Raw genomic sequence first — 61,487 nt, 5'->3', positions numbered from 1 at the left:
TAACTGCTAAAATAGCACATTTCAGGGAGAATCCTTGCAAAAACCCAATGGGATCCTTTTTAGGGATCCAGGGTGTGCATTAACACCCGGTATCCATATGCTTCCGGTGGTAAGTGTACTAAACCTGTGGTCTTGTGCACTGTCATAACCGCTGAATGTGTGCGGATATCAGCTGTTAATTCACACCTTGTCATGTATTAATGCTTATATAACCTCTGACTGTAGATCATTGCCCCCTCGCTGAGGAGGAGAGAAACTCTCTGAGAAACTCTGATGTTTTCTTACTAAATCAAATACATTCTGATATCTACCTGCAGTGACATTGGAATGTACTCTCATACAGTACATGCCTCATGAATCTGGCAACAGAGTTGAGGAGCTTCATGTCAACATCACAATAGCTGAGAAGGTTTACAGTCACTGAGTGTTTTGGGCAGTGACATCTTCTTCGAACAGAATTTGTAGTATGCTGACACATTCTTCCACTGCAGGTAGTCCTCCTACTGTTATCTCCCTCTTTCTCTTGTCTACACACAGAGGGTATTGCCGTGTCCTCCTATCCTAGAACTGCAGACTACAACACATTACACATGGTGAGTGTTTACCAATACTGGAATTTCATGGTATGGTGCAATGTAAAGCTATTGGGCTATAGGATTATAATGAGGCAATATAATTGTGGAATATTGAGTGAAGTCTATATTCTTCAGAGCGGAAAGCTTGACACACTAAATAACCACCTATCTAAATTCAATTTCATGCTCCTCTAACTGAGAAATTAATAAAATATGAATTCAAACATTCATGCCAAATGGGAGTCAAATTTAGACTACAGCTAAGGAGTTTTAAAGACAAAATAATTTAAAGACAAAAGAAGCTGGTGAGCTGGTATTGGAGTTTGACTTCAGAAACATTTTACTGTAATATAATGTATTAGGCTGTTCACATAACTCCCTCTGTTTTAAACAAGTCACAACAACATGTACAGGCATGATGATTTTTAAAAGTATAAGATAATTGTTAAATCTATATCGAAGGAGTAGGACTTTAGTTCTAACCACCATTTTAGGAATCTGGTCCAAATGTGTGATGTGATACACGTATGATGTATGTATGATTTTTCGAAAATATTTCTTTGCTTCTAATCATAGAAGCAAAGAGTCTGAGAAAAGCGTAATCAGAGAGACTGTGGCCAGCTTACAGGGGTGTTTGAGGTTGTGGCATGAATAGTCTTCCCATTCATCTAGTAACCCTGAGCAAATTTGAAAGACCCCTTCAGTTCACAACACATATTTTTAGGACCGTTCTTCAGTTATACTGCCTCCCCATATGATACTGGAGTACCTTCTGCTCCTTGCTCATTCACATCTCTCAGTCCATTTCACTCTGCCTGCATTGATTACACAAAGACTGGAGACAGGAATAACCTTCCTGTCAGTGTCCTTTCTGGTGTTAGATGTAACTGACACAACAAAAGGCAGAAAAACCCTGAAAAGATAGAACACATCTTCGATACTGTTGAGAAAAAGAAAGCCTATTAAAGTACTCGTACAGTGACATAGTGCCATCAGATTATTTGTATCGACCATTTGGCTGACTGTGAGCCTCGAAACCATCTCACATCACAAGCGGTTTGGTCCGGCCAATCACAACTCGCGGGGAATCAATCAACAGTGAGATATAGGCAGCCGTCACCGCGGTGACCGATTTTGGCATGCAAGGCTCTCCCTTGATAGACAAAGTGAAGGAGATCAATAGTCAATTCGGTCCTCGCTAGCTGAACTGGATCAAGGAAGTTTAATTTTATTCTTCTCTCCTTCTTCACCATGAGGGCTCAGGAAAAGTATGATGAACATTGATGACTAATACTGTAAAGGAGATCATTATTCACTGGGCAATGTGAACAATCACTGCCTCTGCCATTTCAGAAGGGGCTATATATTTCAAGCCTGCTCCTCTTTGCGTATGAAATGAATCTATATTTCTTTAGTACCGGGGTTCAAATTTATTCAGAGCTATAACATATCAGTGCAAGTATAAGATGAAAGCAACCGTGCACACACATACAGTATATGGTGTGAAAACATATTACACATTTTGTATAAACCTATGAACTATTCTGTCAATGTCTTGGGAGTCTTGGATAATATTTCCCCGTTAATATTCATAACTTTTATTCAACCAATTTAGTGGTATATTTGGCGCTTGGCATTCATTTTCTTTAATCATGTCAAAAAGAACATTATTATCCCTGCCTCTTGATTTTCGGCTGAACATTCTGTCACGAGGTGAATGATAATGATGACAATTGAGGCTAAAATGAAAATCTAATTTAGTGGCTGTGTGTGAATGGACACCGTCCTCTTGAGAGCGTAATTGGTGTGGCTGGGGATTGAGGCACACCTCTTAGAGGGGCTTCTTTTCTCTTCCTCCAGTGTTCCGAATTATAATATGACAATTCTGTCTCCCACACATTCTTGTTTTCCCATTGACATGCATAATAGGCTGCTGCCATAATGAGGCTGTCCACCATGCATTATCAGGCGGCAAGAGTTCAGCGTTATCTATGGAACACTGTCTTACTTTCCCCCCCATCCTCAGGCTTCTCACATCCTTATCCTCAGCCCACCCTGAGGCCCTGTGGCCTGACCATGAAAGCCAAGGCAGAGGGATTCAATTACACACAAGACACCCAAAGGCTCGAGCAAAATGGGCTTTCTCAAAGAAAGGAAGATAACTTAATTCTTCTTCCATTGTTGCTGGCATGTCTCTGTCTCTCTTCCGTCTCCCATACTGATTTTCCCTGTCTGAGGTTGTCAATTCCTTTCCCAGGTACGTTGAATAAGAGTTGTCTCAGCCCAGAGAAGGTGCTCCCAAGGTCAAGCTTTGGAAATGAGTGAAAACATTTAGACTGGATAAGATACAGTAGGTTGTATTGATTCAGTTCAATCAGAGCTCAAGGGATAACTATAGACTACACTGATGCATACGGCATGGGGATTACTTCATTGTAGTGTCTGCCTAATGCCAAAAGTGTTAATTAAATATATGTTTGAATTGATTGATTCATTGTGCAACATGCTGATAAAATGGTCAGCAACTCTCATCATCTAAACTCTGTGATGTTCTCAAAACAACTTAGAATGATAACATTTCCCAATGTCTAATCATCATGTTATCCTCATGCAATAAGTAGCTTAAGCACTGTTTTTCTCGAACTTTCCCAAGTTAGGTTGTTTCTTGTCATTAACTTAATTCTCTGACTGTGTGTGGGAGGCTCCACCCAGATACCCATGTCTGCCTATTAGTTGCTCAGAATGTTCCTTTACACATAACCTTTTTTTCATTCTCCACGTCATTCATCGCTGACAGATTTTTTATGCAAAATGATCGCATGATGGATACTGTATGTGCAATCTTGATGACTTACAATGCCTCTTTGAGGAAAAGAAATTGGTCTGCCTCACCTTCAAATCAATAGGATATTCCTATGCAAACAAAAAAATAAATTCCTCTATGGAATTTTCAGAAGTTTACTGTAGGGAGACAAACAATAATGCTTTATTAAGTTTTACCTGGGTAGGAATGCTGCATTTATTGACATTGGGTTAGGGTTAGGGTTAGTGGCTAGTAGAGTTGAGTGTTTTTTTAATATTACACAAATGGACATTCCCTATTCCACTTGTGTAATTACAAAGTCACTCAACGACTTTCCTATGCAATTACGTAGTTGCAATGCAATTACAGCAACATTACTACATTACTAATAAAAAAAAATATTACTACAGTACAGTAATTATGGGCTTTATGTTAAACACAATTCAATGTGTTTATTGTACTGTTGTGCTATTGAAGATTAAATGGCCAGTTGGAAGAATTTGAACAACACTGCTGGTGTTACCTTCAAACTAAACTTCATGTCTTTGGGAATGTGGCATTCTAATTGTGTCATAAATTCCACTGATTTCATTAAGCCCTTGAAAGACAGGGAAATCCGGTCACTTTACTCTGCTCTACAGCCTCACACTCACATTATTGGCAACACAAAGATTCATTTAAATATTTTTTAAATCAGTTCTCGAAAATATGCACATCATGCACCCCTGAGCTAATATAATATAAATGTTAATGACGATTTGTGCGGTGAGCTGGAGGAGATGAACATTTGCAATATACAGTAACAAATCCATGACAAATATTTTGGATATGAAATTGGATACTGCATAAGGAAATGTTTTTCTGCCACAGTTGAATATTCTTTCAAAGTTGGCTGGGATGATAAACACATGGGAGAAAGTCGATGTATGATGAAAATATGAGGGGAAAATAGAGAGTGAAGAAAGCCGTTATCATCCCAATGCCTGCTTGCATTTCCATATGAAACATTTTAATTTACTTTGGCATTCTTCAAAATGAAGTAGTTTTTTCTGCTCGATAATCTGCATATTTGTTATTAAGCGTAATTTGAATGTGATAAACATTTGGAAAATCTGTATGTAAACAGGAGCAGGAATGTGTCTACCCGTTTCTGTGACTGAGCTGATAAGCTCATAAAACAACAATATTGGTTAACAATTTATTTCCCAAATGAAGACAAACAAGTTCATGTTGAGAAATCGAATCAGCCGCCTCATTAACATGCCTAATGCATTTGGGTTGATGTGTGTCAGTGAGATTGGAGTGTACAGCACCACAAATGAGAGACTATAGCCTATATCCAATTAAAATCAGCCTTGTGTTCCCAGAACAATACAAATGGAAATGGACGACTAATGATGTAACTCTAGATATCTATGTACATTCAACTTTTTATGTATCGACTTTATGAGACATAGGATTTAATATACAAGTCAACTAACATGTATACTTTTACAATACACAACTAAAACGTATACTATACGATTTAGTTTATGAAATTATGTTTCGCAAGAATTTAATCTCCTACATCCCCTTTCATCCCCTGTATGTTCACTAAAACTGGACTTCAGTTCGAACGTCTCTAATTCAATCATAGGCCACAAACCATCATTGGGGTGAATGGTTTCATAAATATGGGCTAACTGAAAACAGCTGTGGGCCATCGTGCCAGGTATTGGGGCACCGGTTTAATACAGCGGACTAATTACCTGTGACATTGAAGTTAGCCCTCGTTAACCTTGGTACATTACCTTTTACCATTGATAAATTTGAATCCTTTAATTAGCCATCTGTTGCTGCTTTGCTAACTTTAAGAAGCCACCCATTGAGGGGAACTGACATATGGCACCTCTCAAGGACAGTGTCATCAAAGTGCTCTATCATAAATATCCCTGTTATATCCATGCAATCCACACCAGGCAGGTCAGTTCCATTTCAAGAGATTGAAATATACTCCTATGGAGAAAGTACAGTATGTCTCCAATTCAACAAAGAGTCATTTAAATAGAAGTCACCCAAACTCATTCATATATTTTCATGGATTAGAAACTAGAAACTGAATTGATAAGGAACTACATAGTTTGGGCATTGTGACTGTGTATTCATACTAAGGACTAAGTGTACCATTTTATGACCATCCTGACATGGGATGCAGCTGTGATTGGTTTGTACTTGGAAAACATATTTAAAAGAAGTGCACTTACTTTATAAGCAATCTCTATTTAAATATGGTAAATTGAATTGTGTTTGGAAAGAGTAGCTTTAAGGTACCCATTATAATTAGGAATGACAATAGATTGTGAGAAGGCATTTCAGTTGTCTTCCAGTTGATATTTATTTGTAAAATAAAATAAAATAATTCAAATTTGTGGTTGATTAATTACGACACAATAAACATTTATTTAACTGACTGAAGAGAAAACAAATAAAAACACTTTATTTACAATGAGATGCCATTGTAGTTTTCCTCTATGCAATGAAGCCTATAGCCGTATGACAGTTGCAACCATATACTGTACATGAAATGAAAATACAGAGAGAGAGAGAGAGAGAGAATAAACGTGCCCGTCATAAAAATATCTTTACAAAAATGTACATTTGTATACAACATTTGTCAATTACACATCTCTACAAGTCCCCTTTTCACTCCCAACCCAAGTATGATTCTGTTTTAGACACAGGGGATGAGTTGCAACATTGTCAGGATATAATTTTATTTAGTGTGTTTGAAGATTATCCTCAACTACTCTGACTGTCTTTTAACATGTTTCCTTTTTGTTTCTCTAATATTTTTGACTGAAACTGACATTGACACTTATCTCAATGACACTTGTTGCATTTGAAGGCAAGGCTTATTTGCAGGGTAGCATAAACTGCAAACAAATGTGAGTGGAATTTGAAGCAATATTTGGTAAAGTAAAAAATCTGATGATCTTAAGCAAACAATAATAATTGTCTTGGCTTGATGATGTCAGCTAATGACAATATTCAAACTTGCACTGCAGTAAATCCACACTGCTGAACAACTATTAACTATGAACAACTAATAACTACTATTTATATACACATTTAAATGTTTCTTGATTAAATTAATTGTCTAGTTGCCTAATCAATTGCATTAGATAGCTACTCAGCATGTGCCACAATGTAGCATATTGAAATAGCATTTTTTTTGCAGTGTGGGTGTCCCGCAGTGAAGACCTGATTACATGTCAACAGGTTTCAGAGGGATTTCTTTTAACAGTTTGACACAACAGCATAAACCTTATAACGATACCAGCAGAAAAGATGAACAAATGTTCTCAAATAAGTTGTGCACTACAATAGTGCTTACTGTCATTATCAACAATCAGACATTTATTTTGACTGGATTGTTGGAAACCAACTATTTTGTGGATGAAGTTTTCTGACCCATTTGAATTATCCCAAGCACAACTACAGTAGTAGGTCTATATCTCTTTCAGAGGAGTAATCAAAACCTACATTCATGAATATAACCCAATGCTCTCTTTTTAAGTTTCCAAAAACCTTGAATAAGTTCTTTCTAACTTTCTATTTGTTCACTCAATTACTGAAAAATATCTGAAAAAACAGGCTTTTAGTATTTGTATATACAGGTAAAGCAGATGATAATTGAATAGACAGAAAAAATAATTCTGGATCCAATTACACAAATGACTTCAAGTGACATAATTAGTCCATTGAAAGCAATTGCATTAATTATTCAATTAGGTTTAATGCGCAAATTTGCTAAATTGGGGGAGATAAGAAACAGTACAGCCTTGGTATATTCTTGGTATATCTTTGCTCTTTAAAGGTTTTCAAAGCCTTTCAGCTTCGAGGTGGTGCATTGAGCTAAAATAAGGCGAAAAGTAGAGTTTCTCCAGAGGAAAAGGTCAAATCAGAGCGGGGAGAGAGGGCAGCATTTCCTTAAGAATGGTGCATACTGGGATGCACAGACTGTGGAGAGATGACTGCAGTAAGACACAGGGCACTGCTCCCTGGCAGGGGGCCCATGCAGACTTTGGCTGGTGACCACAGGAAGCCTTTTCTGCTTTAGAAATTAATAATATTAATATTTGGCAGTAGCTTGGAATACATGATGGAACATCCCCCCAGGGCACGCGCATGGATAAAACGGATAAGCTGGAAAAGGTTACGCTAAAGGCTATCGCTTATGCATAAGCAAAAGCCCTTGAAACCGCCAAGACTGATATCCCTAATATTTTACAATTTCAGTTGTACATAATTCATTTTATGTGTGATGTTCAGGTCAAACAAGACATGTATGTAAAACGGTCCTCTCTGTGTTCAGCACAAAAAATAAATAGCACAATCATATTTTAACAAACCTCAAGGGAGTGACATTCATCAACATCAAAAAACAATCCCTCCTAAAATTCTAAGAAACTATTCTCTATAGCGTCAATGGGACTGAATCAGTCTTTTGACCAAATTGTAAACGGAATATCTATTAAGTGAATTTGGGCAGATGGCGAAAAAATTGAACAAGAATACAGTACATTGTTCTGAGAGTCAGTCACATTCAGTTACTTTTGCACAGATGAGCATCTGAATGCTTTTCACCGTCTCTGCAACACAGAGACAAGAAGTAAGGGGAAGGCGGCCATGTTTACACTCCAAAATGGGTATTTATTTTCCACCAGAGATCCTTTGGTGTCTCTCAGAGGTGATGTTGACTCTTTATACCGTCGACTGGGGTGTCCGCTCCCTCATCCTTAGGTGACAAAACACAGAGATGTAAACACAGGAAATGACTCCGCTACCTTTTTTGTTGACATGGTGACTACTTATCATACAGTAAATCTACATGCTTGCCCAGTTTAAATTAATCACAGAATTATTTTCGGAACTTAAAGACCATTTGGTAAGGTGGGGGTAGTGATTCTCTCAGTCTAATGTTCCCAGGCGTTACAACTAGAGCTCTTCACACAGATTTCCAATCAACCAGTGCAACACCACTCATGTGTGTATCGAAGGAAACCATGAGGGATTTTTGGAGGGTTTTTAAATGAATGCGCTCATGAATGGTTCTGCTTCTTATGGATGGGCTGTCGATGGAATTTTTAAGTGGCAAACATATGGAAAGGAAATGGAAATCTGAAGTGGACATATGGCTGCTTTATATGTGGATGAACAGGGGAATTGGGGCTCCAGGCGCATGGAGAGGCAGAGAGAGAGAGAGAGAGAGAGACAGAGAGAGAGAGGGGGGGGGGGGGTTAAAATGACACATAGTGGATGATTATTAACAGTGGACATTTTGGCTGGTCCTGTACATCTCTCAAGTCAACACAGTAAATACAAACAAAATACACAGAGTAATAATACAGATACATAACACTGTAATAAGCATGTTATAACAACACCTAGTAAAAAAAAATGTTTTCACAGTACCAGTCTCTGAGAGAGCATTTGCAAATGCTGTTAATGTTTCAGCATCAGGACACAACTCATAAATACTCATAAGTACTCTTGCTAGGAGAAGCCAGCCTAGCTAGGACTACTGATGATGTTTCTGGATCATTACCCTGAGAACGAGTCAGGAAACACTTCTCCTTGAGCCAGGCTGTCATTCATGGCCACTTCCACACAATTCAATTAGATGAATGTTGTTTATGGGCAGTTCTGGTCCATTGGACCGCCATTACTGCGCCCTCTGTCAAAGTCTGCATTAGCTCCCTTTCGGTGGAGCTGACCTAAGAAATGTCACTGTTCTTATGAGTTTGGCAATGACCGACGGCTGTTTGGTGACAGTAAAGAAGCAACACAATACAAGGGACATTAAGTTAACCACGACCAAAGGGAACCTCTAGAAAAACCTTATAAGGACTGACCAAATACAATACACCTTTGATAGAAACAGTAAGGTTCCAAAAAACTATAGAGCATATTAGTCCATTAGTCCTTACCTATACTCAGTTGTCGATATCAGATACGTGGTTCTCTATCTGAAAAGCAAAAGACACACACGTTATTACACTATACTTTACAAGAAAATCTTGCAGAAAATGCAAAGCATATCATATTCACGTTGAAATAAATACTCTATTAAGGACTAAATTCAGGACTTTTCAAGGTGTTTAATCTTGTACTGTGAAAGACACAATGGTGGGAAGTTCTGCCGACTTGCAGAAGTGTCTGGAGCGGAGCGTACATTATTATAACAATCTCTGATCAATATGACCTTGAATGGGAGAAACAAATAAATCTCCCCCCTCCACCCCACACACACACTCCCTTAAATAAATAATCTCTTCCTTTAGAGAGGAGACATGGTTTACATCTAGGATGGCATGCACACACTCTCCTTTTAAAGGGTAATAAATATAACATAATAGGGAAAGCATGGTTACATTAAACCACAGATGAACCCTAGATTAAAACTGTGAACCTGAAAGTGAACACAGAAGATTTGATACTTCTTGAATGTGATATAATAGCAAATAGCATATATTATTTGAGATACTTGAGTCTTTAAGCTGAAAATTCAATGTGTTTTCTCAACTACTCCTAGTTACAGACCTTTTGCTCCCACCTTCACTTTTCACTTTTTCTTTTTAACAGTCAGTGCGTGTGTGCGCACCTGTGTGGAAAGAGAGACCTGCCACCACCTACACTTGAGCCAAGGCGGAGAGGGAGAAACTGTCAGTGGAGGTGCCCTCACCATTCACTCATGTGGAACCCTACATTCTCAGATCGGGAGCTATGAATAATTCTTGAAAATTAACTTTCATAAGGGCCTCATCCCTCCCCCAATCTCCTCTCCATTTGCCCATTTCCTGTACCAGATGGTGGCTGCCCTCTTCATCGTAGTCATCCTCGCCCCCGTCGGTCATCTCTCCGGCCTCCGCATCCAACGCCCCGTCACCAGCCTCCTCCCCAGAGTTCTCAGCTGTCTCTGACACAGACTCCTCATGGAGAGAGTCACAGTTGTCCTCATACTTCCTCTGAGCATCTGAGGAGTGGAGGAAAAAGAAAAAGTGAGAGAAGGACACAATGAAACTCTGATACTAGAAAATACAAGTAGTGACACAAAGTAGCACAATGCTACTGTAACTTGCTAGACTAAAAAGAGAAAGACAGACTTGCCATTGAGGTTCATACTAGTCATACTTATGTGTTCTGTATTCTGAATTAGCTCTATACTCGGAAGAACCATATAAGCTGAACTTCCTCTTTACCTGCCCTGTGGGACTGTGTCCTCTAGTGTAGGACATCTATAAAAACTTCTCATATAAACTGAATTAGCCCAGTGTTGACGCCTGTCTTGTGTTACAGTATGACAGAGAGCTGGGGTCTCTTATCTCTCCCACTCTGTCAAGAAGACTGATGGCTAGTGTGTGCTCTTAATTTCCTTCCCCCAGCAGTTGGTGTATTATTTTCTCTCTGTCAGGTGGTTTCCCCCCCCCCCCCAGCACATTCTCACCGGATTCGGCTCTCTGCTGCTTCTCGATCTTCTCCAGGCGGCCCAGCAAAGAGTCTATCTTCATCTTGATCTGAGTCAGTTCCCGTTTGATGGTCTGAAGCTGATCTGTCTTCACTGCTGAGACAAATATAAACAGACACATACAAGAATAAATATCGATGTATTACTAATCTCGGTGTGTGTTTGTTTTTACCTGATTTATTTGTATATGGCTGTACAAGGCTGTACAAGGCTCCCTCCACAAATCCCCCTATCATCGAACAGCTTATCATCAGACCTCATGTTATCATCTGGTAATTCACCTGTCTCTCCCTATCATTTTATCAAGCCAAATTACATTTTCTTCAGGGGTGCACACATCTCAATTCATCCAACTGGAAGGGTTCTCCTATTACAAATGTGAAACCTGCGCTTTTCAATTTGGAGATTAGTTCATGGATTACATTCACCCACGCTGTTCAATTCCAGCCTGGTACCTGTGCCAACCTCTGTATCCAGCCTCTCACCTGTGCTTATCATGTTTCATGATTTTTTGGACCACGACAAGAAGACACAATAGGGATGCCATTTTAAAGCAATCTGGATCTCAAACAACAACAAAGTGGGCTCCCCGCCACTTTTTTGGTAAACAGCTAAGGGATGAGGCTGGAGAAAAGTAACCACTCTCAATTTCATAGACAGAGCTATGGATGCAAGGACTGACCATCCATGAGAACAAAATTATAGTTTTAATCGTGTTTTGAAGTGTTTGTTTACAATTGCATTGTTGTAAAACAATGGAGTAAAACAAGCTTATATTTTGGGTTCTGATGGGGTAAGACACATGAGACACTTCTAAGTTATATTCTTCAAGAATCAATGGCTATATATAATTAATTTAAAAGCCCAAGAATTGATGTACCAATCCCAGATTGCCCGTTTAACTTAGTACTTGGTAACAAATGTGATGAACGATAACTCAACATAGTTGCTGCATTAAAATGGCTGAATGGAATGTTACAAGATACTATTAGATGCTGATGTGTTATCTACATCAACCAGGAGAGTATTTTCTAGAGTGAGTGAATAAGCTATTAAAATGCCACAAAAGCTATAGGACATGACCTTGATATGTCAGTGTGCAAGTCACGTAAAAAAACAACAACCAAAAACCCCCATAAAATCTGACTGACATCAAGCTTAACTCTGAGCTGGCCCTCCTCTCTGACACAAGAATGAGGGTGTACACTTAAGTAGCTAGAACCAAGCAGATTTAAGAAATTCTAACAAATATAAGCTAAAACCTATTCCTTAACCCTTGACTGCTGAAAGTGTGCCATCCGTTGAAAGGAAGACAATAAAAGTCAAAAACAAGACATGAAAATAGTATGACACCTATCAAATCCGGTCAGTGTCGGAAAAGGGATGCTTGAGTGGGTAGGAAATGTTTTCATCAGTTTATTCTAGGAATCAGCCAAAGAAAAAATAAATCTCAGGAAAAACAGAGACTCAGAGAGCAGAAGCATTCCGTATGGTTAGTGGCTGATAGATAGGCCAAGAACAAAATATGTTACTATAAGACAACGTATTTGTGCATCCAATCAAACTATCCGATTTGGTTCCCCTACTATGCCATTCAGATGATGATGAATCGTATTTTGTCAGTGATTACAGCTCAATGGTTGATCTATTGCAAGTAAAAATATGACTATTCCTGATTTTCTTTTATATCTTGTTATTCTCTTGTAAAGCCTAGTAGACTGCTCTAGCCCTCATGCTGTTGAATAGGAATATAGGGACATAACCACATAAAATAGATTACCCAATCACAATCTCAGTTCACAAATTAGGTAGTGAAAGACATGACCATGTCCCTTCAAACAGTCTCAACACATCAGAATATATGTATGCGTACGTACATAATGTGCAACTCGATGCTCATTGAATAGGTGTTTGTCAATGCATTGGTTCCTTCCAAACAGAATTGGGTTTAGTGTGTGTGTGGTATGCAATTTCCCTGTGGAAGCAATGCACAGGTGATATGTGTGTAAGAATCTAAAAAATGAGCCTCCTGTTGTGTTCTGAAGTGGCCATCAACCCTGAAGCAGGAGAGGAGCTCCAGTTCGACCTTTCCAGAGAAAGAGAAAATGGAAAAATAGAGTTGGAGAGGTGTGACACAAGGAGACATTGAAGTGTCACTCTCTTCCAATGTTGTCCCCTCACTGCCTCTAGCTGTGTATTGTGCAGCGACACACACACACACACACACACACACACACACACACACACACACACACACACACACACACACACACACACACACACACACACACACACTCTCTCTCTCTCTCTCTCTCTCTCTCTCTCTCTCTCGATTTGTTATTTCAACATCAGTTCTATTTGCTTTGGGCAGCTTACTAGTTGCCCTTTGATGATAAAAAAAGTTGCGGAGCAGTTTCTAATTTATCAAGGGCTTCAGGCCCTGTTCTTTTGTGTTACAAGCCACATGAGCCTCAGATAAAGAAGAACCCCAGACATACACAGACTAATCCAACATAATTTCTACCAACAGCGCATCCTTTGATAACCCCGGTTTAAAGAGAAAAACAACATAGTCCTCTGATAGATTATTTTGGTAAAAGGTTTGGGGTGGATGGATGGATCTAATTTTCTAACTTCATGATGACCACATAAAAAGAGTCTGTTCTTGGAGATAGCACGGGTCTCTTTGAGTCACTGCAAGATGAAGATTAAAGCGGACAATGAGAGTCGAGGCCGGCACTGCTGAAGTTATTTCAGACACTGAATAGCTTCAGCTGGATCTGAGTGTTAGAAAAATCACTAGCTAGTTCCTGAGAGCATTAGGGTGACATTTTGACAACAGTAGAAAGCGGGGCTAATGTCAAAACAGACTATACCGCCACAAATACTCTCTCTAACACTCTTCAACACTCATTTCAAACAGAGTCTGGAATGCAACAGATTTGTCATTGCAGTGCAGGTGCAAACCCTCTCGTAGAAGTCGTACAATGAGGTTTTGAAATGAAGAGCATTGAGAGTATTATGGTCTCTTTGGCCAAATACACCACTTTTCTTGCATCATCAAAATGGGTCCCTTAGTGTCATATGCAGAGCTTATCTTCATTGAATTCCAGAACAGAGGACGAAGAGAAGGTCAATTATTATTATATTATACTGCATATTGAGAATATACTGTAGGTATGTGCACAATCCATACAATCCAATATAGGTGCAACCCATTTATTTGGCCGTAATAAATTTGATAGGATTTGAATTGCTGTTATGCATCACAACCCCTACAAACATAGACCCACATCCACCCAATTGGTTGGCAAATCAAACCATAGCTTGCTCACAATCTATCTCTGTCAATACAAATAGCAATTTCTCATGATATTGGCTGTAGCAACCAAGTCCACAGGCATACATATATACTGTGATGCCTGGCCTGGAGAAGAAAAAAAAATCTATAAATCCTGTCTCAAAGAAAAAGGAGAAAAATATGTTTGTATTTTTTTCTCTCTTTCCGTGAGACCACTGTGCTAGGGCCCCCTGACAGACATCGCCAAGCTGTTCTCACTGATAACACTGGCCTGAATAGGCGAGAGGCACCCTTGCCGACCGCACACTGTGTCCAATTATACAGCCAATGGTTAAAGACTGGAGTTTAGGAAAACAGAGCACATCATGGCCCCATGGGGATGCACCAAAACACCCAACAGCCCCTTAATGACATTTAGACCACAGTGTTATTATTCATCTGCTAATCAAATGATTACATGTGAGCCAGATATGGATGAATCCCAAACGACTGGCATCAACACTCTTTTCCGAGTCAGTGTGTGTAGGGAGAGTGTTCGGATTATGTGTTTTGTGTTCATGCTCTGTGTCGCTGTCACTTGCTCATGTCCTTGGCAAACATTGTTTTTGCTTTTTATAATGGTGCAGAGAGTAGCAGAGGTGATTCGTGCTGCTGCTTGTCATCTTGAGAGGTCCGTTTGTTCGAATAATAAATTCCCTTGTTAGGTGGCTCATTTGTATGAGACCTATGTTTATCTTTTGTGAAGTGGCTTTAGTATAAAAAAGGCTATTTGTCCGTACTTATTTTCCAATATAGTGGTGACTACTTAGTCTTAGTGATAGGAAGAGAGAGTATGGGTGAACTTACATTTGAGACCAGAGGAGGAAGAGGAGGAAGAGGAGGTGAGAGGTCTGGAGGAGGAGGTAGAGGAGGAGGTGGTCTTGATGGGGAAGGAGGTCTTCCCGCGACGTGTGGATGGAGCCAACACCCGGGAGCGTTTCAGCGGGATCACAGCCCTGGGAGGGGGGGCTACCCGGCCGTGGTAGTCAAACAGCCTACAGGAGAAGAAGGAAACCAGAGAGAATGAGAAATCACAACTCACAGTCTATACAGTATATCTTGTAATCAATGACTTATGAGGTGTATCACATGCCATAATCTAGCTACATAACTCAACTATCTAATGCTTACACAATCTATCAATCTTATCAAATCTATCCATCTACTTCCTATTTCACAACCTATGACTTATGATGTAGATCTATGTTATATCTAACGCTTTTGATTTTTTCCCCCCTAAATATTAAAATCTTTGGTCTCTCATTGTTCTTATCTCTCAAAATTGCATTCTCATGCCAACGTTGTGGCATAGCGGTAACACACCAGACATTAAGCACATAATGCTATACCCCAAAGGTCCCCGGTTCGATATATGGGTCCAGCAGTCTGCCCTGCCCTCCCTGTCTCCTTTCCTACTGTCTAGATAATTGTAAAAAAAAAATCCCCCAAAAAATCCCAACTGTACCATCCCTCTCTTTCAACTTAACAATTCCATTAATAATACAATTATAACATGTTCATTAACAACCAAAGACTCCATCTATCGCCACATCCTTCAAAAGAAGAGGGGATAAAAAGAGGAAGCAGACATAGCAGTAAATGTCAAATGGCGGTGTCAGCCTTGACTCGGCTCACAGCGACAGTAGATTTTTATCACAGCTCTCAGTCGGCCTGACATTTAGTAAATGTCTCCCCAGATAAACACTCTGATCACCAGCAAAGGAATTTCAGAAAGAAAACAGGGGTGTCATAAAGTTTAAGGACATGCTCGTCTCTTCACTGGTCAGTCATTTCAAAGAGATCCCTCTTCAGTCAACCCATCCTCTTTATTTCCTTATTTATTTATTTATTTATTTCACTTTTGCAATGCAAAATGTGAAGGTTGTTTTATAAAGGACAATGTGTTTTATAAAGGACTTTGCAGTAAATTAATTCACACATACCGGCTGTAGAAGTCATCTCTGTAGTAATCATAGTCAAACTCGTAACCACTGTGGAAAAAGCAGGGGAGAGCAAGAGCGAGAGAGAGAGAGAGAGAGCGAGAGAGAGAGAGAGAGAGAGAGAGAGAGAGAGAGAGAGAGAGAGAGAGAGAGAGAGAGTGAGAGATAGTCTGTTTAGCGTGTGTAGTGTGTTACCATAAGCTCTGCATATAATTCAAAATATCATATATTATATGTATGCCTAAAGTTCACCGTGGGTACAGTAAACCTTAGCTAATCTGACATCTGGAGGCCACTGACTGACAGGGTTCATGATGGTTTCACTCTGGTCTTAAGGCTACAACATTTGGTGAAACCTAATAAGGTCACAACAAGAACTATGCCCCACACACACACACACACACACACACACACACACACACACACACACACACACACACACACACACACACACACACACACACACACACACAAAGAAATCCAGCTACATTCTAGAAGGGAACAACATCGATTCAAAACAGTAGAAAATGTCTTTTTACAGGAATTTTAATTAGGATTCATGAAAGGCAATTTCCATTTAGAGCAGTGCTATGTTGATTTTGGCTCTCCTGTTTTGCTTTTCTAATTACCATGTTACATCATGGGTGTTTTGAGCTGTGGTATTAAAATGCAAATGAAGTTTTAATGAATTTGTGACATCAAAAGCAAAGTGCAAAATAATAAATAAGCAAACAAAGAGGCATACTGGAACAAGGCCAATCACCGGGAATGAATGGGACTACTATGAATATACTGTGTCAGGGTGGTAACCAGGAGGCACAGTGATTAGACAAATGTGTCTACACATCTGTCACATCAGACAGTGGTAAACAAAATACAGTGTTGATGCGTTTGCGACCAAGGGACATGAGTATGGGAGGAAAATCAGGGTGATACTGTATACTGTCATACTGAAGCCATCATTCATAACACCATCTTCTTCATGGCTCCTGGGGTTGTCATAATAAGGATTTAAAAAATGTGATCTGCAGCGCATGAGGAGTTGGAAGTACATAAAGAAACCAGATAGCGAATTTGAGGTTCCTATTTCTGAGCCATGAAATGACAAATGAAATGGCAATATCTCAATTACTTAACACTTGCAAGATATTTCCCCAAACAAATAAAGAGTAAAATATCACTGATCCTATCCTCAGAATCCTAGGATATGAACTATTACCGAACACTGACTTTGTGCAAAAAATCTCATCCCCATGCAAAGTGAATCTTTAGTCTATGTGAGCTTAACTCAGAGTGATTAGTATAAATAGAAAGAGAAAGAGAGAGGAGAGGAGGAATGGGAGAGAGAGAGAGAGAGAGAGAGAGAGAGAGAGAGTATATCTGAAATATTACTTCACATTCAAATCACATTCATTCAAGCAAACGCCTATGAATGATTGTAATTGTATATGACAGGCGTCAGGTTTTTGCTTGTGCAAGCATGAGAGATAGGTACGTATGTAAGGACAGCAGGGCTTACCTGTAGACAGCCGAGAGCGGCCGTTTGGACCCTGGCTTGGGCCTGTATGGTTTCGGCTCCCCTGCCATATTTATATCTGGAAAAAAAAAGAAAAAAAAAAGTTAAGATCTGCTTCTTCATTTACCCCAGGAGACACACACACACACACACACACACACACACACACACACACACACACACACACACACACACTCATACTCATACTGTCAACGCATGTGAGGACCAATCCTGTCTCTATAGAGCCATTCCAGCATCTAATCCAATTTAACACTTCAGTGCTGTGTGAATGAAAAGAAAAAAAAGTCCGTTTTTTAAAAACACTTTCGGGCAAGGGATGTACAACTTCCTGCGACCAGACAGCTCTCTAGAGTCATGGTTATTACAGCTTAAGAAGTACCATGTACCCAAAGGTACTGAGAAGTGCCGCAGAATAATTCAAGGTGTGATGTTTTATAATATGACCAAAAATGTATAAGCCTTAGACTTTGTAATTGTTCTGTGTGCACTACAGTTTGTGAATTGATAACTCATCATACTATTGAGTATACCTGAATATATATGACATGCAAAAATAAATAGAATATACAGTTAATCAAGTTGTAATGCTGTGTGGGATGACACCAGTACATGTCTGCGTATCCTGACTGTACTGTAGCTAGGTACAACCTTGATGCTTTATCTGTGCATTATTAGAAGAATATGTGCCGATACAGATATTTCTATAAAAGGCCAATATTGGCCGATGATATCGGTACTCTGATATATCTGTTCGGCTCTTGCACTGTTTGCATAGCTGTGCACTCTTAGTCAGTCCTATCTCCGCATGATGAGATAGACTGAATAATGCATGTCAGCCATCAAGACATCCTCCTAACACTTGGGAACAGCCAAACCCCAGGAGTGGGATCTCGACAGGGTGGGAATAAGCTGCTGGAAGATTTCTGCTGCCCTCCTTCCCACCGCTCGCTCTCAGAGGAAATGGGATTAAGCCCACGGCTGTTTGTACACCATCCGGTTAGACATGCTAAAACACAGCTTTGTTTATTTAGAATGTGGGACAGGAAATGTTTAGTGTATGTCAGTGTGTGTTTGTGTGTGTGTGTGTGTGTGTGTGTGCGTGTTGCTCTTGGCAATGTGAGGAGGACCAGATACGATGTGCTTATAAGCTTGTGACTAATAACCCACAAAAATACTAATCCTGTTATCTAGGTTGAATATATTCAAATAAATAATAAAAAGTAGTATTTGTAATTAACTTCAAATACTTAACTTCGTTAACTTCACTCCAACTACACAAACTGTGTTTGATTATGACAAGCATAGATGGAAGTTTAGAACCTTACCAAAGTCTAATATGTGGCACATGCCAGTGTAAAACCTGCAGGATAACATGGAAAAGAAATTAAGAAAATCACGCCCATGGTAAATGTCCTTCACGGGTTAAACAAAAAGGACTCTGCCTGCATGAGGGTCGGTTTAGCTCAGTCTGACCGAAATGTCAGGGTAAGCCTGAGTCAGGAGCTCTGGGAACCTTCCAGTTACCAGCTCAGATCCGGCTCCCTCCTGGAGTGGGGAGGGGATCGAACCAGCGACCTGCCGATTGTTGGCTGGCCTCTCTAACCTCTAGGCTACCTGCCGCCCCAAAAGATTGGAGAATGCGGGCATCGATCTCGCTACTTCTCACACATACCACATTCCAACAATTGATGAGAATTGATTGCATGGGCAAATAATGTCGTCTTCTTCTTCTTCTTCTTCTTCGAATCATCAATACAACACCATAATTAAGGTTGAGACAAGGGGAGGAGCATGCTGATACCTGCTCTTACTTAGAGCACACTTACCACCTGCTATCAGACGGTAAGAGTGAGTAAAAGTTTGACCAGGAATCAGATTTCCAAAGTCTAAGGATTTCCAAGCAATGCAAAAATCAAAGGGTTAATTCATTGTAAACCAATTATCCATCTTGTTTGCTATTCATCCATCTGCTTGCTCAATCTCAGTGGAATCCTTACTCGAGATCTATATGTGTAAGTGGAATCATTGTGCAAATTTCCCATTGACATCAATACAATATTTATGCAAATGTCGGGGTTACTCACACGGATCTCGAGTTAGGATTCCACCTGCAGACACACAGTATGGGTGGTGCTATCCATGGTTCTGAAAGCAATAATGTAGCCATAAAGGAAGGGGTGTTTTCAATGGCGCTCAAGCAGATATTCATACTAGGCCAAATCCTCACTCGAGAAACACATGCAACTTGAATTTGCGCAAAATCCTGTTGATTTTAATGCATGATTTATGATAAATGTTTTGAGTTAAGCCCCTCATATCTATAGTTAAGACTTGGTACAAAGAGAGGGAGGGTTGCTGTCTATGGTGCTGAAATTGGAACTCGTGGAGGGGAGCACGGGGGGTGGGGGGGCGGATACTCTCCGACTTCTGGCTGCAGGGAGAAATGAAAGCTTTCTATTCAGACCGGCTGTCACTCTGGAGCACTCACAGCAACCGAAACGAGAGCTGCAAATTCTTCATTCAATGGTTACATTCCATGCTCCTCTGGAATCACACACACTTGCTGACTATACAGTACACCTCTAACCGGTAGACATTAACATACATTTAAAACCAAAGGGGATTGCTCGATTTATATTTGTCATTGCTCATATGATGTATTTGCTTGCATCATCATACATTACACAGGTCTACTTCAAATATTACACAGGTAGATGAATACATGAAAGGCATACTGTATGTCTTCTGCAGAATAAATAAGTAAAATATGACTCTGGGTGAGACCGAGGCGAGAGGTAAGGAATGCAAGCAATAATTTCAGCTAGGGCTGCGACTCTCTGACAAGCGAAACATGCATCCGTTGCTCCCTGGGGAACGTAGCCTCGCTTTTTATTGGACTCATTTGTTCCCTCACATCTCACTGTCTCCATATCTCTCGCTTGCTCTGTCAGTTACCCCCCCCCCCCTCTCTTATTCTCTCTCTATACAGTGGAGTAGAGAGGCCTCACTTATAAGACATTTGAATGCTGAGTGTCACCTGTGGGGCCTTTATATGTGACACCTGTTCTGCATAGACATCTCACTCACTCCTTCCCATTATTCCTCAAAACCAGGGATGAATAATACTGTATAAATAGAAGAAGAGGCCTTGAATAAATCATGACCATGAAAGATTAAACTGTACTGTATGTGCAGACCGGTGACCACAACTTAGAGAGGAAGAGAGAGTGAGTGAGAGAGAGAGAGAGAGGCCACACACACACACACACACACACACACACACACACACACACACACACACACACAGAGCTCATAACCTGGGGCTTCAGAGAGAAGCTGACAGGCATGGGCTGCAGGAATCATCACAAGGTCAGAGAGAGAGGGAGGTGAGAGGGAGGCCTAGAAATACTTAGCAAGTATGGGAGAGACAGAACCACCTCAAAGAGAGAGGGCAGAGAGAAGTGAGGACTGGATGGAGACACAGAGAGAGAGAGAGAGAGAGAGAGAGACATAGAGAGATGGGCACATTAACAATTAAGTTAGCAGGTGAAATAAAAATTAATTCCGTAACAGCTTCACCCCATACTGGTATCTCTCCCAGTGCATATACTATCAACTAGATCTGTCTGGCATTGTGCAATATCTCACTGTCTCCATATATATATGTAGACTGTGTTCAAACATATGCTGTCTAAGTCATCCCACATTCCAATCACACTTACATCTGAGACAGTCGTCCCTGACATTAGCCTGAGTCATCCTCGGCCACCATCTGTTTCACAGCTCAACAGCCCACGCTGATATAAACAGACAGGTACTGAGGACTCCATCACGCTCCTATAACACACAGCGTCTTTCTCTTCTCGTCTCTTCATTAATTCAAAGTGTTGACGCTGCCTCTCCAAAAAGCCGTCTCCACGGCCCTGCGTGGGCCAGAGTGATTGACTGTTGTGAATCCCCCCCCCTACAAGGACGACCTTCAGGGGATTGAGAAATGCTTCCCTTTCCGTCTTCCTCAAAGAGAGCAGGCTCTGTACACTGACGACAAACACTATCGTCCCTAATATGTCTTTGTCAAATTTGCCATGCACACGTTCCCTCCCCTTCCTCCTTCTTCTTCCCCCTATAGCTTCCGTCTATTTGACTAGATACACCTTCAAGGAGAAAGAAAGGGGGGGGAGAGTGAGAGAGAGAGAGAGAGAGAAAAAGAATTGTGGGGGAGAGCAGCCAAAGTCTACCGACAATCTTCCCTCCGTCTTAATTAATTGAACGAAATAACTAATTATGTAAAATGGTAGGCAGCGGGGGCTGGAGAGAACAGAGAGAAAAGAAGCCGAAAAAACGAGTGCCTGATGGCCATATCACAGCAGGAGAGCCTGTCTGTCTGTCTGTCTGTCTGTCTGTCTGCATTCCAGAAACTGTTGTTGTCCACCCAGCGACCAACCCACACATCTCATCACAGGGGTTTCTCTTTGAAAATGGGCTTCTAACGTTTCACAACATCTCACACAGACTGAGCTGTTGTTGCGTGGGAGTGGGTAAAGGAATGAAGGAAGACGGGGTTCTGACTGAGATAGTGAAATGGTTGAGTTGAATGCCAAATGCAATGACAGCAGCAGTAGTCTTAGATAGCTACACCTGTGGGTGGGCTGTTGTTGTTCAACTCAAGGTAAACTGCACCTGAAACGCAACAATTCATTGCCATATATGATACTGTGTTCCTGTTGTACCTTTGAGAAGACATTCAGGGCTTTTCAATGATGTGACCATGACCATTCCTGATTCTTCACAATTAACACATCTTATGGAAAAAAGAAAGATAAGTGTGTCATTGTGTAATTATGATTTTTGTGAGTTTGATATTCAGATTGTTTCTAGTAAGTAAATATCTCAGGAATAGTTTGTTGAGTTTTCAGAGCAGTGTAATAATTTGTTCACATTAAATAAGAGCTTGATAATAAATGTCCTCTGTAGTGGACATCAGAATGCACTAGAAAAACACAATTTACACAATACTGCAGGAGACTGTTCACTGACTGAGGCAGAGAGAATTCATTCATCATTGAGGGAGACGCAGACATAGACTTGTCAGATGATGACGTATTGGGTAAGGTGGTGGGGGTTGCCCCAGGCATTTTTCTGGTCTGGCTGTGGTCTTTGCCCGTGAGTCGGGTCTGGGCTGGGTCGGACTGGGTAAGTAGTGTTAGCCCCCTTGATGCAGGTGTGCCACTGTGTTGGTACAGGTCGGGGGCATGACGGCTGCTGTCTGGGGAGATTCCAGGTCCTTCTCCCGTTCCGTGGCAAGCGGGCTTTGGCGGTTCTGGAGTCCAGGTTGGCCTGGGCTGCTACTCTTGGTCCTCCTAATGCAGGCATGCGGCTCAGGGTTGCATGTGTGGGGGGGGGGCCATGGTGATGGCCCTGGATGATCATGGACTCCTGCTTCTTTCATTGGCCTTGGCTTTCCCCCCCTCCTCCTCCTGGGAGGCATGCAGGCTCTGGGGTACTGAAGATTCTGGTGGGCTGGGGCTGCTGCTGTTTGCTGGCAGTGGTGGTTGTTGCCCTGGGCGTTTTTCGGGCTCTGGCTTCAGTCATCATCTGTGGGCAGGGGGTGCCCTGTGCCATCGGTCGGGTCGAGGCTAGGTCAGCCTGGGTGACTGGTGTTGGCACCACTGAGTTGGTACAGGACAGGGGGTGTGGCGGCTGCTGCCTGGGGAGATTTTGGGTCCTTCCTCATCAGTGACGAACGGGCTCTGGCGGTGCTATGGTTCGGCGAGGCTGGGGCCTCTGCTGTAGGCCCTCCCAGTGCAGGCATGTGGCTCAGGGAGATTATGGGCTCTTGTAGCTCACTTGTTATATGAATATTTACGATCAACAATGCACATACAATAAATAATACATTAAAATATGTTTTTAATATTTTTTCATGGTACCATGCTTTTTCACCCCAAACACGTGACATTGCTGGGTCTCAGGAGGCTATAGGTGATGTTTATACTCACGCTGTCTTTTTCTCAGGTCACTGACACTGACCTCCATGCTCCCTTTTGTCGACAACAATACCAACACTGTGTGTAAAATATAAAGGCTATATCTATGGGCTCTCATATAACCACCTGAATATCTGTAATACATTGGAATAACCTACATGAATACCCTGTATCTAGTTAGGAGTTACTATACATGCAATTACTATCATACTGAAATGAGGGGTAAAGAAGAAACAAATGGGATTGTCAATGCAGATGAAACCTGGCCCATCTGGCTAATGGAGCTAGGGACAGTACTCTTGCTTGTTGCAATCCTCTACAGATAGATGAGCTACCCGAATAGAGCTTAGCGTAAGTGCTGTCTGGTTAGTTATTCTCCATCTGCCGTAACAAGACTGCCTTTTATGAACAGAGACAGACTTTCTGTTCCCTGCTTGGTTTGAATTCAATGTAGACTCTCTCTTCTATTTACTCCAGTTTGAGACATTACTGTTCTTCTTCACTCAGGGAGATGGCCTTCAGCTGAGGTCACATTCCGTAATAGACAGTCTTGCCAAACCATTTACCTCGGCCTTTGTCACTTCTGTCTTTGTTTCCCTACATGGCTCAACGCCAGCCCTTTCAACCCCTTGAACAGTGAAAAACTACCTGTTTACTGATAAGCCTGCATACTAAAAAGGCCTTAACAGCAGGTATAGATAGTCTAGGCTAGATACATACAGCTTGGGGTTGCACTGTTATTTCATTATACAGTACAACATTGGCATGGAGGCTTCAAGGCCATCTGCATATCAAAGGTGTTTTTCTTTAGACCTCTGAACATCAAACAGAATGAGGCGATTCATTAAAATCACAATTGAAAAGGTCCCGGTGAGTCCCGGTGCTACTGTTCAAATCTCTTTGAAACTCTTGACGGGGTTATGCAAACAATTGCCTTAGATCTGAGCACTTGTGTTAGCTCTATGAGCTAATGTCTAGGTTTGAGCTCAGCAGGCTAACACAGTATTGTAATGCACTGTGCAATTGCCCCAGGTTTGAACCCAGTCAGTCACATTTGCATAGTATTCATGGTTATTTATCCATAATTACTATATTGACATAGTGCTATGAGAATTCAAGTGTGCACATCTACAATCTAACCATGGCCTACTCAAGCTCTCTTAGGGCCCAATTTAATCACAACCAGTAACCTTTTTTCTGGGAGTACATCATAAAATTATACTCATGTACTCACAGAGCAGTTACTAGATGTTTGGCCAGTATTTCAATATGTTCTGCTTATGCCGCCGACCTGTACATTCAATAATATATGGCCCATATCACACCACTTCCATTACAGTGGAACACAGAGTGAATTTCTCTCTGCTGCCCCAGTTAGTCTTTGAGGCAGCATGGATCAAGTCTTAATCCCAAGCCCTACGGAGAGATAAGGGAAAAGGCATCCTGGTGAGATAGCAATCTCGATATGTACTGTGAAACCAAGCGAGCCGCCTCCCTTGTGTAAACAATGATGTAGTTTGTCAAAAAAGCAGAGAAATCAGGTCATCCCGTCGGACAGATGAATATTGCAGCGCGGAGAAGGCATCAGAGGGATACCAAGTTAATTAGCTTAAAAGCTTGTGATAATTTGATTGTGGGCAATGTAGCATGTAGGGGGAAACAAATATAAGAACATTTAGAACATGCATTTGCCTTTGATATTCGGTGGTAGGGAATAAACATGACAACCAATGATAATCAGGTTAAGAGTGTTTATCGCTCAAGATGACTCAATGACTGCTGAGTATAGACTCTAAAAATAGGCCGGCACTAAGCCTTTGGTGTGAAACCTATGAAAAAGATCTCTGTAAACAGCTCTGACATCATTGCACTTTCGAATTCTCTGCCTGTACAACATGTATATTTCATGCCACGGGAAAAAAAAAGGAAAAAAAAAACATGTCTGATAATACAGAGATATTGTCATACACTGTAAATATTGTGTACATGAAACACGGTGTAGCTATTACTTTTTCAAGGATGTGTGACTGTGTGTGTGTGTGTGTGTGTGTGTGAGTGTGAGAGAGAGAGAGAAAGAGAGTGGAGGGGGGTGAAGTAGATAGAAATTGTTATGTCTTCATTTCAGTGCACCGCCTAAAAGACAGGCATCATTTGAAAGACATTTATTTCCACTGTTAAACATGGTGTTGTTGTCCACTGTACACAAATCCTTTAACTTCTCATATAAGGCCTAATACAAGAAAATAGAAAATAGAATTCACACGGACCTGTCGCTCTATAGTCTGGGGATTTCCTATGAGGTTTGGACTGGCATTTCACACATTGAGACTTTATTAGAGATGTTGAAAAATACATGACCTAAAGGTGTCAATCATTTTGTGTGTGTGTGTGTGTGTGTGTGTGTGTGTGTGTGTGTGTATGCATGCCCTGCCGACTGACCACCCACACACTGCTTGTGATGACACAGGATGACATGCGGTGTGTGTGTGTGTGTGTGTGCATGCGTGCGGGAGAGGGGCAGAAGGAGAAAACTTGTTTTCTCTGTCACCCTATTTCATCAGACAGAGCAGCTCATTAGACCCTTGCTGACAGACACCTAACATTCCCCCGGACAAGACTAGTCTGTAGAGCTGAGCTGTCTCTCTGCCACATACTCCTGAGGCTCAGTGCCTTGAGCAGAGTGTCTCCAGGGAGAGTTTGTCTCCAGGGAGATTTCAACTGTCCAGTATGGGATGGTATACAGAGATGGTATACTGGCACTAAGACTTCAAGGTTTACATCGGCCATCAATGCAAAGATCTGGTAGAGACTACTTTTAAATGACCTAATTGAATGTTCACTGAACAGTCAGTCACCTTCATATGGTATTGCTATATGTACTGTCGGCCTTAACATACAAACAGTTAAAATCTACAACAGTTAGTAAGAACTTGTGCTATAAGAGTTCAAGAATTAAGTCAAGTGAATTTGAAGTATGTTTCTAAAAAAGAGATATACATACAGTACGTAGCCATCATAATGCCTGAAATATCTCTAGCTTGTTAAAAGTATGTTGGATGGTGCGTGAGATCTGCAATATACCATGTCAAGGTTTCTTGACACACATGAAACACTGAACTAACTGGCCACCCTTGACACATGGCTCATGCTATAGGAGGATTCTAAGTACTGCCAGTCTTCTCCATGTCTCTCCTCCCATCCCTCTCTCTCACTATCAGAAGAAGACAGACAGAGTAGAGATAATATCTGTAATGCTTTAGCAGGAGACAGCAGGCTGCCATTAATTTGCCTTTAGCACTGCAGCTGTAAAAAAAAAACATGGATAAAATGGCCACTTGAAATAAAGGAAGCTGCAGATATCTGGAAGGTGGTGGTATAGTAAAGAGAGAAGTTCTAAATAGGGTATCCCATTGTGAACTGTGTCTATAGTAGCAGGCAGTTTTTTCCTCCAAAGACTATACAGTAAATAGTGAGCTAAATTGAGTCACACTATCTCTCTCTCTGTCTCTGTCTCTCTGTCTCTCCCTCACTCACTCACTCACACACACACACACACACACACACACACACACACACACACACACACACACACACACACACACACACACACACACACACACACACACACACACACACACACAGATCAAGAGTGAAATCCCCATGGTGCAGGGGACTGGGAGTAAATTTGATCTCAAAAGATTTCTTAACTGCAAGTTCTTAAATATTCATTCATCAACATCCATGCCACAACTCAACACACATGAAAGAGCACTGCATACATTACAGTGGCACAGAGCAATTTCGTATGTGCTCCTAACTTCAAAGATACAATCTCGTTAATGGGCAGTACACACGCATGCACGCACGCACGCACGCACGCACAACACTATACCCTATTTACTTGTTACCTGACATATACTAGTATCAAACTTTACTGTGACTTCCATAGTCTTGGACACAGCAAACCAGATTTACTGTACATTTGACTCGATAAATCACCATCAGCATCTTGATCACCTAAGGTACATTATTAAACAGACATGTCTCTTTTTTTTGTTTTTTTTCTAGTGCTCCACTCTCCCAAACTCTTGTTACAAACTAAGGGAAATATAATCACACCTAAGATGACACTGAAACCAAATATTTAAATAGTAATATACATTCAGTTGGTAGGCTACAATGTAATAACAGTATTGTGATTATATATCCCACGGAGATATCTGTTTGCAGCTTGATTTACACATTTGACATGGTCCATGTCATTAGATTAACATGTAACAAGTAAATGAGGTATAGTGTAGTGCATGTGTGTGTACTGCCCATTAATGAGATTGTATCTTTGAGTGTTTTAAACCTTCCAAATATTTTGAAAGTGAAAAAAGAGGTGAAACAGAAGGATAATAACAGTAGGCCTTATCATCGAGTTAGTGACCAAATTGAAGGCTACCTGCCAATTAAATTACCATGCAAATGCAGTCTAGCATACCGGCTTTTCTAGGCGTAAAATCTGACAGGATTTATATCGATTCTAAAAGCGTTGCCACGTAGACACCTCAAAATAATAAAACACACTGTTTTGCTTTCTTATGTCGTGACAAGATACACATATGCAGCCTTTTATTGCAAATATTCACAGTGCCAAGACTAAGTTCATTTCACTGCTGGGAAAGCCTGCCAGCTCTGAGATACTGAATCTAACCATTTTTGATGCTTATTGCTGCACGGCCCACATCAAATTCAAAATGTGATGGGGACTTGTTTCACTTATGACACGGGCCAGTTATACAACTAATCCTTATATAGACTATGTCTACATAATAGTTTCATGACAACATATGGATTACCAACTTATTAAAACAGAAACAGAAAATGAAATCGGTAAACAGAAATAAAATACATAAATGTAGGTTCTGCTGGAGTATGTTGAGATGCCCTTTTACGCGATAAATTACATTAGAAATGCAAATATCATATCGATAACTTAATAACATGTATTTCGGTATAGATATAGTAGTACACCACTATCAAAAAACGGACGAATATTTTTCCGTCAAATCAAGTCTCGATTGGTAGATAGGTTTACTATGCAACTTACATCGTTGATTACGACGCTTTCCCTTATACATCGTCATTCTGTACGGGTCCAGTTTGGCGCGAAGAAAGCCTCTTTCAGATAACGTCAACGCACACGAATGTCAGAGTCCAACCTGTTATTTGCCTGGAAATAAATCTGCGTTTTCGAGAGAGAGAATTGAAACCACTTCTTGAGTCGAAGGACCATACCATACACAGTCAGAGAGGGGGGTTTCTTCGGTCTATCTCATGGATTTTGGAACGCTCCCTCTCAGGAATTAATCGGACCGACATGTACAAAATCATGTGTTTACAGTTATCAAACCCAATTATGTAAAGCATACAATAGGATTCGCTATTATTCCATTCCCATTAATTCTGCATCAATTCTAAATGAAATCATAACGTGATAAGCATTGAAAGAAGGCAGATTTATACAGTTATTATAGAGTTTCATCATGCTCCTGACATGAATGGTAATCCCCTTAAAAACATACTTTTTTAAACCATATGTACCACCTCTGGTTGTACTTGATGTGCACTTGCAAAACAGGATTCTGTTGCGAAGGTGACAAAGAAAAGAGAGCAGAATGTTGATATTGGGATATGCATTCTGCTTTTTTGCATGATCTCGGTGTGTGTTGAATAACAACATTCTTGGCAAGAGAAGAATTGCGGTGGAAATTAACAGCATTGTATCGAAATAGCAAGCAAGAATCCAATCAATATTTCACAGCTCTCTAACTACAGCTCAGTTTCTGGAAAATGACAAATTGCCATACTCTCAAATGGAAGAAAGATGAATTGCTGCAAACATACATGTGTTTGATCTATTGAATCTATTTTTTATTACAGTTTGAATAAATTGGGCTATAATTATTGCAACAGTTTTTTAGGTAATGAACACATGAACATCATTCAATGTAATCATTCTGTTTCTACCCAAAGAAATGGGTTAACAATAAAATGAAACTTTTTATATGGAACGAATAGCTCATTCCTTGCTTGTAGCGCCATCTACTGTTCATAGAGGACTATTGCAAGGTATTAGTGAAATTTAATGAAACAGCATTTTATTTTAACGTCACCTGCCCCCTTCGTTTGTCTCACGACTTCCACCATTTTATGACAAGACTATCTTGCAGTACAGTCTTGTGTCAGAATACAAATGACTTTGCTTGTTGTTGTTACCACTTAAATAACTCAAGCCTCAACATATAATTACTGTAGGCTACAGTATGTGAAAGATTTGCTTTTTATCATTTAACATCTGATAAAAATGTTACCAAATGTCAGCTGTAGAATGCCATCAAAGGTTTGTTATCAAAGTAACAGTTTCAAACCAAACAAACATGTTCAAAAACTGTTTCTGTTACATGTATCCAAGATGCATTTCAAACAATGATTGAAACAATGCTTTTGATTAAAGATTTGAACTACACATTCACATTCTCAAGAACATTTGTGATATACAGAAGTTGTTTACAGGGTGTATAGTTATCTGACCTTTGCATGAGGTCCTGACTGTGTGATCATTAACCCCAGTAGCCAACATGCATGCCTCTGACATTATTATGACCATACAATCATCTCCCATACAATGTAACGTACTTCACGACCTTGTGAAAAGCACATAATAAATTAAATCCATTATCATTATTATTAGCTAATAATACACACATATAGTACTAGCCTGTCGTACTCTACATGTACAGTATGTGCTTTATCAAACTCTGTAGTTGTCATACTATCCACATGTTTGATGACAATAGTCACTGGAGCTAAAGGCTAAAGCATGTGCAAAGCTATGACTATAGGTACAAACGTACACCCAGGGAGCTAAAATCTCTTTACATAATATTTCTGCATCAGCTCTAAAATGTTTGATATTCCTCCCCATGCTTTGCTGACAATTCAGACAATGCCTGCTGTTGACAAATGACCCTCATTTGTAGTGGAGAGATATTTGCCCACAGGGTAGAATTTCTACATGCTGAATTTGCAGCTGTTAAAACCATCAAATCTCATCAACATTTGGCACATAACTTCTAATAGCTAATTAGATAACTTAATAGACTGCCTGTGGTATTGAAGCATAATCTAGCCTGAGGAGCTTAATGATCTTGCTCGTACACTGTTATCAGAGTATAAATTATGCGGCAACAAGATAAAATAATCTCGTATATTCTTTGGTATCGAAATGGCCAGACTAGCCACTGTAGCCAGTACTTCTTCAGTCAATATGAGTGAATTTGTTTTAACTTTGAGGAATTTTTAACAAGATGCCAAATTATCTCTTACATTCTCTATTATTTCTTCTCCCTCCAATTTGCATTTGGATGAGACACACCATACTGCTACATTTTGCTCTGGCACCTGTTCAAATTAGAGCTACTGTTTGAACTTTGGAAATTGAGAGGGCACAATTCATGTGTGAAAACAAGGCCTGCACAGAAACACTAAACAATGGCACTACATCACGTAACACTACCAGTATTTGGCTTTATTACTATCAATGCAACAGGGTTTTTGCCTAGATATTATTCTTATGTTTATACTTAATTTTTTTCATGAACATGTAGATAAACAAACAGAGTTTAGGAAAGGAGAGTGCACCGCATAGTGGAGACCTATGCAAGCATCACGACTTACTATATTCAGTTAAAACAACATTGTCAACACACCACAAGTCCACATTGTGGAGTCCAATTCATAAATCCATACTTTACCAGCCTGCCTACCAGGCTGGTAAAGTATCACCTACGACTGCACACCTGTACATGGCTCAAACACCATTGTTAAGTTTGCAGACGACACAACGGTGATCGGTCTCATCAGCAACAACGATGAGTCGGCCTACAGGGAGGAGGTCCAGCACCTAACAGTGTGGTGCAACGACAATAACCTGGCTCTCAACACCAAGAAGACCAAAGAACTCATTGTGGACTTCAGGAAGTCTAAAGCTGGCGCACACACCCCCATCCTCATCAACGGGACTGAGGTGGAGCGAGTCACCAGCTTCAAGTTTCTGGGTGTCCACATCTCTGAGGACCTCTCCTGGACCCTCAACACCTCCACCCTGATAAAGAAGGCTCACCAGCGTCTCTTCTTCCTGAGGAGACTAAAGAAGGTCCATCTATCTCCTCAGATCCTGGTGAACTTCTACCGCTGCACCATCGAGAGTATCCTAACCAACTGTGTCACAGTTTGGTATGGCAACTGCTCGGCATCGGACCGGAAAGCACTGCAGAGGGTGGTGAAAACTGCCCAACGCATCACCGGTTCCTCACTCCCCTCCATCGAGGCTGTCCAGGGCAAACGATGCTTGCGTAAGGCACGCAGCATCGTCAAGGACATCTCTCACCCCAACCATAGACTTTTCACCCCACTCCCCTCCGGGAGGCGCTACAGGTCTCTCCGCACCCGAACCAGTAGGTTCAGAGGCAGCTTCTTCCCTGCGGCTGTCACCCTGCTGAACACGAACACTACACCTACCTGACAACCTACTACCCCCGCAACCCCCACCCCCCCCCCCCCCCACACCCGGACAATTGCACTATTGCACTATTACTCCCCTCCCCTGCTCTTACTCAATACCACTGCTCTTCTGTACATACCTGTTCATACTGTTCATACTGTTCATAATGCACATAATGCACATATCCTATATTTTCTTTAATACTACTGCACATACTGTACATACTTGTTTATACGGCATTCCATATTTATATTTATTCTGCATCTACCTCATGTTACTGTTAATACATATATACTGCTAGACTGCATTACCCATACAGCTCATATGCTGCTACACTGCTCATACTGTAACTATTTATTCTGCTATAATGCTACTGCTACTCACATACTGCTATACTGCACTGCTATATTATACTGCTTATATTATACTATATTATACTGCACTACTACTGATCATATATTGCACTACCTGTAAATACTGTTCATTGCACTTTCTGCTATTTTGCACTTCTGGTTAGACGCTAACTGCATTTCGTTGTCTCTGTACTTGTACTCTGCACAATGACAATAAAGTTGAATCTAATCTAATCTAATCTAAAAACTTGCATACCAATACAGGCAACTTGAAAGTCCAGTTTACTCATCATCCATACCATACATACTGTACATAAATTCAGCATGACATAACAAACACACGTATGAATGTTATACACACTGTTCACGCCAGTATACATCAAATATAAAGCAACATGAATGAATCTGTTAAAACAAACATCCTCCCTTATCCCTCCACCCCCTAACCCCCCCTCTCTCTCTCTCCTCCGTCTGTTGGGGGCAGCAGAGTGCAAAGAATCACATGACCAAATATTCCAATGTTGCTGATTTCTATTCAGACAGGCATTAGAAGCTGAATCTAATTCAGCTCAGACACCATAACTCTCACAGTCACTCTTCCAGCCAGCAGAGAGATAATACAAACCACACAGGGCGGCAGAGGTTAGAAAAACCTACCTCAAGACACGCACCTGAATGTCTCCAAGAAATAATGGAGCTAGATATCTTTTTTTTCTCAGAAAGGAATTGTCTTCACACACACCATCCTCTCTCATTCCATCCGAACCACAAAGCTATGAATTCATCATGTAATATGGACAATAATGAAAAATCTATTATCTCCCAATTCGCTATTGTGGAGAGATGATTCATAGTGTAATGACAGCTAGAGTGTGATTAATACACTGTGGATGATAGATAGCGGTGGATTCACATTACAGTAGGCTAACTGCAATTGTCAGCTAATATTTCCTGATGAAGGAGTGAACTGACTACTAGGATGTTTCAGACAAGGCTGAAACATTCTGGCTCAGAGACACAGTAGCAGGAAAACAAGGCACGGCTGTCACATTTACAGTGAGCAATAATAACCCAGAGAGCAGCAGAGGGTCACACCGTCTGCTGCATGATGGGATTGACTGAGTCATCTGAACTGTCTCTCTCACTTAATCGCTTGCTCTCACTCTCTCTTGCCTATAAAGTACCCCCCCTCCCCCCCCTCTCTCTTTCTCTCTGAGATGTGGTCAATCATGAGGCCCTCTGTCCTGCTTAAAATGTAATGCATTTTATATCATCATCTGATGAGCTAGTCCTCTTATAGAGGGGAATAATTATGAATGCGCACACACACACACACACACACACACACACACACACGCACGCACACACACACACTCCATGAAACAGGAGCCAGCTTTCAGCAAGGCATCATCCGTATTAAATAAAATCGCTTACAGATATACTAAGCATTCAGTGTGTCAAATCATATTACTGTAGAACATTCTGCCAGAATCCAGAGTTGGACCTTCCATGGGCACATTCTTAGCTTCTCTTCCCTCTCAAAGACTAACTTCAAACAGCCTATTGAATAAACCGAATGAAATGACTAACAAATAACACTTAGAAATGGAATGCAATGTGACATTGGTGATAAACATTTGAAAGTACTGAAAATAGTTATATAGAGTAAAGGGTTAGAGTTACTCAAGCAAGTTATCTCAGAGTGTATTTGCTGCATGCTAAAGTATGTAACATTGAACACAAATATAGACATTCAGAAAAGCATTCTCACCGGGATCATATGAATAGATCACAACAATGTATTGACTTGTAAGCCTACATCAGTAGTGTTGTACCGATATCTGCCACAGAGTGATGCTCAATGACCACAATGGCAGGGGAACAGACAATTGCTTTCCAACAGAACCCAGACAGCATACCTATTCATCACAGCAGCCCTCCACTCAACAAGCACAAAGGTTGATTGACAATTTCTCTGCCGTCATCTCCAACTAAATTAATATTTGATAAATTTCCACTTTTGTTATAACAAGAGCCTATCATCTTAGCTGAGCCCCAGATTTCATTTGACACCACCAGCGCTCCCAGATCTCAAATTAAAGTCAGCTCATCTCCTCCTGCAGTATGAGGTGCATAAATACAGACACGGCTCATTAATAATGCTGTCACACAGGTAGGGCCTGAGAGAGATGGCACACTTTAGAGAGGACACACAGACAGGGTTAAATCACTGTAGGCCTAATAGAATAATGACATGAATGTAAACAATCAGTGGCAATACGCTTTGAAGCTAAACTGCTAATGCTCAGCCATTTCTGCTCCAACAGTAATTAAGCCATGAAGGCACATCTTTTGGCATACTGTGGCAATATCACTTGATTGAGTTCAAGGTCAAGTGGCTGGTTTCATCATGAACGAGTGCTCCAAACAGGGATAGCAATGATACAATATGGCTGTAGTATCACACACACACACACACACACACACACACACACACACACACACGCACACACACACACACACACACACACACACACACACACACACACACACAATATGGACGATAGATGGTGTTATAAACGTTAAATGAAATAAACTTGAGGTAAACTTGAGGTAATATCAAGAAATAAGATGAGGGTATTGTGAAATTAATAAACTTGATGTGATATACAGTACATGTTTACTGACATAGGCTGGAGATTATGTTCAGTGTTTATTTAATAAAATTCATGTGACCTTTGGTGGATCAGGGAGGCCCAGGGCTGTACTGTTCCTTCAGACATTAGTCAGCACTCAAGACTAGCGATGCTGCAGTGAATCACACCCCTTTAGCTTAGCTGCTAATTGGGTATGTTTGTGTGTGTGCTTCAGTCCTCTGAATATGGGCCCAGAGAGGGCCCTACGGGTTACAGCAATTACCACTGCATACTGTATGTAATTAGAAATCCTAGATAGAGATAGATAGATAGAAACTTTATTTATCCCAGGGGGAAATTCAGGTTGATTCCTGAGGAATCAAATGGATAAATGTAATCATATTGCATTAACATGCTCTCATTTCATTGATACTCTCCATTTTGTGGTAGAATAGACTGTTGGACAGTAAATAATTAAGGCATGAATAAGCAGCCAAACATGGCGAGTCGATCAATCCTGATGGAGTGTAAAAAGAGCAGCTTTTTCATTCCAGGGGTCCCTGTCAGGCCCATAAAGGTCTGTCTGTTCTGCTGTAAAGGGCTGCTCAGTCTAAAAGTCATGAAGCACTGGTCCCTGTTGTCCCATGCACCAATGACTTAAGCTATGTACGCACGCACGCACGCACGCACGCACGCACGCACGCATGCACATTTTAATACTTTATTTGGATATCCTATCCTGCTTGCTGTGACATCTCTATCAGCCCTATCCATGGACACATGGGGCCATTCCAAACCATTACAGGACATAAGCACCCTGAGACTCCCATTCTAGTTCAGTGAAAACCATGCCTTTGTCATGCATGGATGTGTTCCATTATAAACCATACTTTTTAGATGAGAGTCGTTATTCCAGTCCATTAGAAACTGTTCTTGTGTATAATACTGTTTTAATTCATAGACCTACAGTATTAGAATCTGTAACATATGGTACCCTGCCATATTCCAACATACAACTACAGCATACTTAGGATGGGAGTCTAACATGTCATGTTGCATTAGTGTCTCTATACTGTATGTAAACAAACCCCAAGCTCTGCCAAGACCTTTCAACCTTTCTGTCGGTATCCTTTCCTTCCCCATCTACCAGAGATGTAATTGACCTCTACATGAACTTGAGACCTCATCTCCAAGCATAAATCTTTGACTATGTTAGTCTGGGGAACAACTGCCTGGTGAAACTGAAACTCTGCACTTCTTCTGTCTCCACACAGCTTGGGCTTCACTGTGTCCATATCTACATTAGAGAGCTGGGCTGTGTGTGTGTGTGCGTGTGCGTGTGCATGCATATTTGCGTGTGTGTGTGTGTGTGTGTGTCGATGCGTTTGTGTGTGTTTCATACAGCCAGATATAATTATAATGAGTGTACTGTATCTTCGTAAGAGGGTTGTCTTGTGGGGCTATGAGCTCAGTGTGGACATACTGTGTACTTGTTTACTACTCAGTGCACACTAAAGGGAATACTTGTAGCCTCAGCCATCCTGGGTGGCTTGTAGAGACCAGTCAGGTTGAAAATACACCACAGGAGAACAGGATGAGAAAAGGAAAAACTAAATGTACATAAAATATACTTAAAATATGAGCAGGCGAGCAGCAATTTTTATGATGCATTACATCATCTCTCAAAGTATTCAGTGATTTAGTTATGCTCTAATTCATCAATGTGTTCATAATTGATCATTATAATCAATGTGTCATATAGATAATAGACTATGTTGGTTTCTCTTTTAAAGGGAAATTATAAAAAAAAATCAAGGTAGACAATGAGGTGGATATACCATCTTTAAAATGATTACAGTTGATTATGCAAACAAATCAATATCTATAAATGGAGGCAATGGGCCAATGAAATCAACAATGAAATCAATCATGAAAAGTGGTAATCGCCATAAATAAAATGAGGAAGGGTGTGTGTACAGTATGTACATTCTTGTTATCTATTGTGCGTTGTAACGGTATGTGCATTGTGATACGCTGCACTGTTGTATGTATGTTGATAACAGCACATATCTTTTCAAATCAAATCCCACATTTGTTTCAAGATCAATTTGGTTAGGCACCAAATATTTTTTTCTGGAAAGGAATGGAAACTGACATCTCACTGGTGCTTTCTATTCCAACTGTGGGAATCAAGTGTTAAACTAGTACTATTTGCTCACACACACACACACACACACACACACACACACACACACACACACACACACACACACACACACACACACACACACACACACACACACACACACACACACACACACACACACACACACACACACACACACACACACACACAGCTTGGCAGAGTCCAGTAAAGCCCTGCGCTTTGACTCTGATTCACAGCTCAGCGTTTCCCCGCCTCCTGAACCCAGGTTTCTAATCACAGAATTAGTGGCATTTTTCCTGCCAAAATGCACGCAGTAATCCATCTCACTTTGCCTAGGCTGTGGCTCCAATCCCATAGAGGTCTCTCTCTCTCTCTGTCTCTCTCTCTCTTTCTGTGTATGTATGTGTGTGTGTGTGTGTGTGTGTGTGTGTGTGTGTGTGTGTGTGTGTGTGTGTGTGTGTGTGTGTGTGTGTGTGTGTGTCTATTTGAAATTATGTATTTACAGTTGATCAAAGGAAGTCTTGGTTTATACTTATGAAAAACACACTGCCATGGATATATTTACTTCATGAGCCTACTCAGGTTTCTTTTGTTTTATTAGGACAGATTAGTCCAATATTAAAAGACACAATGTGCATATAATTCCATGAAAGTGCAATTTCCAAATATGTGTTTACATAAAATCATAAGGCAAATGTACTGTGAACTGTTTAGGAAATAAGATGTTTGAGTTGAGAGTTGAGCTGAGTAGAGAGCCATGTATCCAACAATGATAATATGCATACCATTTTTGTTGATAAAACAACAACAACAACAACAACAACAACAACAACAACAACAACAACTGTATGTTGTATTCAGCATCCGATAGGGTTCTCTGACATGCTGTTCATTCAATGTTATTTTCCTGGGTATAGAGTACTCTCATGAGAACACAGTATCATCAGTATTGTGCCCCATGTGTGGACTAATCTTATACACTCACCGGCCACTTTATTAGGTACACCTTGCTAGTACTGGGTTGGACCCCCTTTTGTAGCCCATCTGCTTCAAGGTTTGACGTGTTGTGCGTTCAGAGATGGTCTTCTGCATACCTTAGTTGTAACAAGTGGTTATTTGAGTTACTGTTGCCTTTCTATCATCTCGAACCAGTCTGGCCATTCTCCTCTGACCTCTGGCATCAACAAGGCATTTTCGCCCAGAGAACTGCTGCTCACTGGATATTTCCTCTTTTTCGGACCATTCTCTGTAAACCCTAGAGATGCTTGTGTGTGAAAATCCCAGTAGATCAGCAGTTTCTGAAATACTCAGACCAGCCCGTCTGGCACCAGCAACCATGCCACGTTCAAAGTCACTTAAATCACCTTTCTTCCCCATTCTGATGCTCGGTTTGAACTTCAGCATGTCGTCTTGACTATGTCTACATGCCTAAATGCATTGAGTTGCTGCCATGTGATTGGCTGTACCTAATAAAGTGGCCGGTGAGTGTACATACCCAGCATGATGAGGACACATTGCATATTCTGCACTTAGGCCATGCAAACTTGATTCATTGTTTAGCGAAAAAAACAAAAACGTATCAAGGTGTATTGAGTGTACAAATTAATTCATTGATGTTTTGGTTATGGAAATGGTGCATTAACCTTATTAATAATAATTGATCATCTTTTTTTAATTTAATTTGTATTTGTTTTTGAAAAGTGTAAGCGGGGCACCCATTAAACAATTGATCAAGTAATTAATAACTAATCAATTCTAATGATGAAATAATTTGCATCATTTTCTAAAAACAATGTCCCTTTAAGACCTCAGTCAGACCTCATCATCCGTTAAACCATTAGTTTATATGGCCTTATGGGCATTTGTATGTGTAAGAGTGTTCTGAGGACATTGCTGTGTATATTCCGTATTGAGGGGTATATTGCTGTATACTCAGCATTATGACCCAATGTAGTACTCTGATGAGGACACACTGTACTGTATGTTCAGCCTCCACCTCAGTCTCTCAGTGTGATTAGTGAGAGGGCAGAGAGACAGCCAGGGTGCATTCTAATCACCCACAAGGACAAGAAGTGACACTTTCTAATTTGTGTTATGTGACATTATCATTATTCCAGTGAGGTGTTCTCACTCCGTTATAAAACCCAATTATTTACTGAGATGGAGAAACCCCAAATTCCCCTTTTATTGTTCTCTCTCCCTCTCCTTCATTGTCTTCCATTCTCTCTCTTTCACACACACACACACACACACACACACACACACACACACACACACACACACACACACACACACACACACACACACACACACACACACAGTTTTGCTTTATTAGCATGAAATACGTTTGTAAATATTGCCAAAGCATGGATTATATGGAGCATTTAATGTGAAATCTTGGACCTGATTTTGGGTCACTATTAGTGGCTAATTGTAAAAAATATATATTCTTTTTTATTTCATTATTTTTTAATGATTATGAAAGAAAAGTTGAAAGATTGTGGCTTTTTTAATGTTTTCAGTATTGGGGTCTAGACAGATCCCTCTTGGTAAACAACGTACAGTATGCAAAATATGTTGGCAGTATTGCTTAGTTGTTTAAGAAGCAATGATTGCACAGCCTTTCCTCCCTGGGCAGCATTCCGATGGCCAGGGTGTGCTCACTGAGTCTGTACATTGTCAAGGTCTTTCTTACTTTCTGATCAGTCACCACAGTGAGATAGTTTGCTGTGGTGTACTGTTTCTTTAGGGCCAGATAGCACTGCATTTTGCTCTGTGCTTGTGTTTGTGTTTCCCAATAGGTGATGCAATTTTCCATTGAGTGTGTTATAATTTGGTTGACTCAAATTGATGGAATGTTATGGCCCTGAGGCTCTAATATGTTGGAGCAGGTGAGTGAACTGGACCACCTCTCCCTCTCCCTCTCCCTCTCTCTCTCTCTCTCTCTCTTTCTCTCTCCTTCCATCCGTTCCTCCATCCATCCTCTCTCTCCACTGGGTATTTTCTGTGCTCGGTGCTGCTTGCCATGCATCATGTTGGTCCAAAATGACGATTGATTGCAGCCTCGCTGCCTTTGTAATCCGCTTAGGATGGATTTTGCATCTAAATCACTTTGTTATGTATGTGCCTAACTCCCGCCAATGTCATTTGGAGACACTGTGATGGGTGATCCATCACACATTATCCCTCACTACGGTCATTAATGTTGTAATGTAATGGAAACTGTCTCTAGGTGTCCAGGTGAAATACACACCAATGTACTGAATGCATGAAACGTAGGGCAGGTACTGTATAGCCCTTAGCCTTTGGATAGCATGAGGAGATACAGTATAGAGTTACACTATGTACAAATGCATATAAGCTCATCAGATCTAGAACAGTTATTTGTGCAGTACTCTAGGTATTCAGTACATTGCTGTTAGGACTCTACTGTATATCGCTCAACAAAAAACAAAAGATGATGAGAAAAATGTCTTCCCACCACTGAGTCTCTCTGGAGATGTAGTTAGTACTTCCTTTCTCTCTCTCTCTCTCTCTCTCTCTCTCTCTCTCTCTCTCTCTCTCTCTCTCTCTCTCTCTCTCACTCTCTCGCTGTCTGTCTGTCTGTCTGTCTGTCTGTCTGTCTCTCTCTCACTCTCACTCTCACACACACACACACACACACACACACACACACACACACACACACACACACACACACACACTTTCTAACTCTCTCTGACTATAGAGCTGGAGGCTCAGGTCTCTTTGAACTTGTCCATTCTAACAGTGTGTTGTGTTATCTTTTCAGTGTCCTTTCTAACAGAACCTGCCAATCACACACTTCTTCTACCCTCTGGGTGCAAACACAAACACCAGAGCCTGATCAAAACACTGTCACAAACCACCAACAACCACTACGCTACTAGAGGGAACCTGCTCAGTATTCACCTCACAACATGCGTCATGGATCCTTTACACAGCTGTCTTGGACTACTATATGTGCAGGCTTTGGCTCCAGACCAGCATTAGCACACTTAATCATCTTACTTGATCTCACTTCATCTTATCTGATTGGTTGAATCAGATCTGTAATTATTTGGGCACACCCTGTAGCTCTGTATACTGTCAGGGGAATCACATTCAAACAATTTAGCTATTCACAGTTATAACTTTCCTTAATAGCCATGCATAAATCATACAATGCTCATCAAAGCTACAGGTTATTGACCAACAGGGGGAGACCTGTCAAATTCACCCTGTCAGCAAGCGAGACACCATGCAAAACATAATAGAAAACATATAATATATTGTTCTGGCCTTTTCATTGTACCAGCTCAGGGAATACACACTACACCCCCTCTGAAAACCCACCCACAATGTAGTGTGGCTTGGCGAACAACACCTCTGCAATGTAAGTAAACAAACCGAGAGCTTCTGCTGGTCAATTCTGGAACAGTTTGTTTACTTACAGGAAGTAAACAAACACAAACCAAACAATCTCAAACATTGCAAAACCTTCATGTGCCAAATCAATATGAACACCACATAAGGGATTAGCTTTAGATGAATTATAGATATGTTTCAAGTTTCTTCTTTTAGGACATGCAGAGAGTCCGAGAGTACAAACATCTGTTCATGCTTTAGACTGAGGCTTGTTTTTCCCCCTATTAATTTCTAGACTGAGTTTGCAGGACTTGAGTATATATGCTAGACATGGTGTGCTAGTCCCCAGGCCCCTACAGGACTTCCTCTCATTGAGCATATGTGCACTTGGACACTGTGCTGTGCTGACACACGGAGAGGAGGAGCAGTGCATGCTGGGACGGCTCCGGGCAGAAGGTCTGCCATCCTATAGTCCATAACCGTGGCAGCCCAGTGAAGGGTAAGGTAGGGAAACTGTCTGCTCAAAGGGAGTGACAGGGTGCCATGAATGCCCAACCGAATGCCAACTGTCATTATGGTACCAGCAGGAAACTTGCACAGTCAGATATCAGCCTAAAGGAGGGAACCATTCAACATTAGCTGTAACGAGAAGGAGAGGGGAAGCACTTTGCTATGCACCAAACAGCTTGCAATGTCAGACATGTCACGCCCCCCTCATTCTAAGCCATGACAACTGACCTTTCCTATGTTATTCCGCAGTGTGCTTTAAATTATCATAAATGCTGTTAAAATGTCATTAAATGTCATCATGTCTTAGTTGTAAAACTCTTGTACCTGTGGGTTTTATAACTTGTAACATTGTGTTTTATAACTTTTAAAAATTGCAGTAAACTTAACACTAAGACTTATTTTCAGATGCTTTGATTGTGAGGCGCACAATACGATTGAGTGGGAGACAATTAGAAATGTATCACTATCACCTCTCCAGAGCAGCAGCAGCAGCAGCAGCAGCAGCAGCAGCAGCAGCAGCAGCAGCAGCAGCAGCAGCAGCCTTGAATTTATTTGTGTGATGGCCAAGGTGAAAAACAGGAGCTTTCTTTACAATTGCTACTGCACCTCAAACAACCCAGAATGCACTGGTAATGGAGCAAAGAGAGACCTGTAACATACACAGATGGCATTCATTTCATAAAAAGGTTCAGCATTCTGCCACTCAATACGTTCTATGTCAACAACTAAATGCCTGTGAACATGATTAATTTCTGCCTCTTTTTTTTTGGAGCAGTATAGACCACATACTCAGTAACCAGTGCAGTAACAAATGCATGAGCTGTGTTAAAATCTTGAATGTAATGTAGTATACCCCCATTCATAGTTGATAGGGTAATAAAACATGCGTTTTTCACTCAGTGTAGAAGGAAAAGGAATCCAACTCAGCGTGCATATCTTCTGCATGTTCTATTCATGTGCTCATCAGCTGCATGTCATCCTCTACACACGAAACACACACACACACACACACACACACACACACACACACACACACACACACACACACACACACACATGAACTGCTTTAATCAAGGGAGGACTCATTTCAGTGGTGCACCATGTAATGTTTTCTGAAGGGTTGATGATCGTCTTAACCAATGAACTTACAATGCATTCACGATCAGTAGGGGTTAGCCTACCAGTCTCCCTCCTTCCTATCACAAGATTAACAATGGCACATTTGTATTGCTATTTTCATCTGAGCGTTCAGGCCACCAACAACTGGCAGGTAAAACACAATTCACTTTAACAAGAGAAACGGTTCAAAGGCAGCCCTTTGGGAGAGCCATTCTTCAATATGTAATTGTGCAAACGTCAATTCACTAGAACTATACTACACCAATATAATAAAACATGTCAGTCTTTAGAATCAGAATGAGAGTGTGCTTAATTGCCAATCAGGCATGTATTTCCCACCATGTATCTGCCACATGATTTTAGATTGAGTAATCATGATTACAGAATTGCATCTTAGCCATGCTGGAATGAGATGAATGACCTTTGAATTGATGAAAAATCCTTAACATTCCAATGGAATATTTGACCAAACCCATGCCATAACACACAGAAGCTAGGACAAGTGAGTAGGTATTTACACACACACAGGCACACACACACACCTACACCATACTGTAACATGCATGCATGCACGCACACATGCATGCACGCACACACGTACAGACAATAACCAGCATGTTACTAAGGACAGAAAAGCTTTTACATTTGTATTCTGATATGGCTCTGTGAAGAGAAAATAGCCTGAGATTGTATGTTTCTTGTGAAAACAGCAAAGAGAGTGGCTTTGTAAAAGAAATATTTACAGCCAAGTCGCTTATCTGAAGGAAATGTCAGAGTATCACTATGTAACATCCAGAGGGGCCTCTCCAGGACACTAGTGAGGACTGCAAAATCGATACTTGGCAGTTTGAATGGCAATGGTATCGCAATGGTGCCATTAGGCAATTCCCATATTCTGTTTAGAGTACACACCAAATACACAAGGGATGGCCTAAGTGCCTTAATGTCTATGACATCATCACTCAGCTAGGAGGGTTTATCATTATTCACTTTGTAGCCAACATACCTGGTGTGTGTTGCTTGGAGATGGGAACTAGGATCATAGATCTCTCTCTCTCTCTCTCTCTCTCTCTCTCTCTCTCTCTCTCTCTCTCTCTCTCACAGACACCATTATGACTACTAGATAAACTCCACTCAACATACAGTAGTTTCCCATTTTCAGTGTGAGGTGACCAATGTTAGGCTGAAAAATATAAATGTTTAGGAAAAGTCTGGGACTGGTAGCAACATGGGTTTTATTTCAACAAAGTTACTTGATTTTCAAAGTGAACCAGCTTGGCGCTTCTATTGTTAATGAAAGTCGATTGGCTGTACTGCATTGTGTATGAAGAGCTGCTGTTTTGTGCCACAGAGTTGCATCATAAAAAAAAATAAGTCAAGTGAATAATGACAGTCTAGATGAAGGGTAATGTCTAGCACTGCCTTGTTAAAAGCAGTGGTCCCGAGAGGTCAGAAAGAGAGAGATAAAGTCTGTAATTTAACTCTGGGTCTCCGAAGGTGACACACAGAAGAAGTTTTAACAAGTTAGAGTTAGGGTCCATATGGCTGCTGTTTACAACCTCAACTACTGAAGTCCATAATTGAAGAGTCACAGAAATAACAGGCAGATGTTGGTGAACCATGTCAAAATCGATGGATTATCTTTGGAGGGAATTAGGTAATTTCAAAGTGAAGTCTGTGGACAGCAAAACAACGACAACAAAAAAACAACAACAACCTGCAACAGAATGGCCTTGTATCAACCCATACTGCTTTTTCTGTTGTGGTTTTAACCACAGCAGTGACTTTGACATACTTTAGTGAGTTACTAGTAAAGTTACTAGAGTCTAGTGAACACTCCAAACTGTGACAGTAGTGCCCTAAGCTAATGGATTCAGCAGGACTTTCCCCAAAACAGCACACTATGCAGAGACAGCCATGGGAGCATCTAAACAAGACTAAAATACGTTGGAGGCATTATGCATCCCCTTGAGGTACATTCCACTATGCCAACAGAGTGCATGCTGTATGTTTCAAAACTCTTGTTGTTTCCATTGGCAAAGGTTACAAACATAGGCAGTCTTTGATGCACAGATGGAATGTTTTAGAAAATGTTTTACAAGACCCCCTATATCTGCAAGACCATTTCCTGTAAATATGAAGGCAGTAAGTGGTAACATCAATCAAAAAAACAAAAATAGCAAATGATTGCAATTGCGATTGTCTGAAACCAGCTCGGAAAATGAAGGAAAACAAGGACTCACCAAGAGGTTGTCCGGCGATGACACGGGCGTTTTCTCCAGCCACAGCGGCACGGGCGTTCCTCTCGCTGATGTACTGTACAAAGGCGTATCCCTTGTGCACGGAACAGCCCACTATCTTGCCGTACTTGGCAAAAATTACCTCAATGTCAGTCTTCTTGACAATGGCTGTGTTGAGGTTGCCAATGAAGACTCTGGAGTTGAGAGAGCGTGGGTCATTCTTGTTGGTCACGTTGCTGGTCTGAATCTTACCGGTCATTCTCCTCCGGTTGCCCTCCTGGGATACACACAGAGGGGGACAGGGCTTTAGAGTCTTTGGTCAGGCCTACCCCTGCAGAGATTTGTCCTAGATATCAGTGAGGAGAAGACAGCATTAGAAATGTTTTGTATTGTTTGGTTAGATTCTACAGTGTATGTGTTGCTACCTTGCTGGAAGTCTTATAGAAGCTCTATTTTAAACTGACACAGGTTTTGGGATTGCATTGTTTTATCTCCCAGACATTGTCAAAATGTCACCCTTTAAGACATGGTTTCTGTGCACTCATTTAGAGGGGCCTTGCCATGACCTTTACATAACATGTCATTTATAAAGATGACATCAGGCTGCATGGTGTCCTGGAGTCAACAGATATAGAACTCAGAGACATAGATTTATGCTGTTCTGTGGGGTAGTTAGTTCAATGCTTCTCAAAGGGACATCACTGGACCTTTTGTTCACATCACAGAGTACCTCAGTGGTCTCTGACAATGTCTAACTGTGCAGTGTGACTTACTCGACATTACAATTTGTAGGTCTTATTTTTCTAGTGGATTCTGTCCTTTCAATAACACATCACAATTTAGAGGCTTATGGATGTGCAATTTTGAAAAATTTGAAGGACATCATATTGACTTTCATAATAAAGAGGCCCTGTTGTATTATAACATCATTCACTGTTGAAGTGAAATATTCAATAGTTGTCATGGTCTCCTGCCTTAGTGACCCTGAGACATAGATACTGTAACATCTATTCAGGTTTGAGATTAAATACCTCAATAGAATTAGTTACCACGATAACACACACACACACACACACACACACACACACACACACACACACACACACACACACAAACACACCCACACACACACACACACACACACACACACACACACACACACACACACACACACACACACTGAGCCTGTATTGTTGTGTGGTGCCAAAGCTAGGTATTCATTTATTTTCCCCTACTGTGGCTTATCAGTGTAACAGTTCCTCACAGCTCAAACAACCACAATGTGTGGCCTGTTAGGATTATCCTACAACACAACAAACCCTTTGGAAACATAGACAGGACATCTATGTCTCTCAGATGTGCACATCCTCCCTAACAATCACACTCTCTCATTGAATGTAAATAATATGTTCATTTGAGCATAAAGTGAGTATGACGGTTTGCCATTTACACTGATTCATGTCAGTTTACAAATTATTGTCACTAATTAATTGTCTATCAATTATTTGTGTATTTACAGTATTGGTTGAAAACATGAATTGATTCACTTATAAACCTATTTAAATGTTCTATGAAAGGTATTATAATGTAGTACTATACAATCTCCTCAGCAGCGCCCCACTGGTGGAACGAGCTTCCCACTGCTGTCATGACTGCAGAGTCACTACCAATCTTCTGCTGTAGATTGAAGACCCATCTCTTCAGGCTACATCTTAACTGTCCCTCTTAAAGACCTCTTCATCCCCACTACCCCCCTGTACAAGTTTCTCTCCAGTAAATACATTTTACATTCTTCTGGCATTGTGACTGCCAATAGCCCCTGGTCCTAGCATAGATTACTTCTTCTTATGATGACTGATGGATAGATGATTGACTTAGACAAATGTATTAGTTGCTTTGGGTAAAGGCGTGTGCTAAACGCCATACTTGTAAATGTAAAAGTCATCACGTTTCAGATTATGTTTCTGTTTTGAATGTTTAGAAGACCCAGTGATGTCCAAGTCAACCCCAACAAAATGTCATCCACCATTGAGTGACAGTGAAGTTTTCCTCCAAAAGTTGCTTGTCTCGTACCTGGACGAGGGAGGAAGCTGTCCACTCATCCAGGAAATAGAGAGCAGCCATGTGATTTACAGAGGAGAGATTCTCTGCCTGGCATCCATTACACCAGAGAATGAAACCACTGTCTGTTCAGCGGCCCATTCATGAAAATAAATAATGTTCCTTTATTGCTTTTTCTAACTTTTGACATAAGCTTACACCATGACATAGTTCATCTAACATCTCAATGCAATTACTATCTGACATATCTATGGAGATAATACAAGTTTTGGCCTTGTAGGTACTCTGTTTGTTAAAGAGTAAACTTGAGAGAGAGAGAGAGAGAGAGAGAAAGACACATGCAAGTACAGTATGCTTATCTACATAATGAGCATCTAGCAGTAATTTACGGCTGCAACTCTCACACCCATATTGATGTCGGCAGACAGAGCATCAACAACTTCATAAATCAACATAGAGGTTTTAGATTGCCTCTCTTGTCAGATAAATCAGAAAAGGGTAATGATCACATGAGCCCTCCCCACCTCCAATACGTCCTTGTCACTGTTATATTTCATGTATTTTTCTCTGTTTTAATTTTTTTTCAGCACAGGGCTGTAATTGATTTCATCTCCACTTGTCCTGCTGGCACTGCTCTTTAGTTTATTTACTCCATCCGTGTCATGCAGGGAACATTGGGAAACAAATACGGACAGTGCTGTACTGTAAATCTTACATCATCATATGGAGACAGGTATCATGAATAACGATGACCAATGTCATTGCAGTGATTAACATATTATGTAATGTCCCCATGAAATGTCCTAGTTCCACATCCCCTGTAATGTCCCCTGGTCATAATCCCAGTAGAAACACTCTCTGACTCTCCACTTGCCGCTGAAATAACCATAGCAACCATAGCGTGAAATCATAATCTTCACTGCCACCACAGACTGTTAAGAGAAGAGGTTAAAGGTAATTTCCAGTTTTGCTAACTATACGTCATTTGCTTATATACGATATAAAAGTGTCAGGCCACAATGTTGTAAATAGAACCAAGAGAGTGTTATTATGTAACACGCAATGTTTTTTTGAAGAGCAGCAGTATGAAAAGCTTGTCAAAAGGTTAAATAATATCTAAGCCAAGCAATATTTATTTTGGCAGAGCATTTAAGATGTTGTAATATGCACTACAGAAAAGTCCTAAACTTCATTATACGATTATAGCCAAACATTACCAAGCCCAGAAGGGAAATTGCTGAGTCTACGTTTAAGGTCAAAATCAATCACTTCTTCATACTCTACAAAAAAACGAGTGACTGCATTGCCAAAGTTTCTTAATAAGGCCATGCCCCCAATGTCAACCTTTTCCCATTGTACATGTAAAAAATCATGTCAAATATATATTTCTACATTGGGATATTGTGGATATCTGGTAAAAAAAAGCCCTAGAAAATTAGCAGTCCGACACTAGGGCTTGCGGTGAAATTGCTTGTGCACTGGTAGAAAGGGTTCTCAATAGGGCACCATTTCAGTTTGAAGAGGCCTGCCAGTGGGTTCATAAAGATATTCTCCAGAACTCCTTGAATTGACTTCCTGACTTCCTGTGTAATTTTCAACTCCACTACTTTTTATTTCCCCCTGCCACAGTCTGATCATTGCCAAGGCAGCCTGAAAGAGCTGCTCAGTCAAACCGAAAAGAAAAGCTTGCCTCACGCACCTCTTCGACAGGTGTTTCCACTGTGACAGCACACTGCACAACACCACATCAAGATCCCATAGTCTATAAAATGCCCTGTAATCCTTTTTTGACTACTTAATGGAATCACTGATAATACCTTCTCTCTTGCCTGCTTCTGTGGGCCTACAGTACATCAGTGGGTCCCAAACAAGGCTAAAATATATGCAGGGTATTCAGTCTTACCCTCTAACCTTCTCAATGCTACAGTGTACATTGAAATTGTTTATTCATGGCCTTATGACAAAGATGTGACAACATGTCACCATAAACAACTCTGAATTATTTTTCATAATGTGCTGGGTGTGAATTTTGCGACACAACATCACAGAGTCTGAGTGCCTTATTCATCTCCCAACACAGCACTAAAACCCTTCTCTGTAGAAATGTTCTCCTCACCTGGAGCAAAGCTCATTTCACTAGAAAATTGTCTCTGCTTCTCAGCCCCCCCCCTCCCCTCTCTCCCTCATTCTCTCATTCCCTCTTTCTCTCTCTCAGTCTCAGTTAATTCAATGGCCTTAAGCAGTGATACAATTAGCAAGGGAGCAAATGGAGCCATCTTTCATTTGGATACCTGCAATGGGGGACAAGTATGGGTTGGGGGAGGGGGGGGTTGGGTAGTAGAGGACTATGTGAACAGGAGCATTGCTGATACCCAATGGTTTACAGGGGGACTTGTAATTGCCTGAAAGGAAACTTGTCAGGGAGACATTTTTGCAGCGACAGGATTTAATTGCTTTCTAAAATGCGGTAGAGCTACACGTTGTTTACACTAATCTGTTCAAACACAAAGAGGGGCAAATACAAAGAGATCAATCCCTGTCTAATTGTAATTCAATGTGATTGGTAGGCTGGCTCCAAGGTGTTGATTTATCATCATTAAAACCAAGACCACATAATATGGATGAAGCTCTCCGTATTTGGAATCTCATAATGGTGGAACATGGGAAAGATAACTAAAGGTTACAAATGTAACCCAGGTTCTCTGAAGGAGGTGAGGGAGACCCCCATACTATGGGACATGCACTCTTGTGTACCTTTCACTGAAGACCCCTATTCAATCATGCCTGGTACAGGCCGGTGACGCTTGCAAGGAGAACGCCCCATCCCTTATCCAGTTTACCACATTTCACAAGCTCAGTGCAAGAGGGGCAATGAGGTGAGAGGTCTCCCTCATCTCCTTCAGAGAACCTGGGTTACATTTGTAACCTTTAGTTCTCTTTCAGTTGACTTGGTTCGAAACCAGCACCAAAGACTGTATACTCCAGAGAGGGCGAAGTCACATCCAGGCTGTAAAACCATTGAAAGGTATGAGGAGAAGCCCAGCCTGTGCAGACAGCGCCTTACCCCTGACAGGCTTCGCAAAGCAGAAAAACAACTGATCACAAACGTTGAATGACCCCATCCTGTCCATGTAAACGTGCAGTGCGGCACTGGACAGAGGGTGTTAATACACTCCGTTTCCGGGGAGGAAAAGGGCGGGGAATGCAAAGGGAGCAGTACTGCAGGATTTCTGCTGTACGCCTTGGAGCTGACTTTGAGAATGAACGCTGTGTTAGGGCATAACGTAACCTTAGTGTTGCCGGGGGCAAACTGAGTGCATGTAGGGTAGACCGAAGAACACGCAAGCCACTCACATGCTTGGCCTTGGCCAGAGCGAGTAGCAATGATCTGTGATTGTGAAGAAAAGTGGACATTGCATGTTTTCTCATGATGCAAACAGATCTACAGTTGCCATAGTGTATCTTGGACATTCCCCTGGAAGAGGTCCTCCCTGCGACAGTAAGACCGCTCCTGTGTTCAGCTTTCCTGACACATCAGTGGCCCTGAGGGACAACAAATGTTTACAACCCCCCCTTTCATTGGAACCAGAAAGTACAAGCTGCGGTCTGTAGCCCTGTAACACTGTGTGGTGGACCCAGGGGTAGACCCAGGGGCAGTTTGTCAACATCAACGCTTACCTCTGTGTTCTTGGACAACTCCAACTCTGCCAGGTAGACTGACAGGAGCATGTTCACCTTCACCTTTGCCTGAGCCGCAGAGCGTTAAATGCAGTCGTAGATGTGAAACCCAAACCGATCCGCACCACTGGGAGCAGTAGAGGAACTAGCCTTCGGGTCGAGATACTACAAATGCGAGCTGGCCAATCTTCCTGCAATCTTCCTCATCGAGCTAGCAGGGGGTTTTCTGACAAAATGCCACCATATAGGTGATATACAGTATGGACACTATAGCCCAACCTTATTGCATAGGCATTGCAAACATCTCAAACATTTACTGCTTCTTACTGTTTCATTTTGAACCTGACTAGTTGCTATGTTTGCAGTGCACACATGGTTTGCCCAATGTTAATACCTTAACATTCCACCTCTCCCTACATCCCTCCTCATTTGACCCCTGTTTGTGGCTTCAGCTAGACTGTCAGGTTCCTTGCTCCACGCCAATCCATTATCCACTGTAAACATGTCTTGAACTGCAAGTATGCCCCCAGATCGACCTTGGACATCAATCTGTCTGCCATCTCTTTGTAAATACACCAGTTTGTGCAAGATGATACCATTATTGGCACCTTGCAGTGTACAGAAACAACAGTGTGATTGCTGCTGGGTTCAAAACTGATTTGTATTGATCTACAGATATGAAATCTGATGTATGCAGTAAAAATTGAATAGAGATATGTTGTTTACTTTTCAAACCACCACCATCTGAAACACCGATGGGTCAAACTATTCAAACAGACTATTATGCATTTGGTGATGCGGTAACTGAGCCTGTTGAGGGTCAACGTTATTTCCTAGCTTTTTTAGATAAGATATGAGCCCACTCTGCTATCCTTGTTAAAATTATCATTAGCACTCTAAGTACCAGGTGCAGCTGCGAAAAAAGGAAGAGGTGCTTTAATGGGAACAAATTAACATTTGTTTATGTGCACTCCACAGGAGAAGTAAAACAGTGTCTCTACTCTTCATTAGAATAGATAATCCACACTCCAAATATAATGAGCGTATCCTTCAACTAGGTAAACATTGCACCAATAATACACAAAGTACATTTCAGTATCAAACGTATGCTACTATTAGAACGGGAAATGTGTAAAGAAGAAACTTTGGCACTGATTAGATGGGAAAATGTTTATTTTTATCTTGTTCTCAACTCTGGACAATTAGCGGTTGAGAAAGCTTATTTTTGTTTCTTCAATAGCACAGTTTGAAAATTCTAACAATTGGGAGTTTTCCAAGACTTTGGTGAAAATCACAGCAGGAGTCCCTCCAGAACCCTGAAAGTGCTTTAAGTGCTGAAATGCCTGTATTTGGCAGCATGATGACGGCCCAGTATGTGGCTCCAAAGGCTTTGCAAACACTGAGTCAGATGAGAATGAAGAACAAATGCAAAACAGGATGAAATGTTGATGATTTTTTTTAATGAGAACATTACCAAAACAATTAATGACCATCTCTCAGAATCTCAAATCTCATCTCTCCCTTTTAATATATTTTCCAACAAGTGTATCTTGCTGATGAAGATTAATTACTGCAGAATTTATGAAAATAAAGTATAATCATTAGTCATGATTTAATTAATACATATATCGCAGCATTTTCACTTCACTTTCATCCCTTTCAGGTAGATATGTCTTTGCATCATTATAAAAACATCCAAACTGAGGATCTCTATTATGAATGAGATTTCACCTCTTTATACTCCAGTGGTGTTGTGTTGAGGGCATTTTAACCATCTGAAGTCCTGCCCTGACCTGTGTGTCAGCCCCCTCGTCCACCACCGGCTGTTTTTCCCTGCAGCGCTGCATGCCTTGCTGACACCACAGTGCTGGGTCATGTTGGGAGTTCTATAAGTCATCCTCTTTGTGCTTTTTTTATAAAGTGCATATTTCTCCAGGTGAAGTGGAGCATGATGAGTTGGACAGAGAGAGCAAAGTCCTGGTGGTGTTTTCCCCTCTTGTTCTCACTCTGAATACATGCTGTGGTGCGCAAGCTATGAAGCAGGTGTGTGTGTGTGTGTGTGTGTGTGTGTCATATAGATGCACAGAAAAATATGTAGAGAGCTTTCTCTAAAGAGTAATATTATCCACTTAATTACGATAGTGAGTAAACTTGTACAAACTCAGGGTCAGATCCCTAGATAACACCTTTTTCTCCTCTTCAGCTAATCTGCATGTAATTTCTCTGCTGTTATTTAGCTTTTCCAAAATAGCACATTCTATGCATCAAACGGGATTGTTCCTTTGTGTGTAACACATATCCAAGAGAAATACACCCAATCACAAACTTCAAAGAATCTCTCAGACATCAATTAAAGCATTTCAGCTGTGCTTTGCAGGGACAGACGTCCTTCTTGGTGCCATTGAAGTGTGTTTGGAGTGAGGGGGATAAACAGAGCAGACTAATTGAGACAGAGACTGCCCCCTGCCTGTGAGAGTTGCCCCTCCCTTGGCTGAAGATGCAACTGCACCAATCCATCAAGATGTCTTGCTGTCACAGGTTTAAACCTGACATTAAGGGGAATTGAAGGATATTTAGTTGTCATTAGCCCCTCTGTATATATTTGTAATTATCTGGTACTTATGCCATGGAGACCTTGATACCTCTTGCCGTAATTATCATGTTGACCAGACAGCAGCATTACTCCATGGACTGTCTGTGGAAAGAAAAACATATTCTTCTATACATGAAGTGCTTTTCATTTTCTTGAAGACTTTGATTCCTTGCCAACGTATTCAATAATTCACTGAGAGTCTGCAATACTCTAAAGTATTATATACTGCATCTGCTAAATTAATATCTTTCACCTTTCTGACACTACCTGCAGCCTTTTTACTCTAAAAATAGGAGGTATACTTCTTTCTGAACTTTCCTTGGTTTATTGTGTACAGATTTATGCTTTTGGAGGATATAGTGAGGTTACAGAGAGACAAACAGGAAGCCTAACTGACAAGCATGTGTCTGTCAGAGGCATTTTTTAAATTCGCTCCTAGGTCACATATCCAATCAACAGTTCACTCATACGAATTTCAACAATTATCTACCCACTCATTTTAATTTCCACGAATTATTTGGTGAGTTGAATTGCTTAATTGCTTACCATTTCAATGCTAGCTAATTTAAATAACTGGTGTGTCATAGAATGCACGTGCCTGCACATACTAGGTAAATCGTACATGCATTGTCAATGGCAACGGGCAGGAGTCTACAAGAAGAACAATTTGTTGCAGTTTTGAGTCGACTTTGGGGCAATTTCGACAAAAGTGTTTTTAGTGTTTTTGTTTGCTAATTCCTGTTGCTAATGCTAATGTTTGCTTCCCCTTACAAGTTCCCCTTATCTTAACAACTTAAAGTTAGTGCCTACAGTGGGCCAGTGTTTAATACGAGCGCACCAACATCGCAGCAGGGTTTATCTCAATGCCCCCGCTACAGCAGACACACGGTGTGAAGTTCTGCCAAAAGCCACCACAAGGTGGTGACAAGAGCTGTGAAGGATGAGTAGCCTTATCAGCTTGCCTTATCAGATTGGCAAAATCAAGTTCATTAAAGCAGCTCATGAATTCCAGAAATGACATTTTCATGCGAGACAGGAGTAAGGATGTTGGGTTTCAGTCGGATTAAGACTAGATAGAAAAGTAGCCTACAATTGTTATCATTAAAACTGTCATAATAGGGTTAAGTCCACATTTTCATCAAGGGCAGTCTTCTGTCCTTTACACAATATAATAATCATAATAATAATAAACAGATTAATAAAAACAGCTAAAATTACATTTTTTTTTTATTTGTTTCATGTTTTAATTTACATATCAACCTACTATGACAACTGTAACAAACAGACCTGTGTCATTACATCAGAGAGCCAAGCGAAACACATTTCTGCCAAAATTTAGTTTATTATACTGAATTACAGAGATGAGTGGAAATGGTTTAAATATCAGGTTCTCTTAACGAGGAGCAAGCAAGGACCACCAACTAGTTTTTTTCAAAATATCCTTATCTACTCTCTTATTTCGTCATTCTCATTCCTCCCAAATACGCTACAATTCGCTCACCTTCCCCCACTACAAAGAAAGGTTCTGATAATGGTACATAGAAACTCCTGTTGTCCCACTTAATCATCGACATACGTAAATTACAGAATTAAAAGTATACATTTATCATAACTGGCGACATGATTTAATATTTTGGGGGACATTAAATAAAAGTGAACCAGCCAGTGAAAATTTGCAGTAAGATCTTGGTGTAACATTTAAAATGTCAGCTTGTTGTAGTGGGCCGTGGATTAATAGGTTCAGCCCAACATCGCAGCATTTTAGGCCACAACATTTTAGGCCCCCTCATGAAACATACTTCCTACAGGTACGTCCCTGCATAAATGAACACAACCATTTTATTATTTCCATGGTGTAAAATGGAATTGATAACAGTAATCTAAAATATGCAATGTCAATGTAAGACAGAGAGACTTACACTCACCGGCCACTTTATTAGGTACACCTTGCTAGTACCGGGTTAGACCACCTTTTGCCTTCAGAACTGTCTTAATTCTTTGCGGCATAGATTCAACAAGGTGCTGGAAACATTCCTCAGAGATATTGGTCCATATTGACATGACAGCATCATTGCTGCAGATTGGTCGGCTGCACATCCATGATGTGAATCTCCTGTTCCAACACATCCCAAAGGTGCTCTATTGGATTGAGATCTGGTGACTGTGGAGGTCATTGGAGTACAGTGAACTCATTGTCATGTTCAAGAAACCAGTTTGAGATGATTTGAGCTTTGTGACATGGCGCGTTATCCTGCTGGAAGTAGCCATCAGAAGATGGGTACACTGTGGTCATAAAGGGATGGACATGGTCAGCAACAATACTCAGGAAGGCTGTGGCGTTTAAACAATGCTCAATTGGTACTAAGGGGCCCAAAGTGTGCCAAGAAAATATTCCCCACACCATTAGATATTTGCGTTAACGAGCAGTTGAACAGGTGCACCTAATAAAGTGGCCGGTGAGTGTATGTTCTCTATGACAACTGCATCTTAACATGGCAACATTCGTAGGCTAACATTAGACAGATCACAGAACCATGACAAACATCTCTGCTGCCATAAGTGGGCCAGTGATGGGCAGTGAATTACAATATAGTGGGGGAAGGTGTGTAGTGGGGGAAGGTTGAGCGAATTTGTCAGCAAATGTGAGCTGATGTCACAGTTATCTTCTGCTGTCCTATAGGTTGTTATCATTAAGCGTCACAATAGGCTCTGCCAAATCCATGCACACATTATAGGAAAGCTGATATCTAATCAATGACAAATGAGGCTAAATCAGCTGGACGTTTATGTAGTGGATCTGTCAGAAAATTCATACAGTCGCCATGCGCTCAACGTTTTTAATGATAACAACCAGGCACGTCGGAAGGGGGGTGCGGTAAATATAGATAAATTGTCACAAGTTTGTTAATTGGAAACGATTTGAGCTTGTTGTAAGCGGAGCTCAAGCATGCAGTCCACCGGAGCTACATCTGTAGCCTACAGATCAAGAATGTCACACGTATCAACAACTGTCCAAGGCTACAGCAATTATATGAAACCGATATTAAAGTACTTAATTTGTAGCCAACTATGATGCATGATATGACGCACAGGGGTGAAAAATAACAGTCAAATACAGACAGTAGACAACTACAAATGACTCTTTGGCAGGGGGAGTGAAAATATAATTCGTTTTATTCTCGTCATTGCACATGGCATGTAACATTTTAGATTGATTAATGAAAGCTCTCATTTCAATCATGTGAAATATGTTCAACGTGAACTCGCTGTACCAGAGGAGACAATTATTGACACAAACTGAGCTCTTCGCTTTTCGAGTGCGCTGTGTCTATATAGCCTACGGCTGAAATGCGCGGAATCAACTGAGAAACATGATATCGCTATGAGTTAATAATAAGACATGTCAAATGCTTAATGTGAGACATGCAAGTCCTCTTGGATGAGAAGTCAGATAGGGGAACATAATTTCCCTGTCTGAATGGGGACAAACACATCATCTTTCTCTCTATTTGAACCTAGATGCCTCTTTTTTACTACAAGGACTGTCAAAACCCTAACAATTTATTCTTAGGAAAGGATTAAGCACATATGGGTCTGTTTGGATTAGGCATATATTCTGATTTCCTTGCTCTCAGCACCTTTTACAGATTTCTGGTTAACACGTTTTGGTATTTGGTATTCCCATTTTGAAAAAGTGGCGCTTACCTCGCCAAATAGGCGTTCCATACTTTCCACAATCACACCCCTCTGGTGGCCAAGAGAAACCATCTGAGTGCAATTCAAAATAGATTTGTCTGAGGAATTTCTGTCTTATGACTGTAAAACCATTATTTTGAAGGTAGTCCTTCTGAATAGTAAAATATACAAAATGGAATCTCATGATTATCATGAGGTTTTTAATAACAACTCAAAAGTTATTTGCCATAGCCCACCTGCTTTAGAGTGAAATTGAAAGTGGAGAATGATGCGCCAAGTTTGCCACAAAATGTCTAATGTGAGGATTACTTGTGCTTGAGGGGGATCTATAAAGCAGTGCAAGATGTTTGTCCTCTATCACTTCAATAAACCATATGATCGATTTCGATGAAATGATCTAAAGTACAAGCACGAAGAAATACATTGTATATGCTTGCAAAAATAATGTTTCGTCCATAGTGCTATAGCTATATAGTAGATAGATGTCAATCAATTATTCATGACCACTGTCCAGTGTTCATATTGCATTGCGAAATTAGTGGTGGAAACATTGCCAAGGTAAGCCTTCAACTGCCGGTCAGAATTGCCATTGTTCACAACGATTGTAACATTTGTTTCCGAAAGTGACTAATAACTAGAGTACTTAGGCAGAGGACTCAAATGCACGACTCAGAGACAAAAACATAAATCCAATAGAATAGTCTTTACTATCAAAAAAGGTTTGGTACACAGGTAGGTAATGGGAAGATAATCCAGGAAGGGGGTAGGCAAAGCAAAGTTTGGTACACAGGTAGGCAATAGTCAGGCAGATAATCCGAAAAGGGATGGGCAAAAAGCAAAGTCACAAACACTAGTGATGGCAGTTTGACACTGAAGCTTCGATACGTGCTTCAAACACTGAACAACAATACCATCGAAGCACTGCTTCAAAGCTTGCTTTGGTGCGAAAAAAATCACGTGACATATGACGTCCGAAGCAGCAACTGCTTCGTTGCCTGAATGAATCACCTGACTGGTTCGCGGTCCAATCAGGTGATTCACTGGCACTGCCTCGTCTCGATTCTGACAGGTGATAGGTTGCGACAGTTTTGAATTTGAGTGCCTCAACACTTTATAACCGCTCTAAACAATGCACAATTGTCGTAGTAGGTGCGTTGTTGCTGTTGAGTTGTTGGTATTGCGTTTGTATTCTCTGAGTGTTCTTCTTGTAATCTTTTGAGTGTTCCCCATCCCACATAATCACCCCCTGCCATAGTTACACAAACACACCCAACCTATGCCCTATTTTCCCCAGCACTCTCTCCTCAATAACACAATACACACATTCATCAATCTTTATTTGTAAATAGAACATGATATTCAGTCTTAGTGTGTGTGTGCATCAAAGAATTTCATCAAAGCAAAGATACTGTAGCGAACGGCGGGGTAGAGCAGCTTGCCTTAAGCGGGTATCGAACTCGCAATCTTTCGCTTACAAACCGGCCGCGCTAGCTACAACACCAAGAGCGATAACTCCCTTGGCGGAATTGCTAACGGGCCTTTCACAGGGTCGTTACAATACTTTAAATCCAAGCGTGATCAAAGCAAAGATGCTTCAGAACAAAAGATCTTTTCTACAAAAGTAAAGTAGTTTCTCCAACACTGCTCATTGAGGTGTGTGTGTGTGTGTGTGTGTGTGTGTGTGTTCGTGCGTGCGTGTAATTAAAAGCCTCCTGTCCACCAACTAGCCTGCCTAATTTGACTGCAGCCTTGCACTTTGCCAGGAGAGGTCACTGTAACTGAAGCTTCGAGTAATGAACCCATTTTCGAAACAATTGGCTCAAGTGGTTCAGTGCTTCACAAAAGCTTCATTTGCCCATCACTAACAAACACTATCACAGATCAAAATAACCAGGAATACTCAACACTCGGAAAAGTCGCTGGACTGCTTGACACAAGGTACAAAGATGAACTGGCAGAGAGGCAAGGGAACACAGACTAAATACACAGGGAAGGATGATGAGGAACAGGTGAAGCCAATAAGGGCGGGGTAGACAATCACACAGGCGGGAAACACACGAGGGCAGATGGTGACGTGTCTGAAACGAGAGACAAGGTGAGTAACACACAAATAAACAGGAAACTATAAATGAAATAACATGAAACAAAGACAAACATAAACTAAGGAACAGGGCGGGACATTTCAGTAACTTTGGTAAAACAGTCATGTTCAAAATTGACTTCCATCAGCTGCCCCTTTATGAACACACCAGTTCCAATATCCACAACACAGCACACATTTCCTCTAGTGTCTTATTGTGAAGAAAAGAGAGCTTGCGAGTAAGAAATTAATTGTACTCTCGTAAACTCTCCTCTATCCCAATGCATTATGGCAATACAACTTTTAACTGTACGTATTTGGTAAGCAATAATGACAATAGGCTACATTTTAAATGATATACAGTACATTTAGGCGACAGTATTTAATAGCAACTGACTCTATTAAGGTAGGCTAAATGACCGAGACCACTAAAAAGTGAAACGTACTCCCACAGATAAGGGTTGCAGTGCTATTTGCTATTTCAATGTTGTTACATATCAGCTATGTGTTTAAATTATTTCTACTGTCACTTCATCAAATGGCCATAACATGAGCAATGTTACCTGATTAGCCAACTGTTTAATCAACCGTTATCCATAAAATACTTATGGCAAAAGATGTAAATCGAACCCTTCCAATAGTGCTGCTGAACTTAACGCTGCGTCTCCAGAGCGCAGGGAACATCAAGATGTTGCGAGTGAAATATCAGATGAGAATGTGAGAATGCTATTATATTCATGACACTCCCCTCAAATTTGAGTTTCTCCACCCCAAACGTGCAGTTGGCACAATGGCGCTTACTGGGCTGACAGAATACGTTCTGGAGCTCCACACGTACATTTGGCGCGTAAAGCACAGATTGTGCGTGCGTAAAGTGGTGCGCAAAGAAATGAGAAAAGATCCCATGATGTTGAAAATACCTCAAGTCCTGACTGAACGTGATGGGATAGGATAAAGGTAAATAAAACCTTCTACGTGATTGGTTCAACTCATCTTTTCTTTTGAAGGATTATTGAAATCTTAAAAAACGGTGTGTGTGAAGTCCTACCTGTATCACAGCCTCTAGAATTCAAACTACAGTAGAAATATGCATGTAGCAGCCATTTTTGGTTGAACGGTTCAGTGTAGAACACATTTGAGTCTGAGAAACAAATGATGTCTCAGACAGGTAAATTATACAGTATGTTCAACTGCATTATTTAATTGGATGGAGGTACATGGTGTCTACATTAGACATGATTCACACCCCCTCCCATTCATTATTATTCCCTTTAATTGCATAGTATTTGTACTGTAAAGGGAAAAGCACAATTAGGTGCAATCTGCAATTGGTACCTCAACATCTGGACTTTTAAATGAATGATATATAGCCATTGATTCTTGAAGAATATAACTTATAAATGCTTCATGAGCTTAGTTCAACAGTCTTAACCATCAGAACCCAAAATATAACCTTGTTTTACTCCATTGTTTACAAACAATGCAATTGTAAACAAACACTGTATAGCTTCAAAACATCGTTAAAACTATAATTTTTATCTCATGGATGGTCACTCCTTGCATCCATAGCTATCTATTGAGAGTGGTTACATTTCTTCAGCCACATCCCTCAACTGTTTACCGAAAAAGTGGCGGGGAGACCGCTTTGTTGATGTTTGAATTACAGATTGCACTTTTAATATTTGATGGCTGCTCCACCATGTATGAATCTTTCAACATAGGTGCACTTGATGAATTTAATGCTGAGGA

General features: G+C 40.8%; 1 protein-coding gene across 1 annotated transcript; it reads right to left on the bottom strand.

Annotated features, from left to right (window-relative positions):
- Positions 1 to 9,353: 9,353 nt before the first annotated feature.
- On the bottom strand, positions 9,354 to 45,889 carry LOC310815007 (RNA-binding Raly-like protein; the record flags this gene model as incomplete). Its single annotated transcript, XM_083684609.1, has 7 exons — positions 9,354 to 9,386; positions 10,224 to 10,393; positions 10,865 to 10,978; positions 15,033 to 15,220; positions 16,169 to 16,216; positions 17,685 to 17,760; positions 45,634 to 45,889. 7 exons carry the CDS (start codon positions 45,887 to 45,889, stop codon positions 9,354 to 9,356), a joined length of 885 nt encoding a protein of 294 aa, XP_083540735.1.
- Positions 45,890 to 61,487: the final 15,598 nt, after the last annotated feature.

Source organism: Argentina silus (genome assembly GCF_951799395.1).
Source record: "Argentina silus genome assembly, chromosome: 1".
NCBI classification, from domain to species: domain Eukaryota; kingdom Metazoa; phylum Chordata; class Actinopteri; order Argentiniformes; family Argentinidae; genus Argentina; species Argentina silus.
Note: the sequence above shows the minus strand (reverse complement) of the source record. Positions and strands in the feature narration are given on the sequence as shown.